This window comes from Arvicola amphibius, chromosome 9, assembly GCF_903992535.2.
Source record: "Arvicola amphibius chromosome 9, mArvAmp1.2, whole genome shotgun sequence".
Taxonomy (NCBI): Eukaryota; Metazoa; Chordata; class Mammalia; order Rodentia; family Cricetidae; genus Arvicola; species Arvicola amphibius.
Genome location: NC_052055.2, coordinates 38,600,820 through 38,669,056, shown reverse-complemented (window position 1 = coordinate 38,669,056; position 68,237 = coordinate 38,600,820). Strand labels below are relative to the sequence as shown.

General features: G+C 51.1%; 5 protein-coding genes across 8 annotated transcripts in view; 3 read left to right on the top strand and 2 right to left on the bottom strand.

The window, feature by feature from the left end:
* Eif3l (eukaryotic translation initiation factor 3 subunit L) overlaps nt 1-1,133 on the top strand; it is a 20,365-nt gene extending 19,232 nt beyond the window's left edge. For both annotated transcript variants that reach the window (XM_038343291.1, XM_038343292.1), the window contains 2 exons: nt 2-82; nt 931-1,133. In XM_038343291.1, coding sequence (XP_038199219.1) covers nt 2-82; nt 931-969 — 120 coding nt within the window. In that variant the 3' untranslated portion in view covers nt 970-1,133. The remainder of the gene's footprint in view (nt 1; nt 83-930) is intronic.
* Nucleotides 1,134-16,982: 15,849 nt separating this feature from the next.
* Micall1 (MICAL like 1) lies at nt 16,983-48,467 on the top strand. 3 transcript variants are annotated; one of them, XR_005286782.1, is made up of 17 exons: nt 16,983-17,335; nt 22,229-22,277; nt 22,596-22,737; nt 28,783-28,877; nt 29,675-29,817; nt 31,644-32,080; nt 33,375-33,432; nt 34,179-34,537; nt 36,303-36,709; nt 39,352-39,486; nt 40,016-40,142; nt 40,261-40,351; nt 40,478-40,551; nt 42,665-42,779; nt 42,934-42,980; nt 44,067-44,238; nt 46,040-48,467. XR_005286782.1 is itself a non-coding variant. In XM_038341584.1 (16 exons), exons 1-16 carry the CDS (start codon nt 17,190-17,192, stop codon nt 44,186-44,188), a joined length of 2,547 nt encoding a protein of 848 aa, XP_038197512.1. In that variant the 5' UTR covers nt 16,983-17,189; the 3' UTR covers nt 44,189-48,467. The 3 variants fall into 3 exon arrangements, 2 of the variants coding, with proteins under 2 accessions (XP_038197512.1, XP_038197513.1); XM_038341584.1 differs by having other exon boundaries at nt 44,067-48,467; XM_038341585.1 differs by lacking the exons at nt 16,983-17,335; nt 28,783-28,877 and having other exon boundaries at nt 44,067-48,467.
* On the bottom strand, nt 46,339-49,614 carry C9H22orf23 (chromosome 9 C22orf23 homolog). Its single transcript, XM_042055725.1, has 5 exons — nt 49,546-49,614; nt 47,832-48,060; nt 47,198-47,326; nt 46,928-47,028; nt 46,339-46,790 (listed from the first exon to the last, which is right to left on the bottom strand). The coding sequence occupies exons 1-5, from the start codon at nt 49,612-49,614 to the stop codon at nt 46,719-46,721; spliced, it is 600 nt and encodes a 199-aa protein (XP_041911659.1). The 3' UTR covers nt 46,339-46,718.
* A 3,959-nt stretch (nt 49,615-53,573) lies between these two features.
* On the top strand, nt 53,574-63,991 carry Polr2f (RNA polymerase II, I and III subunit F). Its single transcript, XM_038342587.2, has 5 exons — nt 53,574-53,689; nt 56,118-56,187; nt 58,259-58,389; nt 63,535-63,606; nt 63,826-63,991. Exons 1-5 carry the CDS (start codon nt 53,670-53,672, stop codon nt 63,914-63,916), a joined length of 384 nt encoding a protein of 127 aa, XP_038198515.1. The 5' UTR covers nt 53,574-53,669; the 3' UTR covers nt 63,917-63,991.
* A 3,983-nt stretch (nt 63,992-67,974) lies between these two features.
* The window catches only part of Sox10 (SRY-box transcription factor 10), an 8,070-nt gene continuing 7,807 nt past the window's right edge, over nt 67,975-68,237 (bottom strand). The window contains exon 4 of the mRNA XM_038342585.1: nt 67,975-68,237. This exon is cut by the window's right edge and continues 441 nt beyond it. Within this exon, the coding sequence (XP_038198513.1) occupies nt 67,975-68,237 (263 nt within the window).

Sequence of the window (68,237 nt, the reverse complement as noted above, 5' to 3'; positions counted from 1 at the left end):
GGATATGATCCATATTGCAGACACCAAGGTTGCCAGGCGCTATGGGGATTTCTTTATCCGGCAGATTCACAAATTTGAAGAGGTAAGACGTCTGAGAGAGTGGCTGATAAGCCTGAGGATAGAGGTGGGGCTTTTAAATTTTCTCATGCTTCTTTTTAAGAAATGTGTGATTGGCCCTTTAACTTTCTAAGCTCAGCTGCCTGGCAGCTTGGGGAGTGGATTGGGCCCAGGACTTGCTGTGTCAGCCCTTTCTAGGGTATCTTTTTCCAAGATCTTGGTCTGCGGGTGGCCTTGCAAAGGGTGCCGCTCCTTGCCCTTCCTGGTATTTCCTAATATGGGTGGATTTGCTGCTGAGTCCCTTCTTTCCCGGTTCCCAGTTGGGTGTTCTCCAGCCCAGACAGGTCTGGCCAGTGTCTGCAGCTGAACGACTAGAAGCTGCGTTTGACAGGCCTGGTCCTCGCTTGTCTTTCCCTAAGAAATGTCTGTGTGTCGTGCCAGAGAGCACAGGTTGGTGGGACTCCCGCATCCATCTCTGAGCCACTTTCTCCTGGTACCTGTAGTCCTCCGACAGAGGCACGCTCCTTCAGGGTCGTGACAGTGTGGCACTGTTTTTACTATTTAGCTGTCTAAGCCTTGCCTGTCAAACAGTGAATCAGGACTGTTCTGTCAGGGAGAGGTCAAAGCTAACTGGTCTAGCCCCCTGAACCCCTGTTCTGTCTATGAAATAGGCAGAGCAGTATAGGGAGTGAGTGGGTTTGTCGATTGAAGACAAGAAAAAAGACTGTGACCACTGAGGGTCTAAGGAATGCCTGGCTTTCTGTGGCCCTCCCTGGCCTCTGGCCTGCTGGGAGTCTGGCTTCCTAATCGTGCACACTGTTAGAATGGGTCCCAAAAATCCCACATCTAACTTTGCTTTACTGTTTCTTGTAGCTTAATCGAACCCTGAAGAAGATGGGACAGAGGCCTTGAGGATGCTCATGCAGGAGTCGAGAACCTGTTTTGATAGTATAGAGGGAAGCATTCTTGTCACCAAGAAGCCTTACCTACGTCAGCCATCAGCTGAGTTGAACGTGCTCAGATCAAGGACTGGATGTTTTAGGAGCTCTCAGTAAAGGGTCTTTGTTGGAGCTGCATTTGTGCTCTCATTATTATTTCGTGGTGCATCAGACAGTGTGGAAGCTGAGTTCTTTCATCCCTGTATTCATGACATACTGTGTGCTCTATAGGACGTCTGACCTGCTGTAATTTGCATAGCATGTTAGTGGCAGTGCTGGGCCTTGGGAAAAGACTGTTGGCCTTCTCTTACTGCCAAGATTTGTGCAGACAAGTCTCAGACACACTTGACCCCTACAGCTCAGGTTTTGTGCAGTGTCCTATTTCTTTGTTGAGAACGTAGATAGATCCTGCGGTGATTGAGGTGATATAGTTATAAGCAAGCCCGTCTTCAAACTAATTTATTACTGCCTTCTGTCCAGATTAGTGCCTGCTGCCAGATGGAGCTGGGCCTGCTCTACAGATGTGTTGTAAAAATCTTTCTTGTGTGGTGGCAAGGGTTGGTTGAGACAAGGCTGTGTACCCCAGGGTGACCTCAGACAATCCTACTGCCTCACTTGCCATACTGCTAGGATTATAGATGTGTTATCATGGGGTTTGGTGGGGGGATTGTGAGTATGGGTGTTTGCATTTGTCTGTGCACCATGTGTGCAGTGCCTGCAAAAGCCAGAAAGGGGAGTCACATCCCTCTTAGCTGCTGAACCATCTCTCCAGCACTTTTTTTACTTTTTGAGACAGGATCTTGATATGTGACTCAGGCTGACGTAGCTATCGGAGTAGCCCAGAATGATCTCAGATTTGTAATCGTCCGGCTTGGTAACTTCTGGTGCTGACAGGTGCTAAAGCTGGGCAAAGTGGCTTTTCCTTTCCTGGGCGCTTAATGATGTGTCTGTCACCTTGTTGTCTTGACTGGCAATCCAGTGCCTGAATTTGGTGCCTGGTGCAGAAGGTGACTGCAGGACAACTGCACTTTCTGAGCCCAGCAGGAATGAGCAGATGCTGTTTGCACCCATTTGTTGCCTGGCACACAGTGGATGCTCTTTCGTTTGTTCCTCCCCCACATTTGGAATTCATAAACTCTTCTCTCCCACTGATTCACCAAATGCCTGCAAGCTATTGCTGTAACCGCATGTGGAAGATCTGTGCAGATAGAAGCTAGAGTCTTAGACATCCAGGTGGGCTCTGAATCCGTGACAGGGATCCTTACGAGAGCTACAGGAGGTAAAGACAGGAACAGACGTTGGGTTTCTCAGTCATGTGCTGGGGAGTAGTAGCTCAGTGTGATTTCTCCTCTAAGCCTCCAAGCGTGTTATGATTTGGTACAGCAGCTCTGGGGACAGCATAGAATTTAGTAAGATGATGGAGTCCTAGATCCACCAGGGTCTGCTAGGCAAGGAAGAGGTCCAAGTATGGAAAAACCAAATCGTATCTTTCAGCTTAAACTTTTTGTTTGTTCGTTTGTCTGTTTGAGACAGGGTTTCTTTATAGTTTTGAAGCCTGTCCTGGAACTAGCTCCTGTAGATCAGGCTGGCCTCAAACTCACAGAGATCCACCTATCTCTGCCTCCCAAGAGGCAGATTAAAATCAAGAGGTGGGATTAAAAGTGTGCGCCACCACCGCCCAGCTAAACTTAAACTTTCATGGTGTATATATGATAAATCATGCTTACTGTATCTGATGGTGATAGGAGCTATGGAGAATTATAGGCAATCTCACAAGGGTAGTTTTGGCCCAAATATGGTGGCTCCTGTCTGTAATCCCCACACTTGGGAGACTGAAGCTGGAAGAGCAGTGGAGGCTCCGGATCACCATGCAGAGGAAATGGGGAAATGGATTTCGGAGACAATGAGGGAACACACTGATAGGTGTCTATTCACAAAGAATCCTGAAGGCATATGTTACAGCTACCCAGGGCAAGTATTTATCTGCAGAGGGAAACTGGCACTGAGACCAGAGCACACTAGATGCTGAGGGAATGCAGAAGGAAGGCTGGTTGGTACAGATAACTTGAGTGGAAAGCTAGAGACCGTGTGGGATCTGTAGGTGATGGTAAGGGTGGCAGCCTGCGAGAGGCGAGAAGCCATTCCCCACCAAAGAATTAATAGAGCTCTTTGCTCGTTCCAGAGCCAAAGGGTGGAGTTCAGATATAACCCAGGGCAGCCCAGTTCTAAAAACTTGTGCTGGGACCCAGCCCCACTCCCAAAGGGAAAAAGCCAGAGCACATTCTCCCTTTTAATATGGAAAACATTCAAGCACTTGTAAAACCCTTGGGAATTTTCCAAGCACTACATCTGTGACCTTGTAGGAGCCTGAAGAGTGGAGTCAGGATCTGCCAAGCTTTGGATTCCTCCATCTTCCTGGCCAGTGCTAGTTCCCTGGCTGAGGGAGGGTGCTGTGCTCAGATTCCTAAGGAATGCCTCCTGCTGTCCCACCATCAGTCCTGGCATTGGACGTGGGTGACTCCCCCTGGGCTAATTTCTCCCCCGGTTGTTTTAAAATTCAGTTTTTGCTGAGTGGTGGTGGTGCATGGTTTATTTCCAACACTTGGGAGGCAAAGGCTAGCCTGATCTACAGAGCGATTTCCTGCACAGCCAGAGCTACACAGAGAAACCATGAGTCGAACAAAATTGAGTTCTTAAGGCTAGGCATGATGACGTGAACCTGTAATCCAGGCACTTGGGAGGCCTGGCCAAATGTTTTAAAGTTGACAGGTGGTGCACACCTTTAGCTCCTGCATCAGGAGGCAGGGGCAGGTGAATCTCTGAGTTTGAGGCCAGCCTGATCTACAGAGCAAGTTCCAGGACAGCTAGGGCTACACAGAGAAACCCTGTCTTTCAAACATTAACCAAAATAAACACAGCTCCTGAGCTAACACTGGAGCTGCAGGTTTTCTCTTTTCAATCTGGATCAGGGACCTGGAGAGATGATGGTTCAGTGATTAAGAGCAAATACTGCTCTTACCGAAGAACTGGGTTCACTTCCCAGCACCCACATTTGGTGGCTCAAAACATATGATGATCCAGAGAGATGACTCAGCAGTTAGGAGTACTGACCTCTTCCAGAGGACTCAGGTTCAATTCCCAGCAACCACACCACAGCTCACACCTGTCTATAACTCCAGTTCCGGGGGATCTGACGTCCTGAAATAGATATGTGCAGGCAAAATATCAGTGCACATAAAAGAAAAGTGAATTAAAAACAAAATAAACTCCCAGTAAGTCCAGTTCCAGGGCATCCTTGGCCACCTGTAAGCACGGTGCATCTAAACCAAGGCAGCCTCATACACGTGTGTAAATAAAAATAATCCTCAGGGTTTTTTCCCAGATGAAGCTGACAGGGCTTCCTGGCCCTCTGCTTGCCCTAGCCAGGGTCACACAGAGCCAGTGTGTGTGAGTGTCTGGCTCCGGATCACCTCCCAGCCCAGTGGCTGTGCTTGGCAGCCGGCAGCCCTTGTGTCGGGCAGGCACAGCTGAACTCTGCCTGGCACAGGGAGGAAAGGCAGTGAGTTGAGCAGCTGCACCCAACACGCAGGGGCCTGGTTCTGTCTTGCCCAGGGCAGAGCAAGCCGGCTCAGAATCCTTCCCTACATGGCCAGAGCAAGTGTTCTGTTATCAGGGTATGGGAGTTCTGGGTGGAGCCAGTTACCAGAAGTTTCTGAATCAGTAAGAGAAGGCAGCATAGCAGAGTGTGGGCTTGTCTGCACTGGGGTTTGAGCCCTGCCTGTCAAGTGCTGTAGTTTCTCAACTATGAAATGGGAACGACACCTGCCTCCAGATTGTGCTGATGAGTAAATTAAAGTTCTTAGCACAGCACTTAAAGTGTAGTTGGGGAACGAAAGCCATTATTAGCGGGTTGTGAACTTGACAGTCATAGACTAGGCAGAAAGGTCATGTGTGTAACAGCCTGGCAGTGTCACGGTAGAGCAGGGACCTGCTGCCTCCAAAGACCAGTTAAAGCTTTATCCCGTTTGTTTCTCCAAGGAGAAATGGAGAGTCGGGGCTTGAGTCTTCAGTGGCATAGCACATGAAGGGCCTTTGGGAGACCCTGGGGTCCACTCCTGCACTAAAGGAAGGGCTGGTGCAGAGGCCTTTTCACAGAGAGGTCAGGCACTCCCCAGAGTGGCCCAGCAACATGCACAGGAAAACCCAGGGGCTTCAGAAGTTACAGGGGACGGGATTTGGCTATGGGAATCTGATTCACGGTGATGATGGAGCCGGTGAAGTGGGGACAGTGCCAGGGCAGGAGGGAAGTGAAGGCATCTGCCGGTGGGCGGGGAGCCTGTGTGAGCCTGGCAAGGTTCCAAGGGCATAACATCTTGGAGCCAGCCATTAGCAGGAGCTAGAGTCCTGAGCTCTAGACTCTCAGACTAGAGTTGGTTTCTCAGCATCCTCTAAAGGCCTTGGGAGCCTGTCCTCAGTTCCTCCCCTTTCTTCACTCTCTTCCTCTTACCCACTGTACAGTGAACCCGAAATGGGCCTTTCCTTCCCGTATTGCTTAGACCGTAGGGTGGCTCGGGACTGCTCTTCTGCTAAGTAAAGGCAAGTAAGGCAGATACCAGCCCTGCCGGTCTCGAATTCTGGGTGTCATTTAGGATCTATGTGAACCTGAGAGCACCTGAGAAAGAGGTTTCTCGGTAGCAATGGCCCAGACAGTGGACATATGGTCTTGAATGAGCAGCTGATAAATCCTTGAGGAATATGTGAATAACAACACACCAGGAAGTGGGTGGTGACACATGCTTTTAATCCCAGCACTCGGGAAGCAGAAGCAGGCAGATCTCTGGGTTTGAGGCTAGCTGCTCTACAGATGGAGTTTCAGGACTATTACACAGAGAAACACTGTCTTGAAAAAAATAGGAATTAGCATACCAATATCAGTCTAAGTGGTGTGTGCAAGTTCTATGTAGAATGTGGAGGCCTAGAACAAGGGCCATAAAACATCGGATGGTGGGCTGCACTCGGGGAAACAATGACTGCCTGCGTGACTTCATGTCAGTGGCTGCTCATTTCCACCCAGCCTGCACTGCAGTCAGGTCAAGAGCTAACTTCCCGGGATGGGGAGAGGTTCCAGGAGGAGGCTGAGACGGAGGCAGGGGACCTGCCAATGTCAAGGTCCAAAACCCAACCAGCAATTTCCTGACATTTTCCGGAAGGAGGTAGGGAAGGGAAGCCATAGTGTGTCCTGGTGCCTGTGGCTCTAAATTCCTGTCCAGCCTGTTGTGAGGCCAGGCTTTTGCTCATTTCTGCTCCCTCCTGCCCCAACTTCCACGTCCTCTGAAGTTGGTGAATCATGAGAGGTGGCCCTCCTCTGATTCACTGTAGCTGGAAACTCAAGGAGCCTCCAGGGTTCCCATTCTGATGTGGCCCCTTCCAAACCAGGAAACTTCTGTGTTAACTTCCTGAGCCTCTGCTATCTACCCAGGCGGTCAAATGGAGCCTCTTGCTTGCCGTCCCCCTGGACCTTTCTATTAGCCTAACTTCCTATCCCCCCAGCTAGCTGGTGTCCTGGGTCACCTGGGGCTGAAACCCACCCTAACTCCCAGCTCTTGGACAGAAAAGTGCCACTTTTTGTTTGTGACAGGAAGAGCTACTGGCGCCGTGCTACATGGGGACGGGCAGTTGGGAAGCAAACAACCCTTTTCCTGTGTGTGACAGCTCTTTCCTTAGCACCTAGTCCTCCGAGAGGCCATCTTCCTGTGTCAGGAAAGCTCAGGAACCATTTCCGCCCTGCCTGCCTTTGACTTGCAGAGGGCCAGGTTATATAGAGAGGGAGAGGGCGCCCCTGAAGCATAATCAGGCAATCTGTCATGCGGACCACTTCTAAGGCAAGTACTTTGACTCGTCCTCCAGGTGAATTTTTGCGCTAATCTACTGAACACAGGAGCCCATCTCTTTGGGTCCCGCTGGCCAAACGGCAAGTACTGCCATTAGCAACTAATTACCACTGCTGAGAGGGAGATGAGAAACTGCTAGGAGGCCAAAGTTGGAGGTTTTGGGATGTCTGTCCTGGGTTGGCCTTTGATATCCGAAGGCAGGGCTTCAGAGTAACTGGAACAGCCTAAGGTGGTTCCTGTTCACCAGCAATCCAGAAGCTGGCTGAATGGTGACAATCAGCTATGCAGCAGTGACCTGGACACAATGTCTGCTGTGATTTACAAGGAATACATATTTTTAGGGTGTATTTATATATATTAATATAATTATATAATTAATATATATAGTGAATTTCTGTTCTGTTTTGTTTTGTTTTCAAGACAGGGTTTCTCTGTGTAGCCCTGACTATCCTGGAACTCACTCTATAGACCAGGCTGGTCTCAAACTCAGAGATCCACCAGCCTCTGCCTTCTGAATGCTAGGATAAAAGACGTGCACCACTGTGCCCAGCAGGAATACATCTTGATGGTGAAGAAAACTTTTGTAAAGCCCAAAGACCAAAGCTGATTCCTGACTGCATCTGCTGTAGGTCTCTTTCTGAGCCCAGAGTCCTTATGAAGGGTGGCAATGCATGCCAGTGACCCCAGAGTCCTTATGAAGGGTGGCAATGCATGCCAGTGACCCCAGAGTCTTTATGAAGGGTGGCAATGCATGCCAGTGACCCCAGAGTCTTTATGAAGGGTGGCAATGCATGCCAGTGACCCCAGAGTCCTTATGAAGGGTGGCAATACATGTTCATGACAAAGCACATGCAATGTCTGGACTACAGCTGATGCCCAGTTAAGCTGTTTGTATTATTTATCATCTTGGTCCAATGGGCAAACACTCGTGTACAAAAAAAAAAATACCATCCAGTGTGGGTGACCTCCAAGGGCGTCGGTCTCCTGCAGAAGTGAGAGGATCCTCAAGTGCTTTGCCCGTTTTCTCGTCCCACTACTCATCACCTCTACATGGTAGCTGTCCGGGACAGCTTACAGACCTACCTTCCACACCAGATGTCAGTTCCTCTGGGGTAGGCATGTCGAGCATCCCCTCTGGGGCCCTTCTCCTGTGAGAAGACCTGAAAGCCTGGCTTCAGGGAGGAGGTGGCATCTGGGTCGGGTCTCAGCAATAGGCATCTCAGAAGAGAGACAGCCTCAGACCTCAACAGTGCCCTCTGAAAAGACAGGGATTGGGCTCCCAATCCAAGCACATTTGTGCCCCCAACAAACCTCTTCTTCCTCTGCTCAGTTCAGTGCGTAGGGGGAACTCACTAAATTAGGGTATTGGCATGTTGGGGCTTTCAGTAGGCTCTTTGACCCGGGGCAGTCCCCAATGACAGCATGCACCCAGTGTCAGGCAACACAGGCTCCTCTCTTCTCTTCAGAGCTTAGTATAAGGGTGGCCCCATTTGCGCAGTCCAGGAAGAATTTCTAGAATGTAATAGGTAAGGACAGGAAGGTCTGGAAGGCTAGGCCTATGTGGGATTCCAGGGCTCAGGCTTCCTGTGAGCAAGTGTCCCAGCGAATCCTGAGCTGCCCTGGCTCAGGACGATGGAGAAGACAGAGAAAGCTGCCACCCCGCCGCTGAGCATCCCATGTGCCCACTGCTGGCCCTAGCCCTGCTCCTGGGACTCTACAAGGCTCCCTTTGTTCACTGCTCAGCCAGGCTGACCCCCAGGGAGCAGCTCTGAGCTGGGGGCCTGGGCAGGGCCTCATTCTTGGGACAGCTTGGGTGGAAAAAGCTGCAGGCCACACCAGAAGCAGCTAAGGAACTTGGGGAATCCTAGGCTGAGAACCCTGGAATCTGAGGGTCAAGGCCTTTTAGAGAATGCAGTGCACAGTAGGCCACAGGTGGTCTGTGGTCTGGTCTGTCCAGCCCAGGGGGATGATTGTGTGCACACACCCCACTCCCTTCTCTCTCTCTCTGTCTCTCTCTCTCTCTCTCTCCCTCCCTCCTTCCTTCCCTTTCTCTCTCCCTCCCTCCCTCCCTTCTACTCTCTCTCCCTCCCTCCCTCTCTTCCTCTCCCTCCCCCTCCCTCCCTTCCTCTCCCTCTCCCTCCCTCCCTTCCTCTCCCTCCCTCCCTTCCTCTCTCCCCTCCCTCCCTTCCTTCCTCCCTCCCTCCCTCTCTTTCTCCATCTATCTTTCTCCTTCTTTTCCTTTTTTTATAAAGCTGTACCCGCCCCTCTCTGAGTTACCCAGACCTCCCATCTTCCCAGTGATTTTCCTGAGGCCCTGGGTGGCTGAGTGGGCATATTTGTACTTCCTTGTCTGAGGGCTGGCTTTATTTTCAAATCAGAGCCCTGGCATTGGAGTGTGCCTTGGTACTCTAGTGCGGTCTAGTGCTTGGGTAGAGTGAGGTCCTGGGTTGAACAGTCAGCACTGCAATAATAACCACTATGTAGAAAGTGTCATCTTAACTGAAAGCAGTTACACTGCCGTGAAAAGCTAAACTGAATTTTCATATGTGTGTGTGCCGTACGTGTGCACGTGTGTGGGAGGGTGCTCATTCACATGGGTGCAGGGCCAGAGGTGGAAACTGAATGTCTTCCTTGAGCACTTGCTACCTTATTTTTTTGAATTTCTTTTTGTTACATTCATTCATTTATTTTGTGTGTGTGTGGGGGGGAACATTGTACATGCTCCAGCAGGTGTGGAAGTCAGGAGAACTCGAGGTTGTCAGTTCTTTACTGCCATGAGGGTGTCAGGGATTGAGCTCAGGTCACCAGGCTTGGCAGCAAGAGCCTTTATCCACTGAGTCCTCTCTGAAGGGACTCTGGCCAGCTCAAGCATGGCAAACATGGCTCTGGCAGGCCTTGCCCTCCTCCCTCATTCCCTCCACCATGCTAAAATCCATTACATTCCTAAAGCTAGTCACTAAGGTGACTCTTGTGTGACTACTTCCTCCTCCTGAGACTGACTGCCAAGGTCCAGCTATCAAAGTATTGAAGTCCTGCAATCAAAAGCACCCTTCCGCCCACCTCATAAACATGTCCAATTAAAATGAAACACCTCATCCTAACATGGGCTTCTCCTACTACCTTCATAAACCACCATTTGTCTGTGGGCCGTGTCTCCCCTGTATCCAGAGACAGTCCTTGGTCCCTCCAGGACAAATACCCCTTCCCCTCTCCCTTACTCCCCTTTCTCCATCTATCTCCTGTCTTTGTCTCTTATTCCCTGCCTTTTGTCTCTCTGAGGCAAATAAATCTCCTTTGTGCAGAAAACTTGGTCTTGGAGTGTCCTGAGCCGATGCCAGGTCTTTCACTTTCGCTGACTTCACCTTAATTATTTATTTGAAATGGGGTCTCTACATAGCTAGGGCTGTCCTGTAACTCAGAGAGATCCTCCTGCCTCTGTCTCTGGAGTGTTTGTGTTAAAGGTGTATGCCACCACAACCAGCTTCCACTTTATTTACTTATTTATTTATTTTTCTGAGACAGGGTTTCTCTGTGAAATAGTCCTGGCTGTCCTGGAGCTCACTCTGTAGACCAGGCTGGCCTCGAACTCATAGACATCTACCTGCCTCTGCCTCCCAAGTGCTGGGATTAAAGGCACGCACCACTATCACCCAGCTTTAATTTTTTTTTGAAACATGCTCTTACTATGCAGCACAATCTGGCTGTGAATTTGCAGTCCTTTGGCCTTAGCCTTCCCCATAGCTAGATCTGTGCCTGGCTTCCCAAGGCTTCTTTTTATACCACTGTGTGTTTTGGTATCATCCAGCTGTGTGGAAACTTAATCTCCCAGTTCCCTGCTGAGCAACACTCGGGCTGTTTCCAGAGCTTTACTTTTGTGAGCAATAACTATCACTGTATGCTCACCCTCGAGCTCCTCAGGTGTCACTTCTGGACTCAGTCCTAGAACTAGGCCTGCTGTCACAGGTGGAAACCCCTTCTCTTATATGCAGGCTGATGTTGAGCCTTAGGCAGGTGACACTTTACTCAGGGCCTTTCAGGAAGTCACAGACAAGAAAGCAGTTGGTGTGTGACTGTGCTGGCCAGGTACCTGTTCCCATACCCAGGAACACACAAATCCACCTTTGTCTCATGGGCCTCTGAGCAGCTGCATTATCAGGTGGCCAGGATCAGAGACCAGAGGTCCCTGGATGAAAATAATGTCTTTCCTTCCTTCCTTCCTTCCTTCCTTCCTTCCTTCCTTCCTTCCTTCCTTCCTTCCTTCTTTCATTCCTTCCTTCCTCTCTCTCTTTCTTTCCCTCTTTTCCTCTTTCTCCCTTTTATTTTCTTCATTCCTTTCCTTACTTTCTTCTTCTTCTTCTTCTTCTTCTTCTTCTTCTTCTTCTTCTTCTTCTTCTTCTTCTTCTTCTTCTTTCCTCCTCCCCTCCTTCTCCTCCTCCTCCTCCTCCTCCTCCTTTTAGACCAGGTCTTGCTGTGTAACCCAGGCTGCCCTGAAACTCACGGAGTTCTGCTTACTTCTCCTAAGTGCTGGGGTTAAAGGCCACACTAATATGCCTTTAGCCCTCCCTAAAATCTTCCATGAAGTTCTTTTTTTGCAGGGGAGAGATGAGGGACTGGGATTGGGCCTAAAGTCTTGAAATTGCTAGGTAAGCAGTCTGCCCTTGACTGATGCTGTCTGTAGCCTATTCCTCTCCTTTTTGTCCCTGGAACTTGCCTTGAGACCTGCAGGTGAAAATAAATGTGAGCCCTGGGTCCTAGTTTGTTCATTCATTCCTTCTCACTAGTATTTATTAAATGCTACCCTCTCCCATGCTCAGTAGGTTTTTGGCTGCTGTTTGTGATGGTTAATTTTCATTGTCAACATAGAATCACCTAGGACACATACATCTATCTTGGGCCCTTGTGAATGGCCAGGGAGGAGGACCTTCCTTGAATGCAAGTGATACCATCTATCTTAGTTACTGCGTGATTGCCAAGGAGACACCGTGACCAGGACAACTTATAGAATAAAGCACTTAGTTGGAGGCTTGCGGTTTCAGAGGATTAGTCCATGACCATCATAACACTGGAAGAGCTAAGAGCTTATATCCAATCCACAAGCAGAAGACAGAGAGAGAAAACAAAAGACAGAGCCTGGCATGGAGTTTTGATATCTCAAAACCTACTCCCAGTGACAAACTTATTTTTTTATTTTTATTTTTTTGAAAAACTTCTTCCAACAAGGCCACACCTCCAAATCCTTCCTAAACAGTTCCACTAACTGGGAACCAAATGTTCAAATGGATGAGCCTATGGGGCCATTCTCATTAAAATAGCATGCCATCCCATGGGCTGGGGTTCCAGACTGTATGAAAAGGAAAATAAAATGGAGCTGGGGAGATGGCTCAGTGGGTAAGAACCTTTACTGCACAAGCACGGGGACCTGAGCTTGGATCACCAGCAGCCAGCAGCATGGAAAGCACCAAATGTTGTCACAGGTACCTGTAACCACAGTGCTGTGGGGCCTGGGAATGGACAGGAAGATGACTGGAGTTTGCTGGCTGCCAGCTTAGTTCTGGAATTAGTAAAAGACCCTGTCTCAAAAGAGTAATGTAGAAGATAGAGTAGGGCACCTGACAGCCTTCTCTGGCCTCTGTGCACGTGTGCATGGGTGCACACACTTGTGCATGACACCACACACACACACACACATACACACACACATACACATGCATGCACGCATAAAACTGTAAAAGGAGAAAGTCAGCCAGTGCCAGTATCATCCCCCTGACAATGTGAGCAGCCTCCTCATGATCCTGCAGCTGTGCCTTCCCTACCATGACGTGCTAGACCGTCACTGTGAGCCAACACAAGCCCTTCCTTCCTTATGCTGCTTAAAGGAGAAAGTAACTAATACATTGCCAGTTTTTAAAACCTTGTTTGAATCTCCATCACAGCCCTTCTTGCTAAGTGAGTTGGCTGGCAGAATGGCAAGTGGAAGGCACTGCCCTCAGTTCTTGCCCAGGTCAACCAGAAACCTTCTCTGGCTCTGCCCACTCTATTCCCATTGCTCACTCTCTCTGTTAAAGCACACCCCCCCCAAGTCTGGAGATGTAACTCAATGTCTTGCACCTGCTGGGCAAATGGCATACGGCTGAGCCGCGTTCCCAGGCTCAGTAACTGGCATAAAAAGTTAGGTAGGAGTGATGGTGAAGCTCATCTGGAAGAGTGCTTGCATAGCAAACACATAGGGCCCTGGAGTCAGTCTCCAGTACTGCAGAAATAGAATCAGACACATGCAGACATAAAGACTAGTTGGGCATAGTGGGCTATGCCTTGAATCCCAGCACTCGGAATGTAGAGGCAGGGAGATACCTGCGTTTGAGGCCATTCTGATCTACAGAGAGAATTCCAGAGCAGCCAGGACTATACAGAGAGGCGCTTTTTTTTTTTTTTGAAAAATGATCTAAAGGCCAGGCAGTGGTGGCACACGCCTTTAATCCCAGCACTTGGGAGGCAGAGGCAGGTGGATCTCTGTGAGTTTGAGGCTAGCCTGGTCTACAAGAGCAAGTTCCAGGACAGGCACCAAAACTGTAGAGAAACCTCGTCTCGAAAAGAACCAAAAGAAAGGGGGCTGGAGAGATGGCTCAGCGGTTAAGAGCGTTGCCTGCTCTTCCAAAGGTCCTGAGTTCAATTCCCAGCAACCACATGGTGGCTCACAACCATCTGTAGTGAGGTCTGGTGCCCTCTTCTGGCCTTCAGGCATACACACAGACAGAATATTGTATACATAATAAATAAATAAATATTTAAAAAAAAAGAACCAAAAGAAAAAAACAGTGCTCTAAAGACCTAATCCTGAAATCATGTCTTCACTTTGACCAAGAGACCAGAGCTGCCCGTGGGTCTGTGGCTCCTGACCTCCCCGTAAACAAGGACTCATCCCCTCCCTGCACCCTGATTGACTGTCGACACAGCACTTTACTGCCATTATCTCACGTGGTTACCCACAAAGCCGGGATGCAGGCAGGGCAAAGATTATTATCCACACCTTACAGGGAGGGAAATTGGGGCTCACTGGGGTGAGGTGTCTGGCCTGCAGTCACGCAGCTCTGGTCACCGTGCAGGTCCTTCATGATGCGGCAAGCTGACTCAGGCACTGGATTTCTGAAGCCCACAGATGGCTGTTGGGGGCCAAGGGCTGAGCCGTGTAAGGTGTAAGCTATTATTAAGGCAATGTGAGGGATCGAGGCCAGACCAACAGCAGTAAGTCACCGACAGGCTCTCCTTTTGGATGGGTACAACCATTTCTGGGATTTTCAATATTTTGGACAGGGTTTTGGTACATAGCTCAGGCTGGCCCCTAAATCATTCCCTTCTTTACCCCCTAAACCCAGGGCTTTCGGCTTGCTAGGCAAGCACTCTACCACTGAGCTAAATCCCCAACCCCTAAACTTCTGGGTTTGTAGTGAGAATCCTACCTGAGTGATGTTTGAAGACTGAAGAAGCTAGTTTCAGGATCCCAACCCCAAGTCCTTGATTTAAGGGAAGTGTCTAGACCCTGATTCCCCAGCGGCAGGGCAGAAGGTGGTGGTGAAAGGCAAATTGTTGGACTTCTAGCTGCAGACAAACTCTGCAGTGTGAAGCTGGCTGATGTGTCTCCTGGATCACAACTGTATTCTGAAGTGTGATTCTGGGGACTTTGAGGAAGCAGAATTCAATCTCTTTTCTTGATAACTGACCCTCAGAGGACAGGCGATAAAGTTAGGTGCAAAGGTTTCAGTTTATCTCCTGGTTTTTGTTGTTTTGGTTTGGTTTGATTTTTTCTGTAGCTTTGGAGCCTGTCCTGGAACTAGCTCTTGTAGACCAGGCTGGCCTAGAACTCACAGAGATCCTCTTGCCTCTGCCTCCTGAGTGCTGGGATTAAAGATGTACGCCACCACTGCCCGGCTCCTATCTCATGTTTTAAAGTACCAGAATCAATTGTTTAACTTATGAGGGTCAGTCATTCATTTATAACTATTTTTATTGATTTTATATTGGTTTTTCTTTTTAATTTTAAAAAGATTTATTTCTTATGTATACAGTATTCTGTCTGCATGTATGCCTGCACGCCATAAGAGAGCACCAGATCTCATTACAGATAGTTGTGAGTCACCATGTAGTTGCTGGGAATTGAACTCAGGACCTCTGGAAGAACAGCCAGTGCTCTTAACCTCTGAGTCATCTCTCCAGCCCTTATTATTGGTTTTTCAAGAGAAGGTTTCTCTGTGTAGCCCTGGCTGTCCTGGAACTCACTCTGTAGACTAGGCTGGCCTCGAACTCACGGAGATCTGCCTGCCTCTGCCTCCAGAGTGCTGGGATTAATCTATGTGCCACCACTGCCTGGCTTCTGATGAACAATCCTTACTAGCCTTATTTATTTATTTGGAGACAGGGTTTCTCTGTGTAGTCTTGGTTGTCCTGGAATTTACTAGTCCAGGCTGGCTTCCAACTTCCAGAGATCCACTTGCCTCTGCCTTTTGCATGCTGGGATTAAAGGTGTGCTATCATTCCAGGCTCCTATTTATTTATTTATTTATTTATTTTTGGTTTTTTCGAGACAGGGTTTCTCTGCAGCTTTTTTAGAGCCTGTCCTGGAACTAGCTCTTGTAGACCAGGCTGGCCTCAAACTCACAGAGATCAGCCTGCCTCTGCCTCCCGAGTGCTGGGATTAATCCTATTTATTTTTATGTTGTAGCTCAGGCTGGCCTGCTATTGTGTAACCAATGTTATCCTCAAACTTGGGTGGTTCTTCCTGCTTCGGCATTCGTCTATACATTGTATAAACATGTGAGCCATTCTTCCTAGCTTTATTTCTGAAACAGGTCTCTTGTAGGCCAGACTGACTTCTTAACTCCTGCTTCTACCTCTCAGGTGCTGGGATTATAGCCATAAACTAGAAGGTTCTATCTCCATGTTTAAGATACTAGGGGACACTAGATCATAGGATTGGGGAAGGAGGGAGCCAGGATTTGAGAGTGAGTTGATAGAACTCCAAAACCCTGCTCCAGATGACTCAGGCCCCGTTCATTCCCTCAGGGGGAGCAGCAGACCCAATCCTACTAGCTATGCATAGGTCAGAGTGACGTCACCATCTCTGCCGCTGATTCAACAGCTCCTCGTTCGGAGAGGCCTCTGGGGGAGGGGGTCTATTGGCGGGGTCTTAAGAAACCAATAGACCAGGGGACGAGGCAGGGGAGGTTCCAAAGCCAGGTGTGGCCAGAACACTCCATTAGAGAGTGGTTTGTTTTTAGGTCCTTCCAGCAAAAGCACAGCCCCCTGCCGTTCTTGAAGTTGAAGGGGTGCGGGCCCAGAAGGGTGTGTACGAGCGAGATCTCCTAGTTTACACAGCTAGAGGGGGACTACCAAGAAGGACCAGCTTGGTTGTGGGGTCTCCAGCCTGTCACTACATAGCTCTCTGGACTGGTGGTAGTAGAGATGTTTGCGTCCCGTAGGCAGGCCATGGGGGGTGGAGGGACGGGTGACCGGGTGTTATAGAGTGGGGAGGGGTGGTAGGAAGCTGGTGACCATATGGAGGTTTGGGATCTGCGTGGAAAGTGCCTCGATTCTTTCAGATCGGGTGTGGGTGTGGTTCACAGAAGTCAGGGAGGAGGATCCGCAGGTTTTGAGGGGTGAGCTTGAGGCAGGCAAGTGACTAGCGAGGGTGTCCCGCCTCTGGGGTAGGAGGGTCTGGGGAGCCAGCGGGTGGCGATGGGGAGGGGTTAGCCAGCGATGGGTTGTCCCGACTGCCAGGAGGGGTTCCTCTTGGGAAGGGGTGACGGGTCTGGAGAAGAGGGGTTATGGGGCGTCCGCCCTTCCGGGGAAGGGGCTCGACGGCGTGGGCGGGGCCGCAGGGTGGGGCCTTCTCCTCCTCGCGCTCCCCCGCGGCGCGGGCGAGCTGGCGGGCGGGCAGGGGCGGGGACGGAGGCGGTGGGCGCCTGCGGCCGGCCCACAATGAGAAGAGCGGGCCGCGGTGAGTAAGCGGCGGCCGGCCAGGCCGGGCCACGCGGGGCGGAGGCTGCGCGGGCAGGTCGGGGCAGGCTGGCCGGGCGGGGTCGGGAGCCGAGCCCGCAGCCCTAGCTGCGCCAGAGCCGAGCGAGGACACCGAGGCCCCGCCCCGGCCGCCGGTGGCGCCCCGAGCTCCCAGCCGCGCCGCAGTCTCTGCCGGAAACCGGCCCCGCCGGAGCCCGAGCACCAGCCTCGTGCTACCTGATCCGGAGTCGGAGCCGCACGAGCCGAAGCCCGAGTCCCAGCCCCAGTTGGGGCCGGCCGAGCCCGGCCCACCATGGCGGGGCCGCGGGGCGCTCTCCTGGCCTGGTGCCGCCGCCAGTGTGAGGGCTATCGCGGCGTGGACATCCGCGACCTGAGCAGCTCCTTCCGGGACGGCCTGGCTTTCTGCGCCATCCTGCACCGGCACCGGCCGGACCTGCTGTGAGTGCCCGGGGCGTGCGAGCGGCGGGGCAGGGGACCGCCGCCCCCCTCAGTGACGCGGTGGCGCGCGCCGCCCGGAGAGATCCGGGAGTCCACACCCGTCGGCTCTGTGTGCGGAGCAGAGGCGCCGAGACCCCAGACCCGTGCACCCCTCCCCCGCCTTGGGCCCCTGGTGTCAGGCTGACCCCTCCTCAGGGACGCTCCTGCTCGAGGTTCCAGCACACACGCTGAGCCTCCCTTGGGCGGCGCCTGTGCATAGTACCCCCACACTTGACTGTTGGGGATCAGGCTGTGCCACTCCCCCAGATAGGGTGCCTCCGAGTTTGAGCTCGTGTGAGCAGACCTCCAGGTGCTCTGGGAGGCTGACTTTTTCCAGTAGGAATTTACACCGGGAAGGGCAACCACCGGAAAGGGTGTCAGAAAGACGGCTGCCCCAGATTTCGTCCCACCTGAGACTGCTGCCCGGCCCTATTAACCCGGTTCTTCCCTCCCCCAGAAGCCTTAGCCCGGTTCCCCTCTACATATAAGCTCTGTCATCCGACTCTCCAAGTCCCATATTTTGTCTGACTCCCACGGGAATGTAGGTCATTAGTTTCACTTCTCCAGCTCTTTTGCCATTTACATTTAAAGTGCAAAGAACCGGAGGGGAGGTGGCGGGGGGGGGGTGGGGGGAGGGAAGCCATCTCTCTGTAAGGCGTTTTGGGCTGATGCGCTGTTGGGCATTAACCCCGTTTCTGGCACAGAAGTCCTAGATTAATGACTGTCAGGTGACTTGGGGTACGCTACTTTCCAACACCACCTCAAGTAGGAATCTGAAAGGGTGTATGCCCTATAGTCCTGCTGTTCACAGTGGGGCACAGAGATGGGGCAGAGGAGCGGGGCGGCGGGGTTGGGAACAACTTTAGGACAGTTGACAGCCCAGTCTGTAGCTTCCTGCTGGAAAGTGGGTCCCTCCTACCCGAGCCACTTCCAGAGGGTCTCCTGGGAAAATGTATTCAGGCCTGCAGAACGATTGACATGGGCTTCTACCTCAGCTTCTTTTCTGAAGCTCTTTTCGTTGGTTCATTGATTTATTTAATCGTAAAACTGAAAGCGACAGTTCATCTGATGTCTGCCTTGCTTTCACTTCAGGCTTTAGTAGCAAATCTGGAAGAAGAGGCCTGGCTCCCTCTTGCTTACAGCTCCCCTGGGAGGGCTCCTCCAGCTCTCACAACCTGCAGTCTCTGCTGCTCTCTCCCAGACCCTGTTTCCATAGGATAGGCTGTGGGAGGGCCCAGGAAGGGATTGCCCAGCTCTAATTTGATTTACTGTGTGTGCAGTTGAATAGTGTCCCAGAGGCCCTGGAAGACAGGGTTTGGGGGTATAGACACCGAAGGGAGCTAGGTTTTATAGCATGGGACCCAGTGCTAAAAGGGGAATGGGGAATGGTGGAGAAGATGCCACTTGGCCCCTGCTTTGGAGCTGCTGCTCAGGGTCTTCTGTTTTTGCTGGGGACTAGCCCTGAAGCAGGAGGTGGAGGATGAGCCTCAAGAGAGGATAAACCCCTGGCTCTAAGTGCTGGCTGCCTGGTGCTAATGTTTAAGCCCTGGGGAAAATCATTGGTTCTCTGGACATCTGGAAGGTGGGGTTGATAACAAGACCTACCTCACAGCCCTGTGGTCAGGATTTTAAAGGAGGTAATAAGCAGGCAGTTAACACTAACCACTAGAAGAGGTGCTATTAGGCAGTAAGCGGTGGGAATGACGGCTTAACCCCTTCATCTAGTCAACAGGTATGTGTAGTCACTGCACCCACACACTGGAGTTGGCAGAGACCACAGCCCGCAAGGCAGAAGCCTACTTACTAGCCAGTCATGGTGGCGCACACCTTTAATCCCAGCACTCGGGAGGCAGAGGCAGGTAGATCACTGAGTTCAAGACCAGCCTGGGCTGAGTTTCAGAACAGTCAAGGCTACACAGAGAAACTCTTTCTTGAAAATCAGAAACGAAAACAGCACCAAAAAAGCCTACATGCTGTCACACATGTAGAGCCTGAGGTGACTAACTAGAGGTACCTAACTGGAGGCCTCCAGGGGACACATCCTGGGGAAAGGCCAAGGTCAAGAGAAGGCCCCAAGGCCCCACCTGAGGTCTTTCAAGGCCCGAGGGAGATCACTCAGATGTTCAGAAAGCAGGTGTGAAGGGCTTCCCTCCTCTGCTTGGGAAGCAGAGGTCTAGACTCAATCCAGTTGGTCATTTGCTAGGGAGGCTGGGCCTGGACCATGTTAATTGCGTGGTAGAGAAACTGAAGCCAGGTTCTTTTTTTTTAAAACTTATTTATTCATTATGTATACAATATTCTACCTCCATGTATGGTTGCAGCCCAGAAGAGGGCGCCAGTTCTCATTACAGATAGCTGTGAGCCACCATGTGGTTGCTGGGACTTGAACTCAGGTCCTCTGGAAGGACAGTCAATGCTCTTAACCACTGAGCCAACTCTCCAGCCCTTGCCAGGTTCTTCATAAAGTGCAGAGAAGGGTGGAGGTTTATCTGTCCTCCATTTATTCTGTCCTCCATTTGTTTATTGGCTAGGGATTGACTCCAGTTTCGTGTGTGTGCCAAGGAAGCACTCAGCCACTGAGCTGCACCCTCAGCACTTAGGGGCAGATCCGTACAGGAGCAGACGTAGAGTGAGGGTCCTAGCCTCCAAGGCTGCAGGCCTTGCCAGCCAGGGCTGGTCCCAGGCTCTCTCTCTGTGTGTGCATGTGTGGGGATTCCTGCTGTATTGGGTGAGGAACTGGACAATGCCCTTCTGCCTCCTCCAGCTTTTTCTAAATTCTCTTGAGACCAGGCCATGTGGCATTCATTTCTGTGCTTTCATTTCCTCGTGTCAGATGGAACTTTCTCGGCCTTTGAAAATTCTCAGAAAGATCTGTGAAGCCCAAACCCAGATGGTGTTTAGGGGTAGAGATGAAGTGCGAGAAGCTGAGGAAACGCTAGCTAGTATTGTGTGTGTTTATGTATGTGTATATATGTATATGGTATGTGTGTAGGCTGGAGGTCAAATTAAGATGATAGTCCTTTTTTTTTTTTTTTTTTTTTTTTTTTTTTGGAGACAGGCTCTCATTGAGACCAGGGAGGGGCTGGCTAATTAGGCTGGGCTCTGACTGGCCGTCAGACCGCCTATCTCTTTCTCCCCAGTGCTGGGGAGACGAGCATTTGGTGCTGTGAATTGAACTCCAGTCATCATGCTTGTGTGGCAAGCGTTTCACAAGGGAGCCGCCTCCCCACCCAGTCCCAGTTTCCCCAGTTTTATAGGTTTCATCATGTATTATTTCAACAAATGTGTACAAGAACACTTCCTGGACACCAGGGACTGTGCAGGGTCCTAGGGAGGCAGTGGGGACAAACTATGACCCCACCTTCTAGGAACACCGCTGAGGAAGCCAAACTGTCCAGAAAAGTTGCCCTTCTGTCATTGGATTTGGAGATCCCTTCCCCCTCCCCCCCCCCCCCCCGTGTTGGACACTACGGTGTTTAGTATTACAGATGAGGAAACTGAGGTACAGAGAGACGAAGTAGCTGGCAGAAGAAGGTCACTGTTAGGTAGTGGCAAAGCTTGCACACCTTGCAGTATCTCTGTCACTCTCAGACGCTGCTGGCCCTCCCTCCGGCCCCAGAGAAAGGCCTGAGGCTGAGTCTTCAGGCAGTGGAGGCAGGTAGGGTTCCCTACCTGCCCCCAGTCACACAGCCTACCCGAAAGAGCAGGCCCACAGTGTCCTGCCCACCCATGGTCCAGCCCACTGGTTTCCACAGATGGATAAAGCCAACCAGCACCCTTGTTTCCCATACCAGTGCCCTGTGGAGCGGTCCTGCCACCACTCACCTGCCCCACTCAGAAGCCAAGAAGCCCTTTTCCAGGGAAGTGGGAAGTCCCCTGAAGGGAAGCTGTTCCCAGAAGTGGCTGATGGGACAGACCAGCTGTTAGTTCTAACGGCTCTGCAGTGTGTTCATTTCTATTCTGCTGCCAACTTATTCTGTTTTGGGCCCCATTAAGAAACAGATGTAGGGGCTAGAGTTTACTCAGTGGTTAAGAGCGCTGGCTGCTCTTCCGGAGGAACGGGGTTCAACTCCCAGCACTCACTGTGACTGCAGCTGTACCTTTAGTCCCAGGGAATCCGATGCTCTCTTCTGACCTTGGGCGTCAGGTAGGTACATGGGACACAGACGTACATGCTGGAAAACAAAACAACAACTATATATATATAAAATAAATAAACAAGAAAATATGTATGTGTACATACACATTAAAAAATAAATAATGCAAATTTAACAAAACAAAACAGAAAAACATTCCTCCTGTAGTTGGATGGGGTTTTGGATTCTGTGCTCGGTATGGTTTGTGTGTTTGTGACATTTGATGGAAGTTCCAAAAGTATAGATTCCCAGGGCTGGTTAGCGTCCCCTCTTGAATCTTACCACCCTCTTCTGTAAAATGGGACACCTGTCAGGCAAGGTGCAGGGAAGTGCGGGCTCCCCTGCATGGGAGTGCCCATATTGCAAGTCTTGGTTTGTCTTTTTTTGCCACCGACTGAGGAGAATATCTCCTGAGGAAGAGTTGGCCATGAATCAAGAATCCAGCCATGACTTGGAGCTTGGCTTGAGCCCACCCCTTCTCAGTAATTTCTCAGGCCTCATTTGGGTACCTTTAGGGGCCGTAGGCTCACTCTCTGCTTCCAGTTGACAGCGACAGTTCCATCAGGGCTTGCAGCCTCAGTTTCCTCCTCAGGAACCTCTAGGCGCCCTCCCAACTCTTGGAGAGCTGAGGCTGGTCCTACCAGGATAAGATCACCTCTTCCTCTCCCTCCTGACTCCGCCTGTCACCTCTCTTGATCAGTCCTTCTGTCTCTTGCAGCGACTTCCAGTCTCTCTCCAAGGAAAATGTCTTCGAGAATAACCGTTTGGTGAGTCCTCAGACAGATGGGAGCACAGAGGGCTGTGGTGGGAGAGGGCAGGGATCGCAGAGGACCACTACATTTGGAAAGGGGATTGGTTCAGGACCTAGGGGAGGTCCTGGTTCTCCCTTCTCACTGCTTCCCATGGGTGAGCTGCTCCTTTAGCTGCTCCTTCAGGCCACCATGTGGGGATGGGATTGTAGTCACCCAGTCCCCTTACAATGAGCTGGTCCTGGTCTGAGAAGTGCTCCCTGACTCTGCCATTTCTCTGTCCTCTCCTCATTGTGGCCGCTCCTGTCCCCACCTCTGTACCTGTCTCCATCCTAGGCCTTTGAAGTGGCTGAAAAAGAGCTGGGGATCCCTGCTCTCCTGGACCCCAATGATATGGTCTCCATGAGTGTCCCTGACTGTCTCAGCATCATGACCTATGTGTCCCAGTACTACAACCACTTCACCAGTTCTGGCCAAGGTAAGAGGGGACAGCCCTTCAGGGAGGCTGCCCTGGTATGTTTACTTCTTTTCTGAGCGGTACAGAAATAGCTAGGATGGCCAGGTGGTAGTGGCACACGCCTCTAATGGGAGGCAGAGGCAGGTGGAACTCGGAGTTTGAGGCCAGCCTGGTCTACAGAGCGAGTTCCAGGACAGCCAGGGCTGCACAGAAAAACTCTGTCTCAAAAAACCAAAAAAGGAAAGAAAGAAAGAAAGAAAGAAAGAAAGAAAGAAAGAAAGAAAGAAAGAAAGGAAGGAAGGAAGAAAGAAAGATAGATAGATCCAGGAAACAGCCTGCCATTTATTCACTGACTGTAGATTTGCTAGTTCATATATTTTTTGCATTAAAACAGCGCTGGCTTAGGTGATGTGCTCACACCTGTAATCTCCATATTTGGGAGGCTGAGGTGGAAGGATTACCTCAAGTGTGAGGCCAACCAGGGCCACAGATCAGACCCTGTCTACTTTGCCCTGTGTGTGTGTGTGTGAGTGTGTGTGTGTGTGTGTGTGTGTGTGAGAGAGAGAGAGAGAGAGAGAGAGAGAGAGAGAGAGAGAGAGAGAGAGAGAGAGAGAGAGAGGGGTGGGGGGAGGGAGGGACAGGCAGTAAACAACCCAGGTGAGCTCATCTGTGCATTCACCTCCCCTCACCCACTGCACTTCCTGTCTGACACTTCCTGTCCCGACACTTCCCAGCGCTTTTTCTTCCTGCCATGCCGCTCGCTCTCTTCTGGGCTGTTGCACAGCATCTTTGCAGAGCCTGCCTCCTTGGCTTGAGTGTAGAGACACTCGAAAAGGGCATATGCTGGAGGGACAGGCGTCCTCTCTGTTCTAGTCAGGTTCCTGAGTGTCCCAGGGCAGCTCCGGAGCAGACAGCTCCTTTCTGCATAGGGGAAGTGAGTCTAAAGAGGGGAAGCAAGGAGCTCAAGAACACAGCACAGAAGCTGAACTGTGGGGCTGAGGAGTCAGGGGTCCTGAGTCTTACACTGGGCAGTTGCTGCCACTAGGTCCTGAATAGCCAGTCCCATGTGGGTTATGTTTTCTGTGTCTGCTCTGTGTGGGCAGAATCCAGTCTGTCTCTTTAAATGGGGCGGGGTGGGGCTGGAGAGATGGCTCAGTGGTTAAGAACATAGTCTGTTCTTTGAGAGAACACCCACATGAACATGGAGGCTCACAACAGTCTATAATTCTAGTTCCAGGGGATCGAATGTTCTGACCTCTGCAAGCATCAGGCATGAACATACATGCAAACATGATTAAATGATAATAAACAACTTTGGAGTATGTCCTGGAACTAGCTCTTGTAGACCAGGTTGGCCTCGAACTCACAGAGATCCGCCTGCCCCTGCCTTCCCAGTGCTGGGATTAAAGGAGTGCACCACCACTGCCTGGCTATAAAGAACATTTTTATAAAAGGCTGGATGTGGTTGTGCACGCCTTGTATACCAGCTTGTAGGAGGCAGAGGCAGGTGATTTCTGTGAATTTAAGGCCAGCCCGGTCTGCTAAGGGAGTTCTAGGCCAGCCAGGGCTACATTGTGAGACCTTGTCTCAAAAAAATGAAAGAGAACAAACAACACTGTTCTAGAGCTTGGAATGTAGCTTAGTTGGCAGAGTGTGTGGACACCATGCATAAAACCCTGCTTGGGTTCATTTACCAGCATCATGTAAATTAGTGGTGGTGGCAAACACCCGGAATCCCAGCATTTGGGAGATGGAGGCAGGAAGACCAGAAGGTCAAAGTACTTGTCAGCTACACAGCCTGGGAGACATAATATCTTGTCTTTAAAAATAAAAAAATCAGTTTTTTGAGCCAGCACTTGCTGCCAAGGCTGATGTCTGAGTTCCAGCTGTAGAACCCACACCATGGAAGGAAAGAACTGACTTCCGAAATTTGCCTTCTGACTACCACTTGTGAACTATGATGCTTTCAGTCTCTGTACCCGAAAAGTAAAATATCAAAATCTTAGTTAAAAAATAATAAATTAGGGCCTGAAGAGATGGTTCGACTACTAATAAAGACTGAATTCAGAGCTGGGCCGTGGTGGTGCACGCCTTTAATCCCAGCACTTGGGAGGTAGCGGCAGGTGGATCTCTGAGAGTTTGAGGCCAGCCTGGTCTACAGAGTGAGTTCCAGGACAACCAGGTCTGTTACACAGTGAAACCCTGTTTTGAAAAACCAAACAAACAAACAAAAATAAAAGACTGAGTTCTCTTCTCGGCACTTATGCCCAGCAGCTCACAACTGCCTGTAACTCCAGCTCCAGAGGATGTGGCCTTCATGGTCATTGCACTCACGTGTGCAAAACAACACAGAGGCCGGGCGGTGGTGGCACACACCTTTAATCCCAGCACTCGGGAAGCAGAGTAGGATCTCTGTGAGTTCAAGGCCAGCCCGGTCTACCAGAGCTAGTTCCAGGAAAGGCTCAAAAGTTACAGCGAAACCCTGTCTCGAAAAACTAAACCAAACCAAACCAAACAACACATGGACGCACACATATACATGTAATCAAAACATAAAAGAAAACTTTAAAATTGGAAACTAAGTAAGCAAAGTGTCTGGAAGATGCATGTAGCCGTCTGGAGCATGCTGGAACTTCCGTATCTGCACATGCCAGGGACAGCTGCATTGGAAGACCCCAGAGTCACTGTGGGAAGGAGTCTAGCTTCAGTAGAGACAAGAACATGGCCTCAGACTTTTCCCTTTGCATTGCTTAACCTCCACCTCGGTCTCCTCTTTGGGAAGGGGTTGTGCATAGAGCCCACCTCACAAGGTTGCTGTGAGGAGTGAAAGGGATGTGTGCAGAGCATGTTTGTCCTCTCTGATTTAGGACTCACATGTCCCCAGCTTGTGCGGTACAGTCTCATGACTGTGACTTTCACAGCCTGGGTAACGACTAACATCTGTAGTGTACCTTGTACTGAGTTATAAAGGATGAGCGTCACCGTAAGGGTGTTTCCAGTTCTGATGGACTTGTTGGGTGGAAGCCCCTGTAACAGAAGAACATATGTATCTGGATTGCTGATGAAGTGTAGCTTGCATAATAGTCAGGATCTGTGAATGGACCGTGTGACCCTGATCACAATTCTGTTTCCAGACTGCACCTCTCTACTCTGTTCTTCGGCTTCCTCCTACCCCTTTTGAATTTTTTTATGTAGCCCAGGCTAGCCTGTAATTCAGTATGCTTCTTCCTCACCTTCTAAGCCAGAGTTACAGATGTGTGTATTCATGCTCACTTTGTTTCCCAGTCTCTTTGTGGCCTATCATGAATCTCTCTTCAGCCCTTCCTGGGAGTTAACTTCCTAGACCTGCCTGCAAGGTGGGGGTGTCCTGTGGAGTTTCATTGGTTAAGATAGAATTTGTATCTTTTATGTCATTTGGCCCCTAAATACAAACCATTTTTATACCATCTGCCTCCGCTGTGATGTGTTCCAACCCTGTGTTCCCTCCCAGATGGTCCTGTATTGTACCTTTTGGGCAAGTGGAAAGTGTGTGTGTGTGTGTGTGTGTGTGTGTGTGTGTGTGTGTGTGAGAGAGAGAGAGAGAGAGAGAGAGAGAGAGAGAGAGAGAGAGAGAGAGAGAGAATGGCCAGTTCTTCCTTGCCTGGTCCTCTCATTTGTACAGTAGCCACTGCCTCTTTCTCCTGGGGAACACACAGAATATACTTAAGTATGTACAACCCAGGGCTCCCACATGCTAAACAGGCACCTCACACTGAGCCCTGTCCCAGCCTTCCTTCCCTGCAGACCAGCACTGTCTGCACAGCTGTGCTGCCCCAGCACCTGGAACCCAGTACTTTAACAAGCACTTGTAGAGCCCTTGCTGTGTGCCAGGCATTGTGTTGGCTGCTGGGGAAAGAGAGAGTTTCAGAGATCATGCTGTATGGTGTTGGAGGAAGGGAAAGAAAGCGTTAAACAGTACATTTCTCAGGATCTGAGCAAAGGGCAGAGTTCACCAAGGAGAGCAGGAAGTGGTCAGTTTAGATGTGTGGTCTTGAAGGGTCTTGGAGGTGATGTCTGAAGTGAGCAGGAGACAGCCCAGACAGCTCTGAAGGTGTGGGGAGGAATGTGGCAGGCTAGAGCAGCATGGGTCCTGTGCTGCTGGGGTCTAGGAGGAAGAGGACAGGAGCCAGCCCAGGGAATCTCCCCAGAGGCTTGTGTAGGATGCTGAGTCTCCTAACCTTTTCACTGTGACTCAGAATAAGACAGCTTTCCAGTCAGGTATGCCATTAATCCCAGCACTAGGGCAGCAGAGGCAGGTGGGTATCAGTGTGAGGCCAGCCTGGTCTATATAGTTCCAGGGCAGCCACGGCTACATAGTGAGACCCTGTCTCAATAAAATATAACAAAGCAAAAACAGAGATGCATTCCCTGCCACATCCCCAGGTTCACACACGTGTAAGTGACGTAAGCTTTAGAAACCAGTCCTTTCCCGTCTGACATGATGGCCTTTGCCCTGAGTAGATGTTTTTCCTCTACCTATGCCCTTGTTCAGATGGTCTGAATGCCATCCGCTTCTTCCTTGCAGGGTGTCTTTAAGGCCTGGGACTAGAGGCTTGCTGAATGTTATTGTAGACCTCTGCAAGGAATTTGTATTTAATTGAATTGTATTATCATTATTATGATAAATATTTGTTTTGTATGTGTGTGTATGTGTGTGCCTGAGCATATCTCTGTGAGTCATATGTTGGCGTCGTAAGCCTGCAGAAGTCCAGAAGGGCATTGGATCCCCTGGGACTGGAGTTACAGGTGTTCACGAACTACTGCCATGTGGGTGCAAAAACTCTGCAAGAGCCATTTTGTTTGTTTGTTTGAAGACAAGGTTTCTCTGTAGCTTTGGATCCTGCCCTGGAACTCACTCTGTAGACCAGGCTGGTGCTGGCCTCAAACTCACGGAGATCTACCTGTCTCTGCCTCCTGAGTGCTGGAATTAAAGGTGTGCGCCACCATCATCTGGCGTAAGAGCCATTTTTTAAAAGCTGGGTAGGGGTGGCACGTGCCTTTAATTCCAGCACTTGAGAGGAAGATGCAGGTGGATCTCTGTAAGTTTGAGACCAGCCTGGTCTATAGAACTAGTTTCAGGAAAGCCGTGGCTATCCAAAGAAACTCTGTCTCAATCCTCCACCCTCACCAAAATTCACATTTGCTTATTTAATTTGTGTGCATATATACCATGGCTCATGTGGGACAACTGTGGGAGTCGCGTCTCTCCATCCACCATGTGGTTATCATCAGCCTTGGCAACAAGAGCCTTTACCTGCTGCATCATCTCATTGGCCCTTTAATTGATTAACTCACTACTTAATTATTTTTTGAGACAGGTTCTAACTTTGTAGCTCAGACTAGCTCAGAATGCATAATTGTGTAGTGTTAGCCTTCCAGGGACTGGGATTATAGGTGTGCACCACACAGACACGCACATGCACATACCTCGTTTCTTTTCAGTACTGGGCTGAAAAGCCTTGATTATGTAAGCCAAGCGCTTTATGGATGAGCTGTCTGGATATTTGTTAGATTACCACACACGGACTGTTTCTCAAGAAGTTAGAGGTTGGATGTTTTACTGTGTGGGTGCAGAGGAGGTTCTCGACTTGACACTAGCTCATGGAGGTAGGAGATGACCTGAGGGAAGCCCTGGCATGTGTGTGGGGTTTCCTCTGACTCTGGGCCACATCTGCTCACGTGGAGACAGGCGGGCAACCTCAGGGAGTAGGCCACCTCCCTGAGCCTTTAGATCAGGCTTCCTCCCTTTGCCTGAGTGAGAAGGAAGCTGGGGCTCAGCCTGCTGTACCCAGGTTGTGGCAGTCCTGTACAGTGTGAATCACTGGCTCCACTTGAGGGAGGCTCAGCAAGGCCCCTGGCACAGGGCCTGAAAGTGGAAGTGTTTCCTCCCGCTTTGTCTTACGTGCAGCCCAGGTGCAGACCCGTGTTCTGCCCAGAGGAGGTGGCTGTGCAGCTTCGGGTGGGTTGGCGCCTCCCTGGTCTCCAGGTTCTCTCCCTGCCTCAGACAGTGTCTTTCCTGTCTTGTAGCGGCTGCCTCACCACCACCCACACCAGGAAAGAACCCAGCACTCCCCTCTCCCCCATCTGCATCCCCTGCTGTGCAACCAGGAGAAGAGGCTCAGGTAGGCAGACTCCTTGGGTGGAAGAGCAGGCGAGGGGCACAGCCGGGATGTTTTCTTCAGAGTTTGAGTGAGTCATGTTCATTCCTGTGACTGAGGGGACAAACCCCATGCTGTCCTTGCCATCATGGGACTGTCAGGAGCTATGCCTGCAATGATGCATAGTGATGTGACTGTCCCTTTGACTCTGTGGAGTCCGAGGTTTGAACCACTCAGTGTGAGTGAGACCCCTCCAAGGCGGTATCTCTCAGGCCCTGTTGTCCAGACAGGAAGCAATGACTCAGTGAGGTTTGGTCCTTTGTCCAAGGTTGCTCAGTAGAGAAGTGGGGACCACTTTGTTAGTCCCCTCTCCAAAGTACATCAGCTTTTCATGAGCTTTAGAGAGAAGCAGGCCCAGAGTGAGTTCCCAGACAGCCTGAGTGGGCTGACAGCGGGCTAGTTGATGGAGAGCCAAGGCCACCAGAGGAAAGGAGGGTTGGCTAGAGCAGCTACCAGGAAGGACTTTACAACCAAAAGTTACATCTCCTAAGGCCAAGAGGCCTTCCTTGGAAGCTGGAAGTCTGGGCTTCACTGTTTCTGTACTGACTTGGGACATTGAGAAAGTCACCTTTCTCTGGGCTCTGGCTTCCTCATGTGGGAGAAGGCGACAGCCTCCTGTCCTCTGGCTCTCCTAGGACTCTGATCTTCGTGTGTTAGCACTATGGAGCTTTGTGTGCACTTGAGGGACCTGGCTGTGGTGGAGAGGGGAGGGGAACTCTTCAGGAGCAGCATGGCTGGTAACTGTGCCCCATTTCCTGCAGGGTGATGACCTCTCCTCAGGCAGCCTGTCTGAGCAGGGCAAACAGCAGCCCCCCAGCAGCGCATGCGCAGCCTGTGGACAGCGGGTGCACCTGGTGCAGCGGTACTTGGCCGAGGGCAGGCTCTACCACCGGCACTGCTTCCGGTGAGTGCCGTAGGGCAGGGCATAGCTCCCAGCACCCACTGTGCCCTTCACACTTGCTGTGGCCGTTCATACCCACCGGGCTGTTCATAGTGGACATTCAGCTTCTCCTCACTTCACAGAGGAAGAAACTATGGCCTAGAAGAGAAGACCAAGACCCACTCAGTCACAGGATTTCCCTCCCATTCTCATTCTTTTTAAAGCTGTATTGATTTTTATGTATGTGTCTATGACTGTGGAAGCAGAAGCTATGTGTATGGGGACACCCCTGGAAGCTATCTGCAGTTACTGGCCGTCGTGAGTAGCTCGATGTGGGTGCTTGGGACCAAACTCAGGTCCTTTGCAAGAGCAGCAGTGGCTCTCAAATGCTGATCCATCTTCTTTTCTGAGATGCCGAGGCTTGAACCCAGGCCCAGGCATGTGCAAGGCAAGCGTCTCACCACTGAGCTTTGTGCTCAGCCCCCTCTCATCATTGGAGCTCATTTGAAACAAAGAATTTTCTTAGGTTTAAGTGTGACTTCCTGGGATGCCAGGTTGTTTGGTTTTGTGGTGCTGGGACTGAACCCAGTCTGTGTCTGCTAGGCAGGCACTCTACCACTGAGCGATTCTTCCAGCCAAGGGAAGACAGGTTCTCCTTTTTGCTTTTTCTGTTTTTGTTTTTGTTTTAAGGCAGTGCCTCACTGTGTAGCCCAGGCCAGCCTAGAACTGGTGTTTCTCTGGCCTCAGTCTACTAAATGCTGAGATAAAGTACGTCCGCGTAACCCTTTAATCCCAGCACTCAGGAGGCAGAGGCAGGCGGATCTCTGTGGGTTTCAGACCAGCCTGGCTACAGAGTGAGTGCCAGACAGCCAGAGTTACAAAGTGAGACCCTGTTTTATAAAACCAAAGCCAAAACCCCAAAAACCCCAAAACAAAACAGGTGTGTACCACCATACCTGACTTTTTAAAAAGTGCATTTGAGGGGCAGGTGCGAAGACTGAGTGCTTAAGAGCAGTGGTTGCTCCTGCAGTGGACCCAAAGTTCGATTTCCTGCATACACATGGCCCCTCACAACCTTCTGTAATCCAGTTCCAGGGGATCTGATGCCTTCTCCTGGCCTCCTTTGGCACCAGGCATCCATGTACATAGATCTACATGTAGGCAAAAAAGCCCAACACATAAAATAAATCTTAAAAAGTAACCCCCATTTGATATTACTAGATGTCCATGCATGGTCTGACCCTGTGTCTGTAGACCTGTACCCTGTACAAGAGCTCTCTGCAGCTGGGCTCACCCACACAGGAGTCGCTCTGATACACTGTATTTCATTCTGTTTCATTAAGAGCAAGCCGGCCTGAGGCTGGGGCTGTGTGACTCAGTGGTGGAGTGCTTATTCATAATTCACAAGGCTCTGGGTTCCACCCCAAAACAGATGAGTTTGGGCTGTAGTCCAAGGGTAGAGCACAGTGTTTAGCCTTTTTAGAGGCTTTGGTTCCCAGCCCTGGAAAAACAAAGTGAAACCAAAACAAACCTGGTGGGGAGGGAACCAAACTGATTTCTAGAGTAACTGGCTGGTGGCGGTCTTCCCCTGGGGCAAACCCTGGGCCACTTTCGCCTCTTCCCCGTGCAGCACAAGCGTGTTTCACAATGCCTGTTTCTAATTTGACATGGTTTACTCTTCCCCTCTTGCTATGTTCTTTTTCTTCTGGAAAGTCCAGGGTATAAAGCCAGTTGGGCCTGGCAGTTGAAGGAGGGAGTAAGGGGATAATAACTTTGGTCTCTGATGGAGGACTTACCCAGGGCCTAGCCAATGTGTCCTGCTAAGGGAATACCTGCTCTGTCCCCTGCAGATGTCGGCAGTGTTCCAGCACGCTGCTCCCGGGTTCTTATAATAGTGGGCCCGAGGAAGGCACCTTTGTGTGTGCAGAACGCTGCACCAGGCTGGGTCCAGGAGGCCGATCAGGAACTAGGCCCCTGTCACAGCGAAAGCAGCAGCAGTCAGCAGAAGCCAAGGATGGTGAGGAGAGTGACCTTAGCCCAAGTGTGGCTACAGTGGCCGAGGCAGATGGGTTCCAGGCCAGCTCCGAGGTACAGCCCCAGACCCTGAATAAGCCACTTCTTCCCAGCAAGCCCCAGGAGCTGGCCAGTCCCCCTATTGGCCGGCCCACACCTGCCCCCAGGAAGGCTTCTGAGAGCTCAGCCTTGACGCCTCCAACACCACGGCCACGGTCTAGCCTGCAGCAGGATGGCTCGGTGGAGCAGGGTGTCAGCAGTGGCCTTGTGAATGGTGAGTGAGGGCAGTGGACGGGGCATGCTGGCTGAATGTGTTCCCTCCTGTGGGCATGCGCATAGCCTTGTGATCCTGGGACAGTGTCAGCTTTCCTTCTTTCCCTCAAGATTTACTTTAGATTGTGTGTATATGTGTCTGTGCATGTAACTGCAGGTGCCCACAAAGTCCAAAGTCGAGAAGAAGGCATAGGCCCCTTAGAGCTAGAAAAACAGGATGTTGTGAGCCACCTGATCTGGGTGTCGGGAACTGAACTCAGGTCCTCTGGAAGAGCAGCAAGTGCTCTTGACTTCTGAGGTGTCTCTCCAGCCCTGTGAACTGCTCTGAGCTGGCACCTGTATGTGCTGTGTGATGAGGTCTGTGTGTGTCCCAGTCACCTTGTGCCTTTTCGTGCCATGTTGTTCTCCAAACTGGTATAGCTCAAGCCACAGCCCCACCTATGTCCCGTGTATGCATTTTGTTTCTGTCTTGTGGCTTGGAGTATAGCAGGCATACATGTGTGTGTGTGTTGAGTGTCTGGGACTGTGCATGTTGATGTCAATAGTATGTGTCCTGGCTCATTCCCAGGTATGCTTCAGGTAACTTCCCACTCTCATTATGTGTATCTGTTATCTGTCTGGGGAGGGCAGCGGGGTCAGGGCCCTTGAGTTCATCTGAACTTCATGGGAGCTCTTGGCCGGCTGTCTGCGGGGTGTTCTTAGATGACCTCCATGCATCCTGAGCTATGCAGAGCATCCCTTATCATTTGGTCAGGGAAGGCAATGAAGGCCCGAGGGAGAGAGCATCCCGGGTCTTGTGCCAAAACATTCTCAGCAATCTGGAGGCTGGCTTAGGTTTGGGTACTAGGGACACCGATAGTGTTTGGACCTTGTTGTGTTTTCTTGGAGGAACCAGTGATTTGATGGTGTGTAGACACGCTGTTGGGGTGGATGAAAGGAAGCCAAGACTGGGATTTAGATAGCTATAGTCAAGGGAGGTTTCCAGGTGGAGGTGGCACCTGGGTAGATACCCTGGTATAGAAGAAGTGACTGAAGGGATTTGGGTTGGGACTTTTCAGCTAGCATGCAGTTGGGCCTGTCAGAAGCCTGCCTACAGCCTGACTGACCATTCTCCTATTCACCTTTGATCGTGTCTTATCTCCCTGAGGGCGGGGCAGGGAGGGACTGCGGTCACCCTGGTCTGTGATTTGCCATGTAGGGCACAAAGTGCTGGCTTGCAAAGCCAGCACTCTGGCTGGCTCTTGGTACCCCTCCACAGCCCATGAAGGCCTGGCTCATTGTCCTCTCACGTTTAGGAAGACTGCAGGAACCCCCTGTTCCCAGGCCAAGAGGGACACCCAAGCTGTCAGAGAGGTATGCTGGCCCCTGAAAGGCCTCTGGGGGAGTGGGGGTTTCCAGGGCCCAGATGGGGAAAGGATTTCCTGGCCCACAGAGAGGCTCCTCTCTGGGTGAGGAAGGAAAGCCGTGTCCCCAACCTGCCTGACCTGTGCTCCAAGTGGGGACAGCCACCTCTAGAGTCACTTTGCCCCCCAAGCCTGTGCTTCCTGCCTGACACGGGCGTCTAGGCCTTGTTCATAGAGTGCATAGTTCATAGAGACCTGGAAAAGCAAAGCTGATGTACCTGCCCCTCTCCAGCCCCACTCTGGGGAGGACATACTTGTAGCTTTTCTTTGAGAGCTGTCCTCATTAGGATAGCTGCCCTGGGAGGGGTAAGGGGCCACAGTGCCCCGCTAGTAAACAGTTCCTGTGTAACCACACTCGGGAGCAGGGTGACTGGACCTTGTGAAATGGAAGGCTAGCTAAGCCTCCATGGGGCTGATGAGCCTGAGGCATAGGGAGGTGGGTGACATCATGAAATGTCACACAGCCCCTCTTTTGGGCTGGATTGACAGCAGCTGTGTGATTGAAGGGTTGTCTTCTCTGGGCTTCAAGGTGCCCTATTGGGGTGTGACTGTCACAACCCATTTTACCTTTGTGCTTGGCATGACCTTGGGGCTAGGCCTGGGAGAACAGAGGGGGCAGCTTCTCCCCCTCCTCTGGGACAAACTGAAACTTCCTAGAGAGCAGAAGGTCGACCCCTTGCCTTGGCCTTCCTCTAGGATGCCAGCACCAAGGAAGGACCCCCCATGGATCACACTGGTGCAGACAGAGCCAAAGAAGAAACCAGCCCCACCGCCCCCCAGCAGCAGTCCTGGGTCACCAAGCAGACAGATGGAGAATGGAGACCTGGAAGAAAGGACCCAGAAGAGCCCAGTAGCTGGGCCAGAGTCCAAGCCCTACAACCCCTTTGAGGAGGAAGAGGAAGAAGAAGAGACAGCCCCAGCAGTACCAGGCCCTGGCCCAGCACCACCAGAATCCACACCCAAGTCTCTGCACCCCTGGTATGGCATCACCCCCACCAGCAGCCCCAAGACAAAGAAGCGCCCTGCCCCGAGAGCACCCAGTGCTTCCCCCCTTGGTGAGTTCTGGGTCTGAGGTACGAGGAGCTTTGCTATGTTTTTGTACACTGTGGGTGTTTGGTCTCCCATTTCATCCAAGAGAGGTTGGGAGAAGATCAGTCACTTCATAGGAGAGGCAGAGCGCTGGAGCAGTGGAGGCGGAATTTGAACCCAGCTTTGTTCGTCATCCACCCATCCATCCATCCACCCATCCATCCATCCACCCACCCACCCACCCATCCATCCATCCATCCACTCATCCACCCACCCACCCACCCACCCATCCATCCATCCATCCATCCATCCATTTAATGTGCATTGGTGTTTTACCTGCATATATGTCAGTGTGAGAGTATCAGATCTTGGAGTTACAGATGTTATAATTTGGAAAAAGTGGTATGTGAGAGAAAGATACCATGTAACAGAGCTAGGGTGGAGGGTTTTTTTATTGGGGAAAAGTGAATGGGAAAAGGGAAGATGGAGACCGGCCTCTGGGGACAGGAGTGGCAGGAGAAGAGAGGGAGACAAACAGAGCCAGAGGAATGAGGGAGAGATGGGAGGTGGGCAGGGCCCTTTTAAAGGGGAACATGGTGAATGTGCACAGGAGGTGCTCTTAGTGGCTACAGCTGAGGACGTATACCCCAAGGTCAGGCCAGCACAAATGCCTGAACTAACAACAGATAGTTGTAAGCGACCATGTGGGTGCTGGGAATTGAACCTGGGTCCTTTGGAAGAGCAGCCAATGCTCTTAACCACTGAGCCATCTTTCCAGCCCTTGAGCCCCAGCTTTTAACACTTCCTGTTGTGCTAATTCAGCATGGGAGTCAGGGAGTACTTGGCACAGCCTTGGACATGTGAAAGGCATGAGGCAGGAGTTCACTTGAACCCTGCCCCCTGTGTCTGTCTCTCCAACCACTGAGAAACTTGGCTTCTAACTTTGTAGGACTTGGTCTTCAGTCTCCTCATGTGTGAGATGGGGGTCAGCTCCAGGTCCCTTCACCCTAGCACACTGTATGTTTTGGTTTTACCTCAGATTTGTCTTAAACGCTTGGTCCCCTATCCCACTCCTAGGGGTGTGGCTGGAAGTTCTGGGACCAAGCACCTGCTGGGAGCATATACAGGCAAATTCTCGGTCCTGTATGCCCTGGGTCCACTTGCTAGCTGGGTTCGGGGTAATGGGGGCATAAGCTCTGAAGTTGGACAGAGCTGTGTTTAAGGATGCCCCTAGCTAGGGAGGATCCGTCCCCGAGTCTGCGGCTTCACCCAGGAAGTACAATGATGGACGTGGAGGCAGAGTCCATGTCATCTGCAGAAGGAGAAAGCTGTGCTTGGCAGTGCCTGGCCCAGCTCTGGCTGCAGCAAGTGCTGCTCCCACCCTATGCTGTTGCTTTCTTTCCAGTCTCTGCTGGAGACGAAGACTAGCCTCATTTCCCCTGCCTTCCCTGTACTGGAGCCTCCATCTGCCCCGTGGCTTGCCTTTGAGTGGACTTGGGTGTGGGAGGATCATGGGACATGTGGGGAAGTGGAAGGCAGCTGTCTTTCTGAGTGAGAAGTTAGGGCCATAAATGTGCCACAAGGTGGCACACTGGCGCATCAGGGGTACAATGACCTAGTGCCTTTGTGAGGTGGGTCCTGGCATGGGTTTGGTGTTCTCTGGCCTCCTGCCCATCCAGATGGGAAAAGCTTGGTGTCCAGGGCTACCCCTAGCTCTGGGAGCAGGATGCGTTGGGGGAGGACAGAAGTTCTGCCTACCACTTGAATGTTGCTGCTATTCGTCTTCAACAGTTCTCCACGCCTCCCGCCTGTCACACTCGGAACCTCCTTCCGCCACACCATCGCCAGCCCTTAGTGTGGAGAGCCTGTCATCCGAGAGCTCCAGTCACACTGCCAGTGCAGAGCCTTTGGAGACGCCTACCGTACCCAAGAGCTCCTCAGATCCTGCTGTGCACGTGCCTGGTACCCCTGGCACAGCTGGGAACTCCATCACCCCCTCAGCCAACTCTTCCCTATCGTCTTCTGGGGAGCTAGGACAGCCTGGTGGTGAACAAGTATCCCAGGCCAGGACCAGGGGCAGCCCAGATACCCAGGCCACCAAGCCCTTCAGTGGTGCTACCCCCACGCCCTTCTTGTTGGCTGGAGACCGGAGCCCTGCCCCTTTCCGGGGGAGTTCATCCCCACAGCTGCAGATCAAGGTGAGTGAGAAGCACCCTTCTAGCTAGTGGATGTGTGGCTCGTCTGAGACCTCAAGTGGATACACCCATCATTACTTGTGTGAGGCCCAGGCTCTGTCTGTCTGCTCCCAGCCTGTTTACTGACATGGTGGGATCTTTCCACCCCTGTACCCTTCACCCACACCTCCTCTACCCCACTACCTGCTGGCTTCACTGATGCCAGGCCTTGAGCATGTTCATTAAGACCCTGTGCTTGCCCTCTAGGGGCACCCCGTCTCCAGGGGCAGACAGACATATGATTGTAATCTGGGGTGAAGCACAGATAGGAAAGAGGACTCCTTCACTAGAGACTGCAGCTCTTACCAGGAAGTTGTGAGGCAGCTGGCCCTTGCTGACCAGGTACCTCCTGTGTGCATGGGACACCTGGATTCTGGAGGTCACACAGGCCTAGTGGCCTTTGTTCTTGAGTGGCCCATTGTCATTGTCTGGTCTGCAGGTTCTGAAATGACTCCCACAGGTAGCCATATTGGTTTGTAGGAGCCAAGGTTAGCACCTATCAGTCTAAAGGGCATAGGATGCACACCTTCCTGGGTTCCTCTTTTATGGGTTATGGGGTATAAAACCAGGTCCGACCCTAGACCCATGCTAGGCTCTGTCTTCTCTCAGAGGTAAAGCAGGTATGAGGAGGCTCTAGCTGGGCCCCTATCCGGGAATCTGGCTTTTGACAGGTTCTATAGTTCTAGGTTGTCTTGTTTCTTGTACTGATCCTTCCTGGACCACAGTGACTCATGTAGGTATGGTATTTCCAACTCTGTTACGATGTTGTGTGATGTTGAAAAGGCCTACTTTTGACAGTAGGCTACTGGGTAGTGCCAAGTTTCCAGAATGCTCTAAAGAGCCTCTGGGTATCTAGATGCTGGTAGATGATGGACTTGGGGTAGCTTAAAGAACTGTTCCAGGTCCTTTGTTTATATGTTTTAGTTTTTCTTTATTTTAAATATGTGTATCTGTGTATGGGTTTGTGCATGTGAGTGCAGTGCCTGTGGTAGCCAGCAGAGGGGGTGTCAGACCTCCTAGAGTTGGAGTCACAGGGGTCTGGTAGTCACCTGATGTGGGTGCTGGGATCTGACTTTGGGCAAGCAGTGTGTGCTCTTAACCACTAAGCCATCTTTGCAGCCTGCCAACTCCATTTGTAATGAAAGCATGGCTTGTACGGGAGACTGATTTGAGAATGTTCTGTGGCTTTAAAAGCCTGGAAGGACTCAGGCCTTGGGCTTTACTGGACTCTCTCTAGGTGTTGATACAGAGAGGGAAAGAGCAGAATCTCGGGTCTTCCTAAGGGACCCAATCTCCCTCTTACCTCTGGATTAGGAGAGAATGTCGAGGTTATGGCTTAGGTGCTTTTTCTGCTTCAGGGAACCACTGTGCAGCTTGGAACTTGACTGGATAAGGGCATGGCCTGCTCCCACCCCCACCCCACCCCCATCAGTAGAGGGAAGCTGAGGCCTCAAGTGTGATGCTTGCTTTCCATAAACCAAGGGGCACCATAGGGAAGGCAGGACCCTGGTCTCAGAGTGGGCAGGGGTCTCTAGAGAGACAGAAGATGAAGAGCCAGGGTCTGAGTGTGTCTGTGGTGGGCAGGAGAGGGGAGGGAGGGGAGAATCGCCCCTCTGTCTGTTAGGTAGAGGGAGGGTGGGACTCCTGCTATTGCATTTCCTGGCTGGGTGACTCCAGATGGGGGAGCTATGCCTCTCTGAACCTTTGAGTCTCCACTGGAGAAAGCATGGCCGTGAAGACTAACTGTATAGTCAAATGTGGGGTCTTTGACCTGTGGTGGATGCTACTGGACCTCTGGGAAGTGGGTGGCCTGGAGCTGGGTGCTCAACCTCTCTGCACTGAGCTCAGTTGTAAATGGGCATGCAGTGAGTGAGGCCTCTATGTGCCTGAGTTCCAGGGCTAGCACCCAAGGCCTTGCACTTGTTAGGCAAACCATCATTTTTGTTTTTTAATCTTTATTTAGTTTTGCTTTTGAACAATATCTTACCCATATAAAATGTATTCTGTTGTTTTGCTTTGTTTTTGTTTTTCGAGACAGGGTTTCTCTGTAGCTTTGGAGCCTGTCCTGGAACTAGCTCTTGTAGATCAGGCTGGCCTCGAACTCATAGAGATCCATCTGCTTCTGCCTTCTAAGTGCTGGGATTAAAGGCATGCGCCACCACCGCTTGGTTTATAAAATGCATTCTGATAAATTCTCTACCCTCTAATTTCCTCTCTATCCTTTAACCCTTTAACACATAACCCCTTTCCTCCTTTTTTTTTTTTTTTAATAACCCTGACTGTCCTACAAATCACTGTGTAGACCAGGCTGGCCCTGAACTCACAGTGATCGGCCTGCCTCTGCCTCCCGAGTGCTGGGATTAAAGGGGTGTGCCACCACTCTGGGCTCAAAGACTTTTCCCTCAGCTGTACCCTTGAGCAGAAAGTGTAAGGTGTGTGTGGAACTGACGCTGGGGAAGTACTCTGGAAGTGGAACCATTTGGAACTTGGGGGATTCTGTTCTTGCCTGGGCCCTCCCCCTCCTGTCACGTGGGTCCTGGCCTGCTTTCCATAGCCCTGTGTGATCAGACTTCTCAGACTCCACCATCCGTCCTGTCTTCCTTCAGTCTTCCTGCAAAGAGAATCCTTTCAACCGGAAGCCATCTCCTTCTGCATCTCCAACCGTAAGGAAGGCCACCAAAGGAGCCAAGCCCATGAGGCCACCTGCCCCCGGACATGGCTTTCCACTCATCAAACGCAAGGTGCTGGCAGAGAGACCCTGAGGCCCAGCTGGCCTGAGCCTAGCACCCTCCCCGCAGCAGCCTTAGGCATCTGGGAACTGTGGGTGGCCCAATTGGAAGGTTGAACTTAACCCAGGGATCCCGTGTAGCCAAGAGCAGAGGGAGGGGGTGTTTCTAACAATAGTGCAAGTTTAGAGAGTGAGCACTAGGAGAAATGTATGCTTCTCAGAAGGGTGCCCCCAGGGTGCTCTGTAACCTGTTACACTAGCTCTCTGTCCCACAAAGAACTCCTCCTGAGTGACAGAGAAGGGAGAGGCTTCTCTGGAGCAGGAACTTGGACCTCTCATTGGGAGTCTGTCAGACCCTTGGTAGGGAGGGTTCATGGCTGTCCCCTCTCTGGCCCTTCTCCACACCTATGCTGCCTTCTTGTCATGCTACCTTGTGGGACAGGACCTGGCTTCCACAGTGGCTAGGGGACCCTGTGAGTTGGATGGGAGCAGGTGGAGGGGAGGGCCACTGCTCTTTAGGTGACCAGAGTATGGTTGGGCAGGTCCAGGCTGACCAGTATATCCCTGAGGAGGACATCTATGGTGAGATGGACACTATTGAGCGCCAGCTGGATGCCCTGGAACATCGTGGCGTTCTGTTGGAGGAGAAGCTGCGTGGAGGAGCAAATGGTGCGGGAGCTGCCGAGAAGAGATGGCTGAGGGCTGTGGGTTGATGGGAGCCCCTCACCCTGGGGTGCTGAGCTGGGAGGGGTGCCAGCTCTGGCCTCAGTGGGGATCTGGCTTCCAGAGGGCAGCGAGGACAACATGCTGGTGGACTGGTTCAAGCTCATTCACGAGAAGCACCTACTGTTGCGGAGAGAGTCAGAGCTTATCTATGTGTAAGTCCTGACTCCTTGCCTGCTCCCCACTGGGGTCTGGGAGCCTGCACACTCTGCCCTGGCAGCTCAGTGTGGGTGGCTGGCACTGCACAGAAGCGTTTACTTCCTCTTCATCTCACCCTTTAGTGTCAAGCAGCAGAACCTGGAGCAGCGCCAGGCTGACGTAGAATATGAATTGCGGTGCCTTCTCAACAAGCCAGGTGAGCCAGCTCAGCTACATGAGCCTGCCTTACAAACTGAAAAGTAAGCCGGGCGGTGGTGGCGCACGCCTTTAATCCCTGCACTCGGGCAGCAGAGGCAGGTGGATCTCTGTGAGTTTGAGGCCAGCCTGGTCTAGAGTGAGTTCCAGGACAGCCAGGACTACACAGAGAAACCCCATCTCAAAAAACCAAAAAAGTTGAAAAGTAGCTGGCTGTGGTGGCACACGCCTTTAATCCCAGCACTTGGAAGGCAGAGGTAGGTGCATCTCTGAGTTTAAGGCCAGCCTGGTCCACATAGTGAGTTCCAGGACAGCCAAGGCTACACAGAGAAACCCTGTTTTGAAAAACAAAATAAACCCATGAAGGTGAATAAAAATAAACCCTCTGAGGAGGTGACTTAATCACTAAGTGCTTGTACAAGTATGAGGATCCAAGTTTGACTCTTAAAACCTATGCATTTGTGGACGAGGGATGAGCTTGTCTGTGTTTATGGCGTGCACTGACTGTCGTGTGGGTGGCTGTGGTGTGCACTGACCGTCGTGTGGGTGGCTGTGGTGTGCACTGACCGTCGTGTGGGTGGCTGTGGTGTGCACTGACCATCATGTCTGTGGCTGTGGCGTGTACTGGTCTGTAGCTGCTAGTAGAGTCCACAGAGCCATGGAAGGATCCAGGGTTCCGGCCTCTTTCCTACACTGTGACATCATGTCAGACTCAGGTGATGGCCCGTCATTGCCGTTTCACAGCTGAGGTTAGAAATGGACCCAGAGGCTGGGCTTTCTTGTTTGTGTAGCTACTAGCTCTGCCTTTGCCCGTGCAGGTCCTCAACACCAGTCTACCTCTCCATTGACTGGGGAATTCGGAACGCTGGAATACCCCCAAGTCACAGAATGTCCTAGGCGTCGTTTGCCAACCATGAGTCACTTCCAAGTCAGCAGGAGCTGGGGGTGTGGCTAGCACTCAGGAGAGAGAGTGGGTATGAGCCATCGGCCCCAAGGCTGTGGCTGTACACCCTGTCCTCTTTAGCTTTCCTCTGGTGCTGCTTTTGAAGATAAAGCTGGTTTATTTGACCCTGAGGGAGTTCAGTCCATAGATACCAAATAGGAGGTCAGGCTGCCTGGGTTCAATTTGGCTTTACCATCTCTGGCCATTGCTGGCCAAAGGCTTCGTTTTCCAAAGCTTCAATTTCCCTACATGTAGATTAGAAGCATAATTTACCAAGCTCTAGATGAGGAAAGGCAAGAGCAGGATTGGAACTTGGGTGGTGACTGTGAAGCCATACTCTGTCCCCAGAACTGGGCTTCCTGACCCTCAGTTTTGGCAAGGTGAGGTCATAGGGGAATGGGACAGTTCCTGGTAGCTTCAGGAGGTTTATGTCTAGGTGTGTAGCACATGAGGGCACCAGGTGTGGGGGCTCTGGAGCCTGGAGATGGTGAGAGGAACCAGACATGAGTACGCCCTGACGGTGGTCTTGTGAGGCAGCCCTGGGCCTAGAAGAGGGAAGAGGCTGGAAGTGACACCAGGGATCCTCCTGACTGGGCTCCTGTCCCCAGTGCCCTCCTATAGGCCTTGGGAACATGTTCTTCTGCGTGATTGGGACCATACTGATTCTGCAAGTGGACCTCTGGAAGTTCCTTGTCATTCCCATCCCTGTCCACTCAAGCCAGTCGAATACCTTTTCACAAGACGCCACCAACAAACGTGTTACAGGAAGCCTTTGGGGAGAGCTGGCCCTGCTTGGTGTCTTGAACAGGAGGTTGATATGCAGGAAGCCCTTGAGAATTGCTAGCCTTGCACGAGCTCCTTGAACAGTGTGTTTGGTGGGCACCTTGGCCTTGCATGCTATCCTTGAATGATGTGTTTGGTGAGCAGGAGCCCTTGAGGATTTCTGCCTCTATAGGACGTCTCTTGAAGGGTATCTGCTGGGCTTCCAGGTGTCCTTGTTTTTTTTCTAGAATTGCTTCCATCTCTCCAAGAGCTTGTGAGGGGCACTCTGGGCCCTCCTCTCATCCCACAGTATAGTTGACCTGCTGTCTTCCCGGGCACTCAGGTGGTGTGTCCTGTTACTGTGAAGGAGAGGGTCCCCACCACTCACCCTGGCTTTCTCCTTTGGCAGAAAAGGACTGGACAGAGGAGGATAGGGCCAGAGAAAAGGTGCTGATGCAGGAGCTTGTGACCCTCATCGAGCAGCGCAATGCCATTGTCAACTGCCTGGATGAGGACCGGCAGAGGTGACATGCTTGGGACCCCATAGGTGGAGCCACTTCCTGGCAGAGCTCTGCCCTCACGCTTGCCCAGTCCCGTGGGGCCTGAAGGTTGGAAGGGGCTCATGGATGACCTGGCTCCTTCCTGCTGTGGTCACTCAGCTTGTCATTTCCACCCCAGGGAAGAAGAGGAAGACAAGATGTTGGAAGCTATGATGAGGAAGAAAGGTGAGGCTCATCTTGTGGAGGGACCAGTACCTACCCGCGAGCTCCAGCCTGTGTTTGCAGCCTGGAAATAGAAGGTTGAGCAGGCTCCAAAGGGATGCTTGGTCATAATGCAAATTCCAGGCTCCATTTTGCTGGAAAGCCAAGTGTAGTGAGGCCAGTCACAGCCATGCGGATGTAGTTCAGGCTGGGAGGGGAGGACTGTGGTCCACCAGGGGGCCTTGACCCAGGATGGCTTTGCTCTGAGCAGATTATCTTTCCAGAGCTCTGCGGGTTGGTTTAGGGATATGGGAACCTAGAGCTTGCTCAGGATCAGAGTGCCTGGAGTTACTCCTTGAGAGCTGTTTGGGTTGGGATTTGTCCTTAGTTCCACCTGTTTGGCCTTATGGCTACATCTTGACTGAGGCTGGAGCCAGACTGACTGCTGGTCCTTTCTTGAACATGAGCTGGTGGCTGAGCCAGTTCCTTCAGCCCTCACTTCACTCCCATTGCTATGGTGCCTCTCCCGGGTGTGGGCTGAGGGTTATGGAGCTAATGGTGCAAAGCACCAGTCTGGGATTAGGGACCTACAAGCACATGGTTGGTGTTAGTTCTTTTCAAAGACACACATTTTCCTTGTGAGAGTTTGAGGTTTGGGCAGATGGTTTCTGAGGTGTTCCTTAGTCCTGTCAGTTGGCATTTCTGTTGTAGCCTACAAAGAAATGTACCTCAGTACAGTGATCCGAGCTATTGAATAAAAAGTGAGCTATACCTCACAGTAGTTCTCAATCTTCCTAATGCAGCAATCCTTTAATACAGTTCCTCATGTTGTGGTGACCCCCAACCATAAAAGTATTTGTTTGTTACTTCATAACTATAATTTTGCTACTGTTATTAATTGTAATATAAATATCTGATATGTAGAATATGCAATCACAGGTTGAGCACCACCGTCTCAGGTTCCAGACTGTCCTTCCAGATGTGCATCCCAGGGAGAAAAGGGAAACTAGGCATAGTGACATGACTTGGTGCATGGGTGGGCTGAAGCCGCTCAGTGACGCTGACCACTGCTCCATCCTGCCCCTGATGGTCCCCTCTTCTTTGCTGCAGAGTTCCAAAGAGAGACTGAGTCGGAGGGTAAGAAGAAAGGCAAGTTCAAGACCATGAAGGTGCTGAAGCTGCTGGGAAACAAGCGTGACACCAGAAGCAAGGTCCCTGGGGACAAGAGCTGACGGCACGGGACCCGCCAAGGGGGACAGTGACCTTGGGAGGGAGTCCCTAGGTGAGCTTTGGCATCCTTGCGAGTCTCCAGCTGGTGTGGGCTCAAGTTTTCTTCCCTCTTTCTTCCCTGTGTCTCAGACAGCTGTGACTTAGCCCTGCCCACTTGGATTCTGACTCCAGATGCTGTGACAGGCCCAGGGGCAAGCAGGGATGTAGGGTCTAGGCAGAGGCAGTGACTCTCCTTGTACTCCTGAACCAGGCCAGATGGAGTCTTCACTGTCAGTCCTGCTAAGGCAGGCTCTGGCCACGACATGTGCACCTTCCAGCAGGCCAGTAACAAGGCTAGCTGCCTAACTTCTTCCTTCTCAGCCCTGACCCTTAGTCCCTGCCTTCCTGTCTAACACAGGTGCCCTTGAAAGTCATGTCCCCTCACTCAGGAGCTCTATGAAGTCTCAAATTCTAGTCCCTCAGTGAGTGCTGTGTTGTGTCAGTTGGGAATGAACTGCTTTCCTCTGCCTCCCAAGCTGTAGGGAGCTCTTCCCTTCTCTCTCTTGGTTCATGGGAAGTCTCACCCACCACATGGGGACCTGGTGGTTGTGCTGAGGTGGTGACTCAGACTAGCCTAGAAAGGCATGATTTGGGTAGGTGCTAACCTTTGTTCTCTAAGGTGTTGTGATCTGACCTCTGATGCAGGGTTTTTGCCCACTCCATACCCAGGGGATGGACCCATTCCTTTCTGTGGTTGATGCAGTCTGTCTTTTCTGTTGTCTATTCCCTCCGAGGACTGGTGGCCATTCACCCCTGGATGGTCCTGGGAGAACAGTATTGGGCACATCCTTTCCCTGGGGAATATGCCAGGCAGCTTATGGTCCAATCACTATTCTTGCTCTTGGGGTCTTCAGTGCTTCTCCTTCTGCATCCTGGGAAGGAGTTCACTGTTTCTCAGTTGCCAGTGCCCAGTAGCCTTGGCCACAGACATCTGTGCCCTTTTGCCTGTGTGTACTCCACCTCATGGCCAGGTGTCTGGCCACCCGGGAGGGGCTTGGCTGTCCATGCAGTTGGGAACTTGACCACAGTGCCTACCATGGGGCAGGATTCCCTTCTTGTTTGGGGAGAGGTGCTTGCACTCCCATATAGCCCCTTTCCAGATGCACTGTTGACCTGAAGCCCAGGCCACCACCTCAGGTTTTTCAGAAGGGTCCTGTGACCCAGCTGCTGTAACCCAGGAGAGGGCAACACCAGGCTGTCTCAGTGTCAAGCATAGTTTCCATGTCTCCAGGGACCAGCCCTCCTCATAGAAGTCACCTGTTGCCTGTGAACATGGACATAGGCTTGCCACACCTTGCTCCCTTTTCAAAAGAAACCCAGAATCCAGTTTTTGTACAGGCATAATCTGTAAATGTTGCCATCTATTTGAGTTTGCCACTGTAGGCAACACTTGCCCTGGGTTTTCCAGTGTTCTAGGCCTGGGCTGGAGGCTGTGTCCCTACGGACCTGATGCTCATCTGCTGGCTCTTGCATAGTAGCCATGGTTATTCTTTGGGAAGAAGACAGATTATATGTTCTATTAGAATTATGGGACTTGTAGCAGGTGCAGGAAGTATTTCATTATAGAGCCAGGAATGATGGGATACCAGTGAAGGTGAGGCTGTGCACAGTCACAGCCTGAAGGACACTGCTGTGCAGTCAGCCAGTTGTGGGGAGCGAGGGCATACCAGGTGGGAGCAGGGCTGTTTCCTCATTGGGTTCCTTGACCTTCTAGCTGGGACCTCGGAGGCACGTGAATGGAACTGGAACCAAGGCTGTGGCACCTGCCAGAGCCCTTTTAGTATGGATCCCTCCTTTTATGTTTCTTTCCTTAGTCTTCACTTGGTGGAAGTCATGAAGTTGACCTTTAACCCCGAGTGGGCTCCTCAGCAGAAACTACCTGGATGGAGTGTCTTGGTGAGCCCGGTATCACACCACAGAATTGAGGGCTAGCACTGACGACAGGCTGCTCAGGAATCTGTTTTCCTGCTCCTCTGGAAATGTGCAAACAGCAGTTAGAACCCATGTGTGCTGGACGGGTTCTGATTCTGAACAGATTAAATGTGTTTATTCCTGTGTAAACAAGGAGGCACATGTCATGGCCAAGTTAAATGTGTTTTATTGGCCAATTAATCATTGTGGTCAAACATTTGCCCAAGGCTACAAGAAGGCAAAGAAATAGATCCTAAGATACAGGAAGGACAAAATCGTTCACAGAGCACCTGGAGGACAGCTGTGGCGTGGGAAGAGCCAGAGAGAGGGTGCCCTTAGGCAGATGTCCACGGTGCTGAGCTGGGGTGTCAACATGGTGTGTCTGGGCTCTTTCCCCTGAAGAAGGTGCCAACACTGTGGCTGTGACAGTGACTCAGAGGCGTCACTGAGGCCTCTGCATCCCTGGGCAGTGCCACATCATGATCTGGTGTGGTCTCTGAGGTGGGCAGACCTGGGGATGACACTGCTTGGCGAAGCGAAGGCTCTGGTGGTCGCACTGGGCTGGCCCGCCTTTGTCTAGGATTAGGTGGTGGCGAGAGCCTTTCTAAGCTTCTCGCTTCTGCTGCGGTCAATGTCCTCCATTTCCCTTATTTTCTGCAAAGGGCCACCAGGAAGATTGCTGTCATGGCAGGACACCATGGTGGGAGCGTGCCACCTGAAAGGCCAGCCATGGTGCTGGCTGGGGCTCATCCCATCTGACTCTACTCTTCCCCACTTTTGGGCTTTCCTACCTGGGAGATTTCAGCCAGGATGATTCCTCGGTATTGCTTGCCCTGTCCCAGAGCCTCCATGGCAGCCAAGAATTCTTTCCTGTCCTGGATTTCCTTCACCACTGCACAGAGGGGAAGGGCCATCAGTGTACAGGGCAGTGTGAGTGCACAGGGGCCCAGGCAGCACATGGCCTCTGAGGGAGAGTGGACCGGGGGCAGGGAGGGGTCGGGTCTATCGCAAGTCATGTTGTTCTCTTGTTAGCCCCATCAGTTCTACACACACACACTCACATTCTTCAAACCGGTCCACCTCAGGAGCTGGGTCCTCTTGCTGCATGCGGGGAGCCGTTTTCCGTTCCTCTACGTCCTTCCCAGTGGCAAAGATATTTTGGAGTCTTCGTTTCTCCTTCTCCAGATCTCCTGTAGGGCCCAGAGACGGTCTTGTTAAGGGGGAAGAGCAGTCGTTCCCCTTACACACTGCTGGGTGTCGGGGTTGAGAGGAGTGGGCTCTGCAGACCCAGCATCTCCCTTGGCTGTTCCAGAGCAGAACATGCCAGGTTAGCAGTTGAGACAACAAAGAAAACGCTTCAGTGCAGAGCTAACAGAATCCAGAAATGCAGGCCTCTGAGGTGACCTGTGTGTAGGGAATTGTGAGGATGCTGGGGCATCTGGGCCAAAAGCAGTACTAGAGGCCAGGAGGAGGGGCTCCCAGATGCGGACTCAAATACAGAGGAGATGGATTTGAGGGACCATGTATCCCTCTGGGATTAGGATTAGGAAAACTGGATTAATTTGAAAAAAGCTATAGGATGAAGAGGGCCATCTGTCTGGGTTTGTTACCCACTACTGGAATGGTGCTGTCTGTCCCAGGCTGCTATGACCCCAGAAGACAGAAGAGAGCCCCTACCCCAAGACTGTCACTTACTGGTGGCCTGAGGCTTGAATTGCTCACGGCTGTATGCCCCATTGGCTTGACACATGCTGGCAGGCCGGAGGTGGGAGTGAGTAGCCAGGATGGGAGGCAGGTAGATGGTTGTAGCTGGCTTCTTGGAAGGAGAGCCCCTCTGGCTGGATGTTGGGTTGCACTGCAGGGGCAGAGGGGCTCCTCCTGGAATCAAAAAGGTCAAGTGACAGCACCTGTTTGTCTTTCTTTTCAAAGAAAAATGGTATTTGCCAATTAGAAGTCAAACAGTGTGAACAGCCCTCCGAGCCTGCTCCTCTGCAGGCTGTGGTAACAACGAGGTGGTGGTTCTCGTTCTTGATGCTTCTAAAACACATTCAAGGATGTTTTTTGTTTGGTATGTACACAAACGGTTCTTAAACACTGGATCACACCGTATGGTCAATAACAGACCCTTTTCACTTACCAATTTATCATGACCAACTTTCCATAAAGACACATTTATATGTAACTTATTTTTTATAGTAATCTACTAGTTATTAGAATGATTACACTATTTATTCAGCTAGTCATTCAGGTTTTCTCTGGGTTTGTTTTGTTTTTGTTGGTTGGATTTTTACTACTTCTGACAATGCTGCAATAAACATTCTTATACACTGAGTCTTTGGCATGGTGATTTTATTTCTCTGTGTGGTTTTTGTTTTAATGTGCTATGTGCATGCATGTCTGTGTATGTGTGCAGGTCAGGGAACAACTTGTAGGAATCAGTTCTCTCTGACCATGGTGTCCCAGGGATCAAATTCAGATTGTTGAACTTGGCAGCAAGCACCTTTCCCTGCTTAACCATCTCACCAGCCCTGTGTTTTGGTTTTTGCTGTTTTACGTTTGTTTGTTTGTTTGTTTTCTTAAGACAGGGTTTCTCTTGTAGCTTTGGAGCCTGGCCTGGAACTCACTCTGTAGACCAGGTTGTCCTCAAACTCACAGAAATCCACCTGCCTCTGCCTCCCGAGTGCTGGGATTAAAGATGTGTGCCACCACCACCTGGCAGTTTTTGCTTATTTTAAAGGCAGGGTCTATCCAGACTGGCCTCCCAACTCCATGTAGACCTTAAACTTTTGATCCTCCTGCCTCTACCTTCCAAGTGAATGGATTATAGGCATTTACCACCACACCTGGTTTCTGTGGTGCTGGACTGCACCAGGGCTTGGGGCATCCGAGGCAAGGGCTCTACCAGCTGCAGCCAGATTGTGGTTGCAACAGGGAAAGCTTTTGTAAAAGGGTAACATTGGAGTAGACAGTGAAGAGGGATGAGCCAGACCTGCAGTTACTTTGAGGAAGACTGTTCCACGTAGAACAGCTGGGGTGAAGGTGCTCAGGCACTGTGTGCCCAGATACCTAGGTAGCAGCCAAGAGGCGAATGGGGTGGGGGACAGAGATCAGGACTTATGGAAGTTTCTGGAAAGAGGATTTTATTCTACAGCGTAGCAAGCCATTGGAGGGTTTGGGGAAAAGTTACCCTTTCTGCTGTTGGATCAAGATCATGGCCAAGAGTAGGATCAAGGAAAACAGCTATTCAGATAACATGCAGCATTGGTGAGGAGCAGAGAAGACAGGTTATTAGGGTCAGGTTGTAGCTTGCAGGGCTGTTGACCAGGTAGGAGGGAGAACAAGGGACGACAAGGATGACTGGGTTTCTGTGCTGTGGGTTTACAAGTGTGCGCCTGCCATTACTCCCCACCTGTCTTCCCTTCGTGGAACCATTCTCAGGATGATCCCATGCCCAGGTCTGCCTCTCTCCTGAGCACATGGTGAGCAAGCAAATAGTTACAGCCTCAGTGATGCTGGACATTCATGTCAGGGAGAGGGATCTGTGGTTTCAACCAAGCTATGAAACAATGTTTTGCTTAAGGAGAAGTAGACAGTGAATTCCTAGGGAACAGCATCAAGGAAGCCTTGTCTTTCAAGGTGTACTTTATTTTATGTCTATGAATGTTTGCATATATCAGTGTATGCCATATATGAACCTCTTCTGGTGCCCACAGGAGTCAGAAGAGGGTCACTTCGAACTGGAGTTTAGATGGGGGTGAGGCACCATGTAGGAGCTGGGATCTGAACCCAGAACCTCTGCAAGAGCAGTAAGTGTTCTTTACCACTGGCTGGTCAGTATTCCTTTACACTGTGTGAAGATGGGTCAGTGTGAATGGTTTCATAAAAAGATAATGGTCAATAGCTAGGCAGGAGGTATAGGCGGGACTTCTGGACAGAAGAGGGCAGAGTCACCAACCAGATGCAGAGGAGAGGTGAAAGGCACAAGTCGTGTGGCAGCATGTAGATGAATAGAGCTAGAGGGACAAGCCTAAGCTATTGGCTGAACTTTCAAAATTAACTTTCCATGCATTTTGTGAGCTGGCAGCCCAAAGAAAAATCTGTCCACAGCGTGTCTCAATCCCAGCACTTGAAAGGCAGAGTTAGGCGGGTCTCTGTGAGTTCGAGGCCAGCCTGGTCTACAGAGTGAGTTCCAGGAAAACCAGGGCTACACAGAGAAACCCTGTCTTGAAAAACAAACAAAAAATATGTTATTTTTAGTTACTCTAGATACATATATGCCTGTGTGTCTGTGAGATGTGGGATGGCCTGGAGCTGGAGTTGCAGGTGGTTGTGAGCCACCGACATGGGAGCTGGGAACCAAACAGCCTCTCCAAGAGCAGAACCTTCTCTTAGCCACTAAGCTACTTCTCCAGCCTGCCTCACTCTCCCCAACCTTCTTTATGAAATGGTCTCGCTGTGTAGTCCTGGCCAGCCTGGACCTTGCTGTATGAGCCAGGCTGGCCTGGAACTCACTCTGCCTGCTGCTGCCTACCGAGTGCTGGATTAAAGGCGTGCACCACCACTGGTGGACTCAGCCTTGAATTTCTGGTGATCCTCCTGCCTGTGCTTCCTAAGTGCTGGGACTAGAGGTGTATATCATGTCTGGCTTCATCTCTGTCCTTTGGGATGAATTCCCCTTCCTTTTCACATAGAGGAATATTAAAGATATATCCCTGGTCCTCTGTCCAGGAAGTCTGTAGAGTAAATGTCCTTACTTCTCATGGTGTCCAAGATGTGTCGTTGCTGGAAGTTAGTCAGTTTGGACTCCTTCATCATCACTGCAAAATAAAACACTCTGTGAGACCTCCTGAGCTGCAGCTGACCCCCGCATCTCCCTCACGTCTCAGCATGTCTCATCCTGCCCAAACTCCACTCCTCCCCAACTCCCAACTAAACATGCATGTTCTGCCTGCTTCGTTTTTTCTAGAGCACGTGACACTTTAGGTTTTTTCCTTTTTTTCCTACATATTAGTTCATCTATCATTCTATTTATTTATTTATAGAAAGGGCCTTACTATGTTGCCTGGCTGTTCTGAAACATGGTATGTTCATTGAGCAGGCCTCATACTCACAGATATCCACTCGCCTATGCCTCCAGAGTGCTGGGATTAAAGTCATGAGCCACTATATATGGAATTTTTTTCTAAAAAGTCTTTTTTGTTTGTTTTTTTGAGACAGAATTTCTCTGTGTAACAGCTCTGGCTGTCCTGAAATTTGCTCTTGTAGACCAAGCTGGCCTTGAACTCACAGAAATCCACCTGTCTCTGATTCCCGAGTGCTGGGTTAAAGGCAAGCACCACCACTGCCCACCTAAAAAAAAGGTTTTTTTTAAGGCTTTTATTAGTTTATTTATTTATTTTGGTTTTTCAAGACAGAGTCTCTTTGTAGCCTTGGCTTTCCTGGAACTCCATCTGTAGGTCAGGGTAGCCTCAAACTCAGAAACCCATCTGCCTCTGCCTTCCGAGTGCTAGAATTAGGGGCAAGCACCACCACCCGGCTTTAAGATTTTGTGTGTGTGTGTGTGTGTGTGCACGCATATGTCTGTGTGTGTATGGGTGCCTGTGGAAGCCAGAAAAAGGCACTGAACCTCTATAGGTTGTTTCGGGCCCCCTGACATGGTTGTTGGAATTGAACTTGGGTCCTCCAGGATAGCAGCAAGTGTTCTTAACCTCTGAGCTATCTCTACAGCCTTTATTGTATTTTATTTTAAAGACAGGGTATTACTAATTATCTAATTATCCAGACGAGTCCTTTTTTTTTTTTTTTTTTTTTTTTTGGCTCAGGCAATCCTCTCAAGCAGCAAGCAGCAAACTTGTATATCATATCTGCCTAAGACACACAGACTTTTTTTTTTTTGGCTAATATGGGAACTCGAGTCTTCTTGAAGAACAATACACGTTCTTAACCACTGAGTGACTTTTCCAACTGTAACACTTTGTGTGTGTCGTGTGCTGAGATTGAAACCCAGGCTTCATGTATGCCTAGCATACATATCACTGAGCTACACCCCAGCTCTATAATTTTTTTCTTGTTGATTTTTCTTGTTAACCTCCTATACTGTTAACTCTACTGTTAACTCTATGGAAGCAAGAATTGTTTGCTTTTGGGCTGGAGAGATGGCTCAGAGGTTAAGAGCACTGGCTGTTTTTCCAGAGGTCCTGAGTTCAATTCCCAGCAACCACATAGTGGCTCACAACCATCTGTACTGAGATCTGGCGCCCTCCTCTGGCGTGCGGGCATATATCAAGGCAGAATGTTGTATACATAATAAATAAATCTTTAAAAAAAAAAGAGAGAATTGTTTGCTTTTTTTGCAATTCCCTAACACTTTACTTCCAGTACCTAGGACAATATGAAAATCACATATCAGGTGTTTTTAGTTGTTGGATAAATGAATGTATATATACTCATTCATGTATCAGAGGCTGGTGCCACAACTGAGCAGAAACAGGCACTTTCTCTGCCTGGTGGCATTCACCATTTAGAAGGTGCTGGCTGTGGGGCTGGAGAGATGGCTCAGCGGTGAAGAGCACCAGCTGCTCTTCAGGAGGACCTGGGTTCACTTCCCAGCACTTGCACAGGGCTCACGACTGTTACTCCAACTCCAGGGAATCTGGCACCCTCACATAGGCATACATGCTGGCAAAACACCAAAGCACAAAAAATAAAAAGAAATAAATCTTTTTTTTTTTTTTTTAAAAAGGTGATATCTGGGAAACTAAACGCCTGTAAGACTGATTACATATTGTGCTAAGCCCAGGGAAAGTAATTGGATTTGGTACTGGAAGTTTTCACTGTGGTGAGGAGGAGTTAGGTTTCATTGAACGTGCAATGTAAAAGATGAGCCAACCACCCCAAAATTCTCCATCCTTTGGACTTTGGTTTTCTCCTGAACTTTTCTCAATCCCAGTCTCTTAAAGAAATCACCACCTCTCCTGTGGTTGTTCCTGTGAAGCACTGACCTCTGAGCAGCTCGCAGGTCCCCGGCGTGTAAGGGACTTGCTTAGGGCAGCGCCGGAACCCGGTTCCTTTGGACACTGCGCCCACCCTCTCCTGTGAAGCCATGGGAGGGCCCTAGGAGGGAGAGAAGCAATGACCAGCCCTCATCTCGCGTCGCAGTCCCGACCTCTCATCGCCAGCACCCTGGGTATCTGAGAAGCTGGTGCCCGAACCCTCGGCTCCGGACCGTGCAGTGAACACCGTCCCCATCGTGACGGTCCCGGGCAGAGCGCTCACCCTAAGCGTGGCAGCGCCCTCCTGAAGGAGATCCTCGGGGAAGCCAGTGTGTTAGGGCCCGTACCAAGCGCATCTGGTTACTATGGTAACCAGAGTATACACCCACGCATGCGCACTCGCGTCTCGTTGTTGGCTGCCTCCCGGAAGTGATTGCTTTTGGGTCACGGCGCAGGCGCAGACCGCAGGTAGTGCCGGGGACGATTGAAGCGCGCGGTTCACTCTTGTGCGGTCCCGAGCGGTCAGTGCGGTGACGGCATCATGTCAGACAACGAGGACAAGTGAGCGCGGGCTCGGAGGGGAGGACTTCGTGGTGCGAGCTGGGCGCTTGGAGTACAGGCTAGCCCAGCTACGGGGTCTGTGGGGGTGAAGTCTTGAGAACTTCCTACCTCGCGGAGCAATGCTCCCGGGACAGTGTGCGGAGTTAAGCCCTCTGGGCACCCCTTTCTGGAAGGGAATGCCGGTGGTGTAGTTCGTGTAGTCGTAGAAATAGGAAGAAGCAATCCAGAGATGGCCTGGGAGGCTGGGAGCAGGCGCGGGCTTGTAGCATAGGTGGCCAGAAGTGGGTTGAACTCTGGATATATATTTATTTTATTTATCTGGAGACCAAATCTCATTGTATACTAGGTGGTTCCACTTTAGCAATCCATCTACCTCCTTCTTCCAAATGATGGGATTAAAGCTTGAACCACTATGCCTGGCCCCTGGTATACACTCACACTTACACACATATATGAGAGATGGTATTCACATATACACATACAGACACACACACACACGAGAGAGAGAGAGAGAGAGAGAGAGAGAGAAAGTCTCAGCTATGTAGCCTCGGCTGTCCAGGAACTCACTGTGTAGGCCAGGCTATCCTCAAACCTAAAAAGTCTATGTCACCATGGCCAGCTCCTGGATATATTTTACTTTTTTTTTTTTTTTTGAGAGAGAGAGAGAGAGAGAGGGGAGGGGGAGGGAGGAAGGGAGGGAGAGAGACAGAGACAGAGACAGAGACAGAGACTGTCTTCATGGCACTAGCTGTCCTGGAAGTCACTGTGTAGATCAGACTGTCCTCAAATTCACTGTGTAGATCAGACTGTCCTCAAATTTACGGAGATCCGCCTGCCTTTGCCTCCTGAGCACTGGGATTATAGAAGTGTGCCACCATGCCTGGCTGTTGATATAGTTTAAAAATAGAACCAAGAGGATTTCCTGATGGCTGCATGTGTTAGGTCAGAAGAGAAGATACACTATGGGAGTCCTAAAATAGATGTAGCCGTCAAAACTCAGAAATAGAAGCTGGATGTGGTGGGCTTACCCCTGTAATCCTAGCACTGGGCGGGGGGGGGAGGACTAAAGGCAGGAGGATTGCTGTGAACAGATGTCAGTCTGTGCTGCGTAGCAAGTTCCAGGCCAGCCTGAGTTGCATAGTGTACAGAGTGGCGCTGTCTCAGAAGCAAGCAAACAAAACGCAGGGAAAATACAGTGAAAGCAGAGACGTGCGTGTCGACCAGGCTTGTGCGGACCCCTAGAGAGGAGGTGGCTAGTGAGTGACTGGGGAAAGGGGGACCCAGGAAAGGCTAAGGAGGCGCTCCCCCGGAGTGTGAAGCAGGAGGGAGGAGCCAGATGTGCCAGCTGTTAGACGAAGACGAGTGAGAGTGGGAAGGATTTAGCAAGGAAAAGATCATTAGTGAAGCTGACATGGCACACATCTTTAATCCCAGCACCCGGGAGGCAGAGGCAGGTGGGTCTCTGAGTTTGAGGCCAGCCTGGTCTACAGAGGGAGTTTTAGGACAGCCAGGGCTACACAGAGCAATTCTGCCTTGAAAACAAAACAAAAAAGGTAATCAGCGAGCAGAGCTTGGGGTTTGGTGGAAGTCTTACCGAGGTTAGATTATCTTCCCTTCCCACGGTCGTAATCTCACCTCAGGGGTAGGGTGATTGTGGTAATGTTCTCTGCTGGGAATTAATGCCCAGGGATTTCGTGCATGCTCTGTATACACTACTTTTGAGCAACAACTCCAGCCCTGAAGTAAATTTTGTTTTTGTTCTTTAGACAGCATGTCCCTATGTAAGCCCAGGCTGGGCTTGAACTCCTGAGTCTCCTCCTCCACTCCAAATGCTAGGAGTACGGGAGTGTAGCATCACACTCACAGATGTATAGCTTTCCCTTCTGATGGGGCTCGTCCTGCGCTGGTGACCGGAGGATGGCTTTGTGATGGCCAGCATTGCTGCTTGTCCAGGGTGTGAAAGCTCAGCTCCCGGCACTGTGTTGAGTAACACCAGCTTCAGCGGATTTGACACCCCATTTCTGGCTTTCACAGGCATCTGCACACTCATGTGTACACTCACATTCACACACACAAACACATAGTGAGGCAGAGGCAGGCAGATCTCTGTGAGTTCAGGGCCAGCCTGGCCTACAAGAGCTAGTTCCAGGACAGGCCCTATCTCGAAAAACCGAAAAAAAAAAAAAAAAGTCCTCAGACCAGAAAAGTACATGTTACTAACTGACCACAGTAGTTCATAGAGAGGGAAACAGTGGTGAACAAGTCCTAGCAAAATTGGGGGGCAGATGGGACAAGATTGAAGGCATACAGCGAAGCTAGAGATTCCCTCATTGAGATTTGCGGTCCCTCCTACGTCACAGCCGATACACCAAGCTGAGCCTCTGATTCTGGCAGGTGACGTTCTAACCAGCAGTTTCTTCTGGCTTAGTTTTGATGGCGATGACTTTGACGATGTGGAGGAGGACGAAGGACTGGATGACTTGGAAAATGCCGAGGAGGTCAGTAACCCCCTCAGCCCTCAGCTTCCTGCACAGCAGCCTGGGCGCTAGACAGCGGGGTGGGTGATGGTTGCCGAAAGGTTTCGCTGTTCCCTTTTCCAGGGACGTGTCTCCCACAGATACAGGCAGGCTTTCTCAGTAACTGTGGAGCCAGTTTTAGAACACACTCTATAGACCAGGCTGGCCTTGAACTCACAGAGATCCGCCTGTCTCTGCTTCCTGAGTGCTGGGATTAAAGGCGTGCACCACCACAGTTCACAAATGCACTCTTTGCCTTTGCAAGAGCTAGACCTTAGCTAGGTCTTGGGATTGTTGTATCTTATTATGTATGGGTTTTTTTAGACTTGTTCTTGGTAGATAGCCCTGGAACTCAGCTGTTTAAACCAGGCTGGCCTCTAGCTCACAGAAACCAGCCTGTCTGTGCTGCCTGCGTGCTAGATTAAAGGCGTGGGCCCAGGTGGAAGTAGCCTTGCTCTCTTTCATTTGCTGCTCTACCCCAAACACTTCGAATACCTCTGGGCCTGTAGCAAGCACTCGGCAAACAGTTTTTATTTTATTATTATCATTATTATTTTTAATTTATTTAACTTTATTTTCTGTGTATTGGTGTCAGATTACCCTCGAACTAGAGCTACAGATGGTTGTGAGCTGCCATGTGGGTGCTGGGAATTGAACCCGGGTCCTCTGAAAGAGCAGCCAGTGCTTGTAACTGCTGAGCCATCTCTCCAGCCCCCACAATTTTTATCTTTTAAAAAATAGTTTTTTCGTGCATGTGCACTTTCGTGTCTGTGTGCAGTGCACTCACCTGTGTAGTGCGGTGGAGGGGCAGAGTCTGCTATCAGCTGTCATCCTCTTACGGTCTCTACCTTCTCTTTCAAGACGGGGTTTCCCTGAGCTTGGGACTCACTGCGTCAGCTAGACTGTCAGTCAGCAAGCCCCAGAAATCTTTCTCTCTTTACCTCCTGGTTCTGTGGTTATATGCACACACTGTTATATATCCAGAGTCTTACATGGAGACTAAGGATCCAAATTTAGGTCCTCCAGTTTGGGCAGCAAGCTCTTCACTGTCTGAGCCATACCCTAACCTCGAATTCTTGGTTTTGGAAACCTGTAAACTCTCGTCACAGGCTGTGCACGATCCTGGCAGCAGCTGGTGCTCTGTGCCTCTGTTTTCTCCTCTAGGTCAAAACTCTGCTATCAGAAACCCTTTGCTTAGTACCTCAGCATCTGTGGCCGTGCTGGCAGATTAGTATTTGTGTGTGTGTGTGTGTGTGTGTGTGTGTGTGTGAGAGAGAGAGTGTGAGTGAGTGATGGAACCCATGTGTATGTGTGTGCTTGTGTGTATGTGTGTGGAGCAGAGGATGGAACCCAGGTGTGCGTGTGTGTGTGTGTGTAGTGGAGGATGGAACCCAGGTGTGTGTATATGTGCTTGTGTGTGTGCATGTGTGTGGAGCAGAGGGTGGAACCCAGGTGTGTGTGTGTGTGTGTGTGTGTGTGTATGTGTGTGTAGCGGAGGATGGAACCTAGTTGTGTGCTTGTGTGTGTGCATGTGTGTGGAGCAGAGGGTGGAACCCAGGTGTGTGTGTGTGTGTGTGTGTGTGTGTGTGTGTGTGTGTGTAGCGGAGGGTGGAACCCAGGGCTAGCCTGGACAGATGTGTAGCAAGTTGTTGCTCAATGGTGACTCTTTCTTCTTACCATGACTGTCCTTGCCACTCGACCCATTGACTCAGTTGCCACCCGTGAAAGATCTGGTGTTTGTGCAACTTCCCGTTTAGGGTGTGCTCATCACTTGCAGGACCAGCCTTCTTTTCAATGGGGCAGCTGGCTCTGGAGTCCTGACCACAGTCTTCTTTACTGCTGGTTTGGAGAATTTGGTCAGGTTGGCTGGCTCTTGAAGCCCTTGGACTAGGGACCATGATTCCTGCCTCACGGGGTAATAAGGAATGGGGTGTTAGTAAATGTCCTTGACATCTAGAAAGCGTTAATGGTGGTGGTGAGTGTCATTGTCATCATCTTCCTCTCTGACCCAAAACTCACCCTGAGATGTCCCCTCTGTTTTCTTGGGATGCAGGAAGGTCAGGAGAATGTTGAGATTCTCCCCTCTGGTGAGCGACCACAGGCCAACCAGAAGCGCATCACCACTCCGTACATGACCAAGTACGAGCGAGCCCGTGTGCTGGGCACGCGGGCACTCCAGATCGCGTAAGTGTTGCCCTTTGCTGTCCTCACCGTGAGCCCCAGGCTGCTGATCCTGCCCAGCCCCTGTGTGCCAGGCATTGTGCTGGGCTTAGGAATCCTGTGGTATAATGTAAAAATAGGCCATGAAAAGTAACCACACAGGAAAAAAGTGTCAGTAAGAACCTAGTCAGGCCTGGTGGCCCAGACCTGTAATTGAAGACACTCAGGAGACAGAAACAGTAGGAGAATGGGTTCAAGGCCCACCTGGACTATGAGTTCAACACTACTCTGGGCAACTAGCAAGACCCCGTCTCAAGCTAGAAGTGAAAAGGGATCTGGGGATGTAGCTCAGTGGCAGAGTGTCTGTCTAGCATGTATGAGGCCCTGAGTTCAGATAATTCCTGTCAGTTTGCCAAAGTGAGATGAGTATAAATTCAGGGAAGGCCATGGTAGCCCTTCAGGCTTGTACCCCTTCCTGTTATGAGGGAGACTGGCTAGCCCAGTGAGGTAGGGAGGGCCCTTCACTTGGGAAAGCCTGAGAGCAGCAGTGACTTCAGGGGTCTAGATGGTAGGCAGGCAGACTCAGGCAATCAGTGATTGCCGTAACCTGGAAGAGGCAGAGTTAGTGGAACTCTAGTGGGAGACCTGAGCCTGAGAGAAACTGCTGGACTTCTGACATGGTGGATGCTGCAGGACAGACCTGGGAGTTTAGGGAAAACACAGCCGACGGAGCATTCTCCCACCGGGTATGTGGCGGCCTGCATGCTGGAGGCATAGTGCTGTCTGCATCCCCTCACAGGTTCACACAGCCCTGGGGAAAGATAACTGCGGTGTCTGCCTTGATAAAGGGTTTTGTGTGTGGGCAAGGTGGTCCTCAGCCATTCCTCAGGAATGGACTTTTCCTTTCTCTAGCATGGTTGCATTCTTGTTCCTTTGAGTAAAGTTAGAGCCACCTTCAGGGGCTATGGTCCTATTGGCCTATACTGTCCATTATGGCACTCAGTGTCTCCATGTGGCCATTTAAATTAATTAGTTAATTTAAAAAATGGCCCTGTGAGATAGCACATATCTTTAATCTCAGCACTCAGGAGGCTAAGCCTGTGGATCTTTGTGACTTCAAGGCCAGTCTGGTCTATGTTCCAGGACAGCCAGGGTTACACAGTTAGATGCCATCTCAAAAACAGTAACAAAAAGCCCCAAACCATCACCTCCACAACAGAAAAACCTACCCAAACAAATGAAAACAAAGCAACTCCCTCCCCCCAATACTGGACACATCTCAGGAGTCAGGAGCATCTCTGTGGCTCACAGCACAGGGATGGCACAGGTACAGGACATTTCCAATTGGCTGAGCATTCTGGGAGGCTCATTCTTTTAGGTAAAAATGGCCCAGTGGCAGGATGCCTTCATAGTCTCTGAAATGCAGCTGTGCTCACCACTGAGGTGTGGTGCTGCCCTGTTGAGAATGTAGAGGCGATTAAAGATGTCATCCCAGCTCCCCGAGTGTCTTCTGATGAGAGAGTGGGACCAGAGCACAGGTAGCCCGAAGTCAGGGCAGATGTGGCTAGTGCTTTCCAAAGGGCATGGAAGGGCTGGAATCCCCAGGGTGGTAGACGAAGGGTGGTGTTTTGCATGTATCTCTGGTGCTAAAAATAGTGTGGGTGGTTACAGCTTAGGTGGCAAGCTTGCAGCACAATGATGGCAAAGATGTCACTAAAGTGGGCCAGCAAGGTGGCTTAGCTGGTGCAGATGCCTGATACCAGCCTGATGACCTGATTTACAGGAACCCACAGGTTAGGAGAGAACTGATTTGATTCCTTCATGCCATGGCAAGCATATAATCATGTATATAATTGCACATACACAGACCCAAACACAAAATACAGCCTGAGGAAGTGATCATAGGTTAAGAGTGCTTGGCGTTCTTCCAGGGGACCCAGTGCCCTCTTCTGGCGTCCATGGACATCCACACACATGTGGTTTAGCTACATAAACACAGAACATATAAGTAAAAGTAAAAATAAAATTTTAAGTCTTCGCACACAAAATTAATAAAATAAACTTGTTTTAGAAGACTGGAGAGAAGAGCACACACATACTGTTCTTTTTTTTTTTTTTTTTTTTTTTTTGGTTTTTCGAGACAGGGTTTCTCTGCAGCTTTAGAGCCTGTCCTGGAACTAGCTCTTGTAGACCAGGCTGGTCTCAAACTCACAGAGATCCGCCTGCCTCTGCCTCCCGAGTGCTGGGATTAAAGGCGTGCGCCACCACCGCCCGGCACATACTGTTCTTGTAGGGGAGCTGAGTCATAGTCGCCTATAACTTCAGTTCCGGAGGGATTGGCACCTCCTCTCCTGCATATACCCCAGTATAGATACACAAATATAAATAACTTAAAAAAACTTTAAGAAATAAAATTAGGGGGGCTGGAGAGATGGCTCAGTGGATAAGAGCATTGCCTGCTCTTCCAAAGGTCCTGAGTTCAATTCCCAGCAACCACATGGTGGCTCACAACCATCTGTAATGAGGTCTGGTGCCCTCAGGCATGCATACAGATAGAATACTATATACATGGTAGATAAATAAATTAAAAAAAGAAATAAAATTAGTAAAAATGTCAGTAGACCCTAAAGGGACAGGTTCAAACTGACACATGTCTGGTAAGGCAGTTTGGAGCATTCATAGGGTGTGAAGGCCCAGACAAACCCCAATCCAAGACAACCCAACTGTCACATTTTTCTTTGGGGCTTTAGTGCACCTTCCCCTGAGGGATCCATGCCCTCTGGTGGCGCTCTGCCTGTTGTGAGGGACAGCCAGGCTGGATCCTGTACTTCCGCACTGGATGGCTAACCTTTGCTTAGGTGCTGAATGAAATGCCTGCTTGGATAACTTTTGATCTGTTCGGTCCGGCCCACTAGCACCACCTGGTGGCTGATTCACTCACATCTTGCTAACTGGGTGGGTGATGCACAAGACAGTCACTTGAAGCCCACACTTGCACTTGCATGTCCATAGATAGGGACACTGATGAACAGATGCCCTTCAGGTGCTCCTGTTAATGTATGGAGAGACCAGGCCCAGACAGGTCAGGGCAGCCGTGCATGTTCTGTAAGGCTTTGTGTGCAGTGGGTGTTACAGCCATGCATGTTCTGTAAGGCTTTGTATGTAGAGGGCGTTTCTTTTGTTCTCTTGGTGTTAGGGACTAAACCTGGGACCTTACGTTCTATTGCCAAACTACATCCCAAGTTTTGGAGACATTTTGTTATTCAGGAAGGGCATTTGGTTTCTGCTCTTGGGAAAATTTCAGGCTTTTGAGAGTAGCAGAGATCAGAATATTTAGTAATGAACTAGTCAGTCTTGCTCTCAAACTAGTTGGTTCCCAGAGTCACCTGGCAGCTCTAAAGGTACAATCCTCAGAACCCTTAATGAGAAATTCTCTCCCAGGACTGGAGAGACGGCTTAGCAATTAAGAGCACTTGCTGCTCTTGCAGAGGACACAGTTTGGTTCCCACCATCCACGTGATGGCTCACACCATCTATCCCTCCAGTTCCAAGCCGGGTGGTGATGGTGCACACCTTTGATCCCAACACTTAGGCGGCAGAGGCAGGCAGAGTTCGAGGACAGCCTGGTCTACAGAGTGAGTTCCTGGATAGCCAGGGCTACACAGAGAAACCATGTCTCGAAAAAACAAACAAATAAATAAAAAAGTATGTCCTGGTGGTCGAGAGAAGATGTGGGCCCTGGATTTATAGGTATAAGCCCGTCTAGGATGATCAGGGGAGTTGTTCTTAGGTCACAGAATTGGAGGTACCATCCGCTTGTTTGGTGTTGGGGCCTCTGCTGGGGACAAGCATTGGCTGGGGACTGGGCCCTCACAGTGGCCATGTGTGGTCTGGGCCACCAGCAGCTCATCATGGTCTTCTGTGGAGAGTAGTCTGGTGTCTTTGGTGCCATGAATGGCATATGTAAACACAGGCAGTGAAGACAGTCATTTCCAGAGTGGGGACACCTGAGCCCCCCAGGCTGTGGAGAGATGGTGCAGAAAGGACAGGTGCCTCAGCTTGTTTTCTGTGGCTGTGACAGAATCCTTGAGGCAGGTTCCTGGCTCCGTACGTTTAAATCACAGTTCTGGGGGTTGGAGGGTCCAAGAACATGACATCTGCACCTGATGAGACTTCAAGCTGCATCATAGCATGGTAGAGGGTCACATGGTGAGACCAAGCAAGCTGGCTTGGATTTCTCTTCCTCTTGTAAAGCCCTCAGGACGAAGGCCCCTCCTCTGTCTGATACTATCATGCTAACTTAAGAACATAGGGGACACTTAAGAACACGGGAGTGGGGAGGCATAAAAGTTTGTTTTAGGTGTGTGAATGAAGGCTGGATGGGGGCCAGGCTGGGAGAATGTGACCCTTCTGGGGTTGTTGCTGTGAAGGGCTGTGGGTTTGAGTGATGTGGCAAGAATGAAGGGCCTTTTCTGATGGAGCATTACAGTTAGATGACTTTAGTGTGTGTCATAGGACACATCATAGCACAGTGGTTAGGAACACATCTAGACTCTGCCTCTCTGCCTGTGTGTGTTTGAACCTTGAGCAGGTTACTCGCCTTTCTGTACCTCACCAGAAAAAAGTCAAAGTGGGACTCCCCTCACATGAACGGAGTGTCAAGGTGGAGAACAGTGAGTGGCATGGAGTCTTCTAGTCTTTGGTTTTCCCAGTGAGGCAGGGATTATCTTCATTTTTAAATGAGACCATTGGGAGCTGGAGAGATGGCTCAGAGGTTAAGAGCATTGCCTGCTCTTCCAGAGGTCCTGGAGTTCAATTCCCAGCAACCACATGGTGGCTCACAACCATCTGTAACGAGGCCTGGTGCTCTCTTCTGGCCTGCAGGCATACACACAGACAGAATATTGTATACATAATAAATAAATAAATATTTAAAAATAAATAAATAAATGAGACCATTGGGATGTGGACAGAAATCTAGTGGCTTATCTTTGGAGGCACAGTTTAAATCCAGTCTGCTGGTCTTCTGTCTGTTTAGTGGCGGCTCCTTTATACTTCTGCCACCACAGCTGCCTGCCTGGGTGCCCTTGCTGGATGAGGAGCAGGACACCATAGTCACCTTCTCTGAGCCTTGTTTCTTGTCTCTCCAACCTGTGTCTGTCCCTGCAGGATGTGTGCCCCTGTGATGGTGGAGCTGGAGGGGGAGACAGACCCGTTGCTCATTGCCATGAAGGAACTCAAGTAAGTCCCTCAGACAGGGGTCCTTCCTCCAGAGCGTGACAGCAGCTCTCGGCCTCTCCGTCTGTGGAAGCTGGTGTTTGATCCTGTAGATCTCTGGCTTGTTCATAGTCAAGCCCCCGAGATGAGGGAGGGTGTTTCTGTGACACGTGCTTCTCCCACCTGTTCCCTGCTGCAGAGCTAGGGCACCAGCCCTCATGTCCTGTGACTTCCCCACCACAGGGCCCGGAAGATCCCAATCATCATTCGCCGTTACCTGCCAGATGGGAGCTATGAAGACTGGGGTGTGGACGAGCTCATCATCACCGACTGAGCAGCGGTGTTGGACTGCCGGGCGCCATTTCTATGCCCATTTTATACATGTAAATAATAAACTTTGCCCTTCCTACTCCTTTGTGCCTGCTGTCTGCAGTGCTGCCACCTGCTGCAGAGAGCGGGCCCACATCGAGGTGGCCCTGTGACTGTTAGCTCTTTCTGAAGCACCAGGGACTTGGCCCCATGGGCTCTCCCATCCCTCCCTCTATCTCCCCATGCACCAGAGCAAAAGCTGCTGCAGGGGAGACACCTCAGCTGCCTTCTCAGCAGACAGATGAGTCTTTGTGCCCAGGGAGCTGGTTGCCATGGAAACCCCCAATTTCCTTTCCAGTGGGGACTGGCTGCAGGGGCTTCTCCCTTCTCAGGAGTATCACAGAGCAGGTCTCATCAAGCCAGCCATTGTTCCTAGGGACCTGCCTGGAGCTCTTATCAAGGACTCAGATCCCCTTTCAGGAGTGGTGCCCTAGCAGGAAGTGTGGGGGTGCCATGATTCCCCCACTGTCCCCAGGCAGAGCCCTGTTGGGCAAGTCAGCAACTGGAACAAGGACCAAGCACCTGTCCAGTTCTGTCCCGGGCCAGTTCACATAGTGCCCTCCATGGCCATCTCTTTGCTCTGCCACCTTGTGCCTCTGCTTCTCAGACTTGAGCTAGGATGGTGTGCTCTTGGGTTCAGCCTGAGCTGGAGTTCCTCTCCTGGCTCACTCGCAAGGGTCCCTCTTCTGTGCATCCCACTTCCCACCCCTTCACATCCTGTGGTAGAGATGTGTGTGGAGTTAGGTATCAGGACGGTGGAGGCAGGAGGCTCACAGAGTAAGTTCAAGGTCAGCCTGGGCTACGTGAGACTTTGTCTGAGAATTTGTTTTAGAAAAGAAGGCATGGAATCTGGCATAGTTAAAAGGAAGACCTCTGGTCCACTGCAACTCCAAGGAGTCATGGCACGCCACATGGGACTGGGCACCCTAGTCAGGGTGAGAAGGATGCGTGGCCACAGGAGTAGGAGGGTGCTTGCTGCTTTGGATGGTAGTTAATTCTGGGAGTCACAGACTTCGCACCCTACCACCCTCCTTCAAGCCTCTGGAATCCTTTAATCAAGCTGGGTGCTGAAATTTCAGCCCTGAAATGCCGCCTTTGTGCCGGCATCCAGGCAGCCACCCCAGAGTGCAGGGTCATTCTCTCGGCCCATTTCTCTAAATGGTGCCTTTGTTCCCTGCTGGGCCGCTCAGTATCAGATGTGATTAAAGGGAGATGGAGCTTGGGTAGGAGGGGGCGTTAACCCTTAGGGGATAGGCTGTAAGGATTCAGAAGAGGGTGCTTTTCCTCTCATCTCCCCCTTTTAATTCTGTTCTTGGGAAGCACTTCATCCAGCTGCCAGGCCTGTCACTTGCCAGCATTGTAAAATCTGTCTCCTTAGGTTTAAGGTCATCTCCTCAGCCATTTAAAGAAACACCTGGCTCTGGAGCCTCTGCTGTGTCCAAGTACATCCAAACTCTTCTAAGGGATGTGGACAGCCCACTAATGCCGGCTTCCACTTGCCTTCCCCCATGGCCATTTCCCTGCTTCCTGTACCAGTGGTGAGTAGATGACCAACCTCATGAGTTAACAGCCCCCCCCCCCCCCCCGCCATGGGGTCCCTCCATCTTGCCAGCTTGTCTACAGTTCCCCATCAGAGCAGGCACTTAGACCAGAAGTGGACAAATGTCCTGCTTTTCAGTAGAGGGGCAAGTGAGCGTCAGCAGGAAAACTTGGTCGGAGGTGGTTTCATGTCTGACAGTGCTGGTATAAGATGAAAACCTGCAGCCAGTAGAGGAAGTTTGTCTATGGTTCCTAGTCTGGTAGATGTAGAGAATGCCCCATATCACTAGCCCTTGGTTTTCCCCGGGGAATTGGCAGTCTCCTGTCACCTGTGATGGGTGAAGAAGGTAGTCCATGTGTGTGGAGGAGCGCTGATGAGGAGGGGCACTCAGTGGCATATGCAGGCCCCCAGCCTACCCCTTGTATCCCAGCCTAGTGCCTTCAGTGAAGATAATCAACTATGTAGATGCATATGCCCGGACTTAGCTCAGGGGAAGCTAGGCCCCAAGATTTAATAAAGCTGGAGCAACGGGTCACATCCAACAGGTAAAGATCTAATAAAGCCCAATAAAAAAAGACAGCTTCCATGTAGTTTGGGTGGTCTGATGCTGCATTAGATATTGTTAAAAAGAGCGAGGGTTTCATATACCAGGCTTCAAAGGAGCCAGCGTTTTGGGGGCGGTGACCAAAAGAGCTTACTGGTTACAGTGTTTAGATTGAATGGTGGGTCGTGTTCCCAGTACCCACCCGCTCAGGGACTGATGGAGATGGAGGGATGATGTGGGACAGTAGACCATGGAAAGTGGTTCAGGGTATGTGCTGTCAGTAGGGCACCAGCTTCCCAAAGCATCAGGCAACAGGAGCCACTCCCTCAGGCCTAATAGATGTACATGTGTCCTGGCAAAGCCAGCAACGGAGGGGGGGGGGGACGGGGACACTAGGAGCTTTGCTGCTGTGAGATGTGTGGCCATTGGCACTTCCTGTCAGAGCAACTTGGTAGAGATTCCCCTTGACCTTGGTGAGGTGAGCTTGGCAGTGGCATAGGTCATGGCACTACTGAGGACAAACTCTTGGGGAGGCACAAGTGGATGGAGCTGCTTGGCTTAGACAGGCAAACCTGCTGCTGTGATATCTAGATTCTAGCGTGGGCTCTTTCTCTCTCTCTCTCTCTCTCTCTCTCTCTCTCTCTCTCTCTCTCTCTCTCTCTCTCTCTCTCTCTCTCTCTCTCTCTCTCGTGTTTGTGACACATCTCTGTGCGCTGGGGGAGGCGATGGGTGGAGAAGTGTGGCCGCAGAAAGTCCATCCACACATCCTATGGACCCACCATCCCCATGTCGGGGGAGAAAGACCCTAGGAATCACCTTTGCACTCTCCTGGCCGCTCCAGGAAAAACCTTTGAAGAAGCACAGGTATGGGGGTAAGAGACCAAGAGACAGGCCAGGTCAGGCCACCAAGCAGGCGACCAGAAGTTTTGATTTTATTACTCGGAGTGCTTAATGCAAGTTAATGGGGACTGGGGTAGCTAGAGGAGGGGCAGGAGCATGGCAGCTATGCAGATAAATAAGGGGCAGCGATGTGTTACATGTGGACTGGGGAGACAGAGCTACGTTCTTTATTAAGGTATCACTGGAGCGAAGGGCACAGGGTGAGGGTGGAATGTACACGCAGGGGTTTAGTGTCCAGCCTGCTGCCAGCAGCCTGGGTGCTGGGCTCTGGGACTAGGGCCCGTGCAGCGCTAACTCTGAGCCTGGGGACTTGAGGCTGACACTCAGGAGGTGAGAGGAAGACCGGCTAAGTGGCCTCTGACTTTCCCGGAGCCCCTGCCTCCTCACTTGGGGTGGGCCTTGAGGTGTGGGAGGTGGTGGGGAAGAACGTGGGGCTCTCCTCAGTTAGAAAAGGTTATTGACACAGAATTGAATCTGGGGACCTCTGCCAGTTCCTTCCTGTGTCCAGGTGTGGGGGGGGGCATTGAAAAGACAGGAGCTTCCATGGAGTATTCCAGCCTACGCCCCACAAAGCTGTTCAAAGCTGTCCCCAATGAGTCCTTAGGACAGGACAGCCAGCTCTAGACTTTGAGGCAGGTCCCTGGCAGCTTGTCTCTCAGGCACTGTGACACAGTGGCGCTTGGGCCTCTGAGCCCCTTGCTCAGAAACGGGAGGAAACGGGAGTGAGGCCTCCCACCCTAATGCTTCCAACCTCCCTGAAGGAGTGCAGGACTTCTCAGGTCCTGGGGTAGAGGGTCATTTCTAGGGGCAGGTGGTCCCTCATCCTCAGTCTGGGGCAGCCATTAACTCCTCCCCTGCCAGCTCAGTCAGGGCTGGGCCTCCCAAGCTGGGGTAGGTGGAGGGCATCAGGGCAGGAGCTGGCAGAAACCTCCCAGCTGCTATCGGCCTCTCAGCCTCCCCCACTGCCCCTGCCAGGCCTGATGGGGAGCAGGGCACACAGGCTGGGGGAAGGTGGGGACTGGTGGTGGCAGGGCCCCCTCTAAGGTCGGGACAGAGTCGTATATACCGGCTGCTCCCAGTGTGTGGGACTGTGGGACTGGGGCCCTGAGGGGCTAGGGTCAGAGATGGCCGTATAGAGGGGCCGTTGAGAAGGCCCCATGTAGGAAAAGGCTGAGTAGAGGCCAGAGGCCTGACCCGCATGGCCGTAATAGGGTCCTGAGGGCTGATGGTCAGAATAGTCAAACTGGGGGCGGGAGATGGAGGGGAAGGCGGAGCCGTAGTGGGGCAGACTGAGGGAGGTAT

Excerpts from the sequence above, each read along its gene's own strand:
- Micall1 (XM_038341584.1), top strand. The coding sequence starts at position 17,190 with ATGGCGGGGCCGCGGGGCGCTCTCCTGGCCTGGTGCCGCCGCCAGTGT. Across the intron at positions 22,278-22,595 it reads TCTTCGAGAATAACCGTTTG|GCCTTTGAAGTGGCTGAAAA; the intron begins GTGAGTCCTCAG and ends TCTCCATCCTAG. Across the intron at positions 42,780-42,933 it reads CTGGATGAGGACCGGCAGAG|GGAAGAAGAGGAAGACAAGA; the intron begins GTGACATGCTTG and ends TTTCCACCCCAG.
- C9H22orf23 (XM_042055725.1), bottom strand. The coding sequence starts at position 49,614 with ATGTGCTCAGGAGAGAGGCAGACCTGGGCATGGGATCATCCTGAGAAT. Across the intron at positions 47,327-47,831 it reads ATTCAAGCCTCAGGCCACCA|GAGATCTGGAGAAGGAGAAA; the intron begins GTAAGTGACAGT and ends TGGGCCCTACAG. Across the intron at positions 46,791-46,927 it reads TCCTGGCTGAAATCTCCCAG|AAAATAAGGGAAATGGAGGA; the intron begins GTAGGAAAGCCC and ends GGCCCTTTGCAG.
- Polr2f (XM_038342587.2), top strand. The coding sequence starts at position 53,670 with ATGTCAGACAACGAGGACAA. Across the intron at positions 58,390-63,534 it reads ACGCGGGCACTCCAGATCGC|GATGTGTGCCCCTGTGATGG; the intron begins GTAAGTGTTGCC and ends CTGTCCCTGCAG. Across the intron at positions 63,607-63,825 it reads ATTGCCATGAAGGAACTCAA|GGCCCGGAAGATCCCAATCA; the intron begins GTAAGTCCCTCA and ends TCCCCACCACAG.